General features: G+C 45.4%; 2 protein-coding genes across 5 annotated transcripts in view; both read left to right on the top strand.

The window, feature by feature from the left end:
* Positions 1-17055, top strand: part of PMS2 (PMS1 homolog 2, mismatch repair system component) — a 25621-nt gene extending 8566 nt beyond the window's left edge. Inside the window, exons 8-15 of the mRNA XM_032872698.1 lie at positions 898-997; positions 2387-2471; positions 3606-3761; positions 6080-6902; positions 11408-11575; positions 13936-14036; positions 14241-14410; positions 16796-17055. Coding sequence (XP_032728589.1) covers positions 898-997; positions 2387-2471; positions 3606-3761; positions 6080-6902; positions 11408-11575; positions 13936-14036; positions 14241-14410; positions 16796-16939 — 1747 coding nt within the window. The 3' untranslated portion in view covers positions 16940-17055. The remainder of the gene's footprint in view (positions 1-897; positions 998-2386; positions 2472-3605; positions 3762-6079; positions 6903-11407; positions 11576-13935; positions 14037-14240; positions 14411-16795) is intronic.
* Positions 17056-18520: 1465 nt separating this feature from the next.
* Positions 18521-69747, top strand: LOC116876490 (radial spoke head 10 homolog B-like). Of its 4 annotated transcripts, none has more exons than XM_032872692.1 (20): positions 18521-18563; positions 20235-20548; positions 26562-26637; positions 29982-30050; positions 31491-31664; positions 33125-33210; positions 34734-34854; positions 41439-41615; positions 42697-42856; positions 43203-43324; positions 46190-46379; positions 47619-47733; positions 48988-49067; positions 49172-49320; positions 51630-51737; positions 54841-54981; positions 56938-57060; positions 57804-57897; positions 68539-68737; positions 69534-69747. In XM_032872692.1, exons 2-20 carry the CDS (start codon positions 20295-20297, stop codon positions 69706-69708), a joined length of 2613 nt encoding a protein of 870 aa, XP_032728583.1. In that variant the 5' UTR covers positions 18521-18563; positions 20235-20294; the 3' UTR covers positions 69709-69747. The 4 variants fall into 4 exon arrangements, with proteins under 4 accessions (XP_032728583.1, XP_032728584.1, XP_032728585.1 ...); XM_032872693.1 differs by lacking the exon at positions 18521-18563 and adding an exon at positions 18636-18669; XM_032872694.1 differs by lacking the exon at positions 18521-18563 and adding an exon at positions 18658-18685.
* The last annotated feature ends 1153 nt before the right edge of the window (positions 69748-70900 follow it).

The raw sequence follows: 70900 nt of genomic DNA, 5'->3' as shown, positions 1-70900 counted from the left end.
GAGGAAGCAGGCTCCCCGCCGAGCAAAGAGCCGGATGTGAGGCTCGATCCCAGGACCCCGGGATCATGACCCTAGCCGAAGGCAGAGGCTTAACCCACTGAGCTACCCAGGCACCCCTGTTTCTTTTTTTTAAATATTAAAATTTATTTTACTTTTTTTTTTTAGATTATTTATTTATTTGACGGACAGAGATCACAAGTAGGCAGAGAGGCAGGCAGAGAGAGAGAGGGGGAAGCAGGCTCCCTGCTAAGCAGAGAGTCCGATGTGGGGCTCGATCCCAGGACCCTGAGATCATGACCTGAGCAGAAGACAGAGGCTTTAACCCACTGAGCCACCCAGGCTTCCCAGGACTCATTTCTTTATGCAGACATATTGTTCTTATGGAAGTCCGCATATCCTTGAGGTAGTTCACAAGGAGAGTAAGCACTTTCACAACACCTTAGTAGACAGGAGTTTGCTGATGGAGAGCATAGTTTTAAAGGGCAGGGAATATGGGCAGAAATAATGAATACAAGTAGTTGGACTCCCTGGATAGCCCCTGGAGTCATCTGGAAGGTTCCAGAATGAGAGTCTGAGGTGGAACTCACTCCTTGCATGAGGCCAAGAATTTAATAGGTCAAGTATGAGAGGAGAGCTGAAGCAATTACATTTTGAACCCACTGCATTGCCTGTGGTGAATTTGTTGACTACAGGAGCTGTAGAACATTCCAGAAGATTTGTGTTCTTTTAATGATTTATCAGAATGGAACACAGATACACATTAACTGAAATGTTAATACTTAGCACGTCACCAGGTATTCTATTTTTATTTTGTTTTTACTGTGAGAACGTGCCCTCTGATGTGTTCCTAACCCTTTCATTCTGGAATCCTGCCCTTACTGTATGAACATTGAACAGCATCTCAGGCTTCATCTCTTATTGTGCTCATGGTGTTGGAAGAAGTTCAACAGATAGACAGTTTTTCTTCATCAATGGGCGGCCTTGTGACCCAGCAAAGGTATTTAAAGATTTTTTTTGTGTGTTTGCTCTTTCTTTTGTCTTTCACTTTCACTTTTATTTATCATCTAAGAAAGGTCTCCTGACACAGGAAATTTACATGAAACTTAGGACTTTGACTTAGAAACATGGCTTTAAACTATCTTATTCAGCCATTTAAAGAAATGTACTATATGGTTGTTTCATTTATGCGTTTTTATATGTGTGTACACTTACCAATCGATAACCCACATATTTATTACTATAGAAGTTACCACTATTTGTAGAAAGTAAACATCTAAGAACATTGACCGTCATGTGGACTTTTTTTTTTTTTAAAGATTTTATTTATTTATTTGACAGACAGAGATCACAAGTAGGCAGAGAGGCAGGCAGAGAGAGAGGAGGAAGCAGGCTCCCTGCTGAGCAGAGACCCTGGTGCGGAACTCGATCCCAGGACCCTGGGGTCATGACCTGAGCCGAAGGCAGAGCCCTTAACCCACTGAGCCACCCAGGCACCCCAGGTGTGGACTTTCTAGTCAAGACTGACACACGAGCATATGCTTCGTGTTTTCTCCTCCTCTGTCTCTTTTCCAGGAAAATAAGGGCCCTGATACCTTCTGCCTCACACTGAAGCTGGTCATTCTGATAGGGTTACATGGGTTTTAGTGGTTCAGTTTTGATTTTGCATCTTTAGTGGTTCGACTTGTGAATTTTCCACTGGATTATAGATGGTGCAATTTTATAGTTTGACCCTATTTAATAATCACATTATAAAGTCATATAAATGCATTTCTGTGTACATTAACCTGTGTTTGATGAGCATTTATTTATTTTTTAAGATTTTATTTATTTGAAAGAGAGAGACACAATGAGAGAGGGAACACAAACAGGGAGAGTGGGAGAGGGAGAAGCAGGCTTCTCGCTAAGTAGGGAGCCCAATGCAGGGCTCGATCCCAGGACCCTGGGATCATGAACTGAGCCAAAGGCAGATGCTTAATGACTGAGCCACCCAGGCACCCCTATGTGCATTTAAATTGCACCTGCAGCATTTTAACGACACCAGAGTTAAAATACCATAACCAATAGATAAATAAATAGGCTGTATCTCTATCTTCTGATATTTCTTCAAAAGCATCTTTGGATTGGAAAAAGATTCAGGTTTGGGGTTGATAATTAAAAATATCCTTTTGAGGGGCACGAGGAGACTTTTCTGGGCAATGGCTGTACTGATGGTCTTGATTATAATCTTACTGACCTTGACTGTAAACTTATCAAACTGTGTACTTTGAATATGTGTAGTTTATTGGAGGCCCCCTGTGCTTCAATAAAGCTGTTAAAATACATCCCTCTAGTTAGGACAGCATGTTGGGGAACAGATGTTCTTTTTTAATCTTTGTTTTGTGTGTAGGTCTCCAGGCTCGTGAACGAGGTCTATCACATGTATAATCGACATCAGTATCCATTTGTCGTTCTTAACATTTCTGTTGATTCAGGTAAGTTCCACTGAGCTCTCTGTCACATTGGTGACTTACCCCGAAAGGAATGAAATGAAATCATAAAGCCCTGATACGACCAGAAAGAGACTAGTTACTGACAATGTATTTTTCTTTCTTTCTTTTCATTCCTTACGTACAGACCTTTAATGTTATAGACTTATTTTTTAATAGATTTTCCTGATTCTGCTTGAGACAGGGTTACTTGTATTATCAGACAAATGTGACTTTTTCCTGGCACCCAAGGGAGAAGGCAAGCTAAGTGTTCTCCCTGATTTTAAAAATGATGCATAGGGGCGCCTGGGTGGCTCAGTGGGTTAAGCCGCTGCCTTCGGCTCAGGTCATGATCTCAGGGTCCTGGGATCGAGTCCCGCATCGGGCTCTCTGCTCGGCGGGGAGCCTGCTTCCCTCTCTCTCTCTCTGCCTGCCTCTCTGTCTACTTGTGATCTCTCTCTGTCAAATAAATAAATAAAATCTTTTTAAAAAAATGATGCATATTTTTCTTCCGATTGGGAAAATTCTTGTTTATTGTTACCTAATTTTTTTTTTTTTTAGTATTATTTTCTAAGCACTTAGAGATATGGTGCACAACTTAAAAAAATAGGTAATGACGTATATATCTGCTCCTATCCTTTGCAGGGAGAAAATAATTTTGAGTAAGTTTGTATCAAGCTCTTTATTTTTAGACATGAATGTTTTCCTTTTTCCATGTCATTAAAAATTATTCAGAAACATGTTATTAGTAGCTGCGTTCATTCTATTCCATTGTATCTTAAACTTTTTGTTAAAGATACATTTATTTAAAAGAGGGAGAGCGCGCATGTGTGTGCACAAGCAGGGGATAGGGGCAGAAGGAGAGAATTCTAAGCAGACTCCCTGCTGAGCACAGAGCCCGACACGGGGCTCGATCCCATGACCCTGAGACTGTGACCTAGGCAGAATCCAGGAGCTTCTCCCTCTCCCTCTGCCCCTTCCTCCACTCATTCTCTCTCTCTCTCAAATAAATAAAATCTTAAAAAAATAATAATAATTTTGTTAAGTGCAAGTGAAAAAAATTGTAGATGGGAAAAATTCCTATTGTTAAAGGTGATTTTAAACAAAAGAAATATCTTTTTTCTTTTTTTTTTGCCTTAGAATGTGTTGATATCAACGTCACTCCAGATAAAAGGCAAATTTTACTGCAAGAAGAGAAGCTTCTGTTGGCAGTTTTAAAGACGTCTTTGGTAGGAATGTTTGACAGCGACGTCAACAAACTCAGTGTCTCTCAGCAGCCATTGTTGGATGTGGAAGGTGAGAGAAATGCGGGTGTACGGACAGCTTCTAAAACTCACAGCTATTGAGGTACTTCTCTTTGTTTTCAGAGGAATAGTTTTTTTTTTTGACACGGAACACAATCTCCTTTTTTATTTTTTTTAATTTATTTTTTTTTTAAGATTTAATTTATTTATTTGATAGAGATCACAGGCAGGCAGAGAGGCAGGCAGAGAGAGAGAGGGGGAAGCAGGCTCCCTGCTGAGCAGAGAGCCCGATGCGGGGCTCGATCCCAGGACCCTGAGATCATGGCCTGGGCCAAAGCAGAGGCCCAACCCACTGAGCCACCCAGGCGCCCCAACAATCTCCTCTTTTAGAGGAGGCGTCACACTTGACAGTGTGAGCCGCAGATGTGAGGAAATCTGATGGATAAGAGAAATGGCGGCACGTGAGGCCGACCCAGGGATGATGCGGGCTCGCCAGGACTATACCATTTCTCTTTAATAAACACTCGTGTGCAGGGCAAGCCTTTTGTTCATTTCCAGAGTTCCGAAAAAGCCGATACTGACCACTTTTGCCCATTTTCTCATTTCTTCGTTGGAGTGGGGAGTGTCTGGGGCCCTCACTCTGCCATTTTCCCTCATGTCACCCCGTGCCTTCTTCACTGAGTGCCACATTGGAATGAGTGTTGCCACAAAGCTCACCCAACGTCTGTAATAGTAACAGGCATGACTATTATCTTACTGCCTGGTCATACGCGATCAGCCATCTGTTTAAGTTTGATTCTTTTTTATCCAAACTCCATGCAGCCAGGACATCTGGGAGGGGGACCAGAGTTGAGCCCCAGCTGCCCTCCTTGGCAGAGGGAAGAGTGGGCCATGACCTCCCCTGATGGCCACATCTGCTCCGTGGGGGGCATCCTGTCTTCTGCAGGCCAGCCTGCCCCAGTCTCCGTGTCCGCGTGCGCAGAGCTGGAGGTCGTGGGTGCCCCACGTTGTATCCTTCGAATTGGAGGAATACCAGAGCCGCGGAGGGGGCTGAAACTAGGGTTTGGTGGAAAGCTAAGGTGACAGATGAGTATGGCTTCCAGTGAGAGGAAATGGTTTGGAGATGAGGCTTTGAACATGGAAGATAAAGGAGTTGCTGTAAGTCAGGGGCTTAGGGGAGGGACAGGGATACAGAGCAGCTCTGTCCTCTATTCCCTAACACCCCAGGCGTGGGAGAAGGTAATCTGGAAGACAGCGGGCAGGCTCTCATTTTGATAACCTGGGATCTCTCCCGAGGGCTGGGATGGGGCAGGAGCACAGAAACTTGGACCGTCAAGTGGCGGAGCTTTGATTTGGACACTGGAGCCCCGTCCGCCCTGCTTGCTCTCGGTGTGGGGTGCTGCAGATACGGGTGTGCGTGGAGGGGGCGCAGACGATGGTCAGTTGTATATGCATCTTTGTGGAACAGGCCAAGGTGGCATCTCTGAGCCTGCTCACAGACACTCTGCCAGGGTCTCCCCTGTAAAGAGAATCTGCTAGAATATCAGAGCATCCTGAGGTACGATCGAACCAATGTTCTTTTTCAGCCATTTGACTGAATACAGAGACACACATAAATGTGTGAGCCCTGAGGTCAAGAAATGTACCCCTAAACCACCCTGGGACCCCTTTTCTTGCTCTGCACCCCCTCCCCCCAGTGCTGACCATTTTCCTGACTTCAGACACCACAGATTCATTTCACCTGCTTTTAATTTGAAGCCACCTAGTACTCGACTTTTTTGGGATTTGTTGCCTTCTTTCGATACCTCATGAGACTCACCCATGTTGCGTAGGGCACCCGATGCGTTCCCTGTGTTTGCTGTGCAGCATTCCCTTGTAATTACACACCATGGTTCGTTTGTGGCTAGCTGGGTCGTTTCCAGGATTGGGCTGTCGCGACTCAAAGGGCCCAGAACACCCCCGTCTTTGGCTTCGGCCGGTGTGGGCACCATTTCTGATGGGGGCAGCAGGGCTGGCTCCCTTAGATTCAGGAGTGTATTTGTTTTGTTTGTTCTTTTTAAAAGATTTTATTTATTTGTTTGGCAGACAGAGATCACAAGTAGGCAGAGAGGCAGGCAGAGAGAGAGGGGGAAGCAGGCTCCCTGCCGAGCAGAGAGCCCGATGCGGGGCTCGATCCCAGGACCCTGGGATCATGACCTGAGCTGAAGGCAGAAGCTTTAACCCACTGAGCCACCCAGGCACCCGATTGGGGAGTGTGTTTGATCGGCCATTTGGATCCCTGCTTTTCTGAAGGGCCTGTTCAAGCGGAAACACCATCTGATCCCATTTCCATGCTGCCCCTGATTCTCTTCTCTGTTCGTAACTACTCAGGTCACTTAATAAAAACGCACTCGGCAGAAACGGACAAGCATCAGCCAGAAAAGCAGGATGGTGCCGCTTCGTTAAGGACCGGAGGAGAAGAGAAAAGGGCAGTGACCATTTCCAGACTGAGAGAGACCTTCTCTCTTCGGCACACAATGGAGAGCAGGCCTCAGGGCCCGAAGAGCCCTGAACTGCAGCGGATGTCCCCAAGACAGAAGAGACAAGAACGGCTTCCCAGAGCTTCGGACCCCCCCTGCGCCCAGAGGCCCGTCCCTGGCACAGACTCATGCGAACCCCAGGAGGAGGTGATGTGTTCAGATAAGGGCCCCTGTGACCTCAGGGACAGAGGGGACATGGAGCAGGACCCTGGGCACAGCTGCCTGCCAGCCGACCAGGAGGAAGGGCTTGGCGCCCCAGAAACAGGCCGTCACACCAGCAGGGAGTCCTCTGAGACTGACTGTCACTCTGCAGACCCCAAAGGCCATCTCGACCAAGAGGATGGTGATTGGACACGTAGAGTCTTGTCTGGGCCCGCCGACCTGTCCTCACACACAAAGCGTTTTAAGAAAGACGGAATCCCTTCCGGTTCTGAAGCTCTCCAAGGGCCAGTGAAGACTCAGACCTCGTCAGCGGTTCAGGTTGACGTGGCGGTTAAAATCCACAAGAAAATCGTGCCCCTGGCCTTTTCTATGCGCTCTTTAGCTCATCGAATAAAGCAGTTACAGCAGCAAGAACAGCGGAGAGAAGCAGCACAGAAGTGTAGAAAGTTCAGGGCCAAGATTTGCCCCGGAGAAAACCAGGCCGCAGAGGATGAGCTGAGAAAGGAGATAAGGTAAAGTTCTTCCTTGGGAGCATTTGTGCTTGTGTCTGCGAGCTGCAGTGAGGGGACAAGGCGGATACTTCCAGGCTCTGCTTTTGCTCCCCTGGCTGTCTTCTGCTCTGCCCGCCTCTCCTCTCCTGGGTCAGGGTGCAGATATGGCCCCGCCTCGGTGCGAGGGTCTGGTCCTCTGGCTGTTGGACAGACAGACATACCTGGAGTCCTCCCCTGCACCACAGACCTGGCACATCCCCAGTCACACCTCCCCAAGCTCCTCCCTCTTCCTCTCCCGGCCCCCTTTCTCTCTGCCGTCTCAGTGCTCCTTCTCGAAGATTCTGATTTCGGAGTCCGTCTCCACTGCACAGATTGGTCATTAATTAGCCTCACAGATGGGTCCTTGGTGCTGCTTTTTCCATTCACCACCTTCTTTTCATTGCCTCTCATGTGCAGCAATTTAATTTTCTTTAAAGAGCTCTTTCTCCGTGAAACCTTTCAAGAATTGTTTCCTTAGAATCTCTTAGCACATCCTTTCCATCAGCCCATATTAATCAGTGCCTCCTTGACCCCGACCTCCTTCCTCTTGGTGAAGATTTCCCGCTCACAGCAACCAAATTCCTGGTGCTTTTCGGAGACATTGCTATTTCTTGTTACTGATTTATTTTTTTAAATTTTTAAATTTTATTTATTATTATTTTTAGAAAATATTTTCTTTATTTGTCAGAAAGAGCGGGCACGCACATGCGTACACACAAACGGGGAGAGGCAGACAGAGGGAGAAGCAGGCTCTCCTCTGAGCAGGGAGCCCAGTGCGGGACTTGATCCCAGGATCCTGGGATCATGACCTGAGCCAAAGGCAGACATTTAACTGACTGAGCCACCCAAGTGTCCCCTATTATTGATTTATTACCAGAAATTACAATGCATTATCAAACTTGTGATTTTCAGAAGATTGCCTCGGGTAAGGCTAAGTAATAAGGGATTCGATTTAAAGAAAGCTGTTAATGCTGTTAATAGAAAATGCTGGTCACCACCATTTTGTTGAGAATAATCACCTACAGTGTTGTGACTTCTAAAAATGAGGAATTTTCTTGAAATATGTAACTTTTATCTTTTTGAATGTTGTATATGTTTTGTCTGAGCGGGTACTGAAATGTGCTGTGTCTTGTACATAGCGCATTGAAATTTTGTGGCACTTTTTGTCTAGACAACTAGGCTTGCCTAATTTTGACAGTCATTTCTTTTTTTTTTAAGATTTTATTTATTTATTCGACACAGAGAGAGATCACAAGTAGGCAGAGAGGCAGGCAGAGAGAGAGGAGGAAGCAGGCTCCCCGCTATGCAGAGAGCCCAATGTGGGGCTCGATTCCAGGGCCTGAGATCACGACCTGAGCCGAACGCAGAGGCTTAACCCACTGAGCCACCCAGGTGCCCCTTGACAGTCATTTCTAAAACAGCAACTATTATGTAATTCCCTTGATATCCATAGTGTGTGATGGGTTTTCAGGAAATAGTTCCTTTAAAGTGTGTGTGATTAATGGAGGTGAACTTCTTTGGGTGGGTTCTGGGTCCTGTGAACTCTGAGGGACCCATCGGTGAGCCAGGCTTCTTGCTCAAGCACACGCACGATCATGGAACACGTGCTTTTTGGGGAAAGACCTGGAAGGTGCCCAAAGTGAAAACTGATTATACTTTCCCTTTGGAGTCTCATCTTCTCAGTCAGTGAAATCAACAGTGATTTTTAAAAATAGTGGTATTTAAAAAGATTTCATTTGAGAGGGACAGAGAAAGCATGAGCCGGGGAAAAGGAGAGGGAGAAGAGGAGAGGGAGAAGCTCCCTGCTCAGCAGGGGAGCCCAATATGGGTCTCGATCCCAGGATCCTGATGTCATGACCCAAGCCAAAGGCAGATGCTTAACCAGCTGAGCCACCCAGGTGCCCCTAAAAATAGTGATTTTAAATCAGCAAATACTCACTGATCACCTGTGGTCATGGTTCTGGAATTTGGGTACACATAACAATCACCGAGGAAGCTTGTATGAAAAGCAGAACCTGTGGCCAGCCTTGGGAGGTTCTGCTTAGTAGATCTCATGGGGCCCAGGAATCTGCATTTTTGACACATAGTGCAGTTGGTCACTTGGAGAACCCTGATCCGTGGTGGGCCCAGCATTGGCTTCCGTCCTTTAGTGCACGGCTGCTGGATCGGCTCTTGGTTCTGAGCTATGCTTCTGCTGATGGCTTTTTCCTGAGACACATTCCGAGTGTAAGATTAGGTAGTCATTGAAGGTACTGTGGTCGTGTTTACCAGCTTTTGTGTTTATATTTTCAGTTATAACTATATCAAGTTGTAAAATTTTACAGTGTTTTAGTTCGTGGTGGGAGATACACCGGCAAAGACAGATTGCCTGAGTTTCCGGGCTGGTTCAGGTTCTTCCTGTGGGGAATTTACCTGTCGAGCCAGGGAGTTGGCCTTCGTGCCACTTACCCCGTGTGTTGCCTCTCAGCTCAAATCCACTGTACTTTGCCTACTTTGCAACCCTGGCCTCTGGACCGAGTGAAGCCTTTCTCCTGGGGCATTGTCAGGCTTTGCCAGTAGGGGGCGCTGGAGGGCCACTGCAAGACACTGCCCGAGCCTGGCTTCTCTCCTTGCTTCTTGGCTGCCTTTGTCTTTTCCTCTTACAAGGCAGCCGCCAGCAGCAGACCCAGCGTTGCTCACTGGGTTGCTGCAGGAGACTTAGCTGACGTACTTTTATCCAGTGGGGGGGCAGGTCCGAAACTCAGCCCCGGGGGGGGAGGGTAGGGGTGCTCTTGCAGTTCCTTCTTCGGGTGCATCACTGGAGGTGGGAGCTGCTTCCCGCGTTTGCTACTCCTGTGTTACTCCTGTGTTACTCAGCTAAGTAGTTAACCTTACACTAGTTTCCAGTACCTTCTTATGAACTTGCCCGGTTCAAATCACAGGTGTAGTTTTTGTATCTTGATTGGACTCTGACATGGAATCATTACCAGGAATGGTCTCAGGAGACACACCCTGACAGGGTTTGGGGATTGGTTTGGTCCTGACCTTGGACTTGAGCTCCGTGCTCGGCTCTCCCTGTCAACAGGAAATGGGAGGTTGGTAACCCATGGCGCACGGAGGCGTCACTGCTAGACTCTCGCCCATGGTTGACTGGTGACGCACCCACCCGAGAAGGCCCCACAGGTGCCCAGGCGGCCGCTGTGCTGTGGGAGGACTTCCTCGTGGTACGGGAGCACTTACAGAAAGAAGGGTCTGGTTCAGGTCTCTGCTCCAGGCACCGTCTGTGAACCAGCGTGCTTCTGCGGCGGCTCTGACAGTCTCGTCGTGTCCTGCGGCCAGGGGGCCAATGCTCATGAGTTGTGTGGGCTGGAGAATGGCGATGTCCGCGTGCCCTGTGAAGATCAGTGGTGCTGTGTGTCTCCCATCTGCCCTGACACCCGTAGTCACCCACGGAGTTAGACTTTGAAGCCACCCACCCAACAACCCGCTGGTGGGCTTGGCAGGTGTCAGAAGGACTGACACCCAGGGGTGGTAAAAGGTGTCTTCCGCACAGCTGGTGGGAGTGCACGCTCCTGTAGGTCTATCAAAATACAGAAAAATGTATGTCTGCACCTAGGGATTCATCGCACCGAGATACCCCCAGGATAGTGCGGATTTACATCCATGAACGTTTGTTCTAGCGTTTTTCCTATTACTTGAAATGGAAGCAGCTGAAGTGTCCTTTAGTAGAGACTTTGCCAGACAAATTGTGGTAACACCCACACAGTGAGCTCCTGTGCGCCCCCGAAGAGAATGAAGGAGCTCGATACGTGAGGGTCCAAGGACGTACCTGAGACACATTGTGAAGTGATGGGAGTAGAATGGCAGGAAGAATTAGGATCCCCTATTTGTTTGTTTAAAACAACGTGTAGACAAAGGTCTGGGAGGAGGTACGCCAAAGGAACAGTCATAACTAAGCGTCTCTGGGGAGCTGGAGGAGTGAACCAACAGCTGATGTTTTCTTTAGAAAGTGGAATTACTAGGGGCACCTGGGGGGCTCAGTGGGGTAAGCCTCTGCCTTCTGCTCAGGTCATGATCTCAGGTTCCTGGGATCGAGGACTCTCTGCTCAGCAGGGAGTCTGCTTTTTCTTTCCTCCTGCCCCTCGCCCTGCTTGTGGGCTTGCTCGCTCGCTCGCTCTCTCTCTCAAAGAAATAAAATCTTAAAAAGAAAATGAACATTTTTTATTTTTTAAGATTTTATTTATTTATTTGACAGAGAGAGGGTGCACAAGTAGGCAGAGTGGCAGGCAGAGGGAGGGGGAAAAGCAGGCTCTCCACTGAGCAGAGAGCCCGATGCGGGGCTTGATCCCAAGACCCTGGGATCATGACCTGAGCCAAAGGCAGCTGTTAAAGCGGTGAGCCACCCAGGCACCCTCAAGAAAGTGAAATTATTAGGGCCTTTATTATAGTCTATGAAAAGTAATCTTTTAAAATGATAATGTCTCATAATGAACATTGTCTACACGCAGTAAAACGATGTTCGCCGAGATGGAGATCATTGGTCAGTTTAACCTGGGATTTATAATCACCAAACTGAACGCCGACATCTTCATAGTGGACCAGCACGCCACGGACGAGAAGTACAACTTTGAGATGCTGCAGCAACACACTGCCCTCCAGGGTCAGAGGCTCATAGCGTGAGTTCATTTTCCTGATCAGAATTCTCAGTGTCATCTTCAGCGCTAAAGTTTAAGACCTCAGGGCTTACGCGTGTGTCTCTGTCCTTTAGCCACAAGCATCCCTATGGCACAAACACAGCAGTTAGGTAACTTTCCCAAGTTCATACAGCTAATGTGCTATTTTTTTTTTTAAGATTTTATTTATTTATTTCAGAGAGAATGAGAGCACGTGGGGGGGCAGAGGGGGAGGGGGAGGGCAGAGGCTGAAGGAGAAGCAGGCTCCGGCTGAGTAGGAAGCCTGACTTGGGGCTTGATCCCAGGACCCTGGGATTATGACCTGAGCCAAAGGCAGAGGCTTAACCGACTGAGCCACCCAGGTGCCCCGTTACGTGTTAAGTATCAAGTTTTTTTACCTTTTCTGGTTGGCCAGAAAATCATCTTGATGAAGGGCAATTTATGGTATGTCGTGTGTTCAGTCAGGTGGCATTGCTTGTGTGTCAGTCCTCAGCTAGACGAGGTCAGGTCCAGTGATAAGTCACTGCAGAATTTGGTATTTCTCTCTCCTGTGCCAAACTGCCTGTTTTATACTGACCACTTTACAGGGTCATGGGAGGGCGTATCAGGTAAACCAGAAGACCTGCCTTCAGCCAAGTTAGAAGAAGAGGTCCTGGATTTTTTTTTTTTAAGATTTTATTTATTTGACAGGTCACAAGCAGGCAGAGAGAGAGCAGGACGGAGGTTCCCTGCTGAGCAGAGAGCCCGATGCGGGGCTCGATCCCAGGACCCTGAGATCATGACCTGAGCTGAAGGCAGAGGCTTAACCCACCGAGCCACCCAGGTTCCCTGAGGTCCTGGATTTTTATTTGGGGAATCCAACGACATAGAGAAATACACTTAGATCCCAATAGGAGGAGATCCCGGTGTGAAGAAAAGTTCAGCTACAACAGTCACTCAGCAGGAAAAATACACCAAGTTTACACAGTACTCTATTTCCTATGGAATGGGTGAATTCTGTTTATTTTCAGTAGGTCTAAATAGTAACACTAAAGACATTAAATAAGCTACTTTATCAGGGCACCTGGGTGGCGTAGTCGGTTGAGCGTCTGACTGTTGGTTTTGGCTTGGGTTGTGGTCTCAGGGTCATAAGATCGAGCCCAGCATTGGGCTGGGGGCTCACCAGGGAGTCTGCTTGAAGATTCTCTCCCTCTGCCCCTCCCCACGATGCTCTCTAAATAAATAAAGTCCTAAAAAAAAAAATAAGCTACTTTATCACACTGGATTATTCCTATCTTTTCCACAGAGATCTTTTAGTTTTCAGCCATCTTAGATAAATAACCTCCCGTTTATGGCATTTTAGGTTGGCTCAGGTAATCATAGGCCACTCGGGTTCCTAGGTGGGCCATATGTCAAGGATAAAGATCATAGGTCCATCCTTTTCTACCAGGCCCTGTGTGGTCTGGCCTTCCATATGCCCTCACCTCCTCATTCTCCATACTCAAGGCACACTGGCCATCTTTGGATTCCAAAACCTGGACAGGCCTGATAAATCTTCACATGGCCATCAAGAAGAACAAAGTGTCTTTGTGTGTGGCTCTGGGAACGTCAGTGGTCCGTCCTTGGGCCTTTGCATAGACTTGTCCCTGCCTAGAATGCTTGTCCCTGCACTCGCCCCTCCATCCATTACCTGATAACTGCCGCCGCCCCTCCCCTCATCTCAGCTCAGAGGCCCCTTCCTCAGAGACACCTTCCCTGCCCCCTGCCTCCCGCCTCCCGCCTCCCGGTTGATCTCCCTTGTTCTGTACTCTTATGGCCTGAGTGTCTCTTTCTCCTGATCGGCAGCTTGCTTTGTAATAATAGTTTGTTTGACTGCTTGATCAATGGTGTTCTTCCCCACTGGTCTCTTATTCCCTCAGGGCAGAGACTGAGCTATTATCTGTCTCACTAAGCCCTCGGTGAATCCAGGAGCACCAGTGGACGGATTGCCCCTCGGACAGAAGGGGCAAGATAGCAAACAAATGCTCTTTATTCTGCTTTCAGATGCTGTAATGTAGCACGGGAGGGAAAGATGGCATCTTCGTGTTCTCCTGTTATCTTTAAGGAGCGGATTCGGAGAAGCCCAAGCCGTGGGGATGGGGTGGGCGACTGAGGAAAGCCAGCTGCTTTTGTGGTCATTTTCACTTTAATAAAAGATTAAACAGGAATTCTCAGGCAGTTGCATGACAGGAAAGGCACGTAGCTCAAGAAAGTGTTGCTACTTAAAAACATTGCTTTTTGAAAAGAATTCGGAGACACGCGTACTGGTTTAGTTTCCCTTCTGCTTTGTAGCTAAAGGTCTGATTTCGAGATTGGGTTTGAATCTCTTGTCTTTGTTCTTTCAGACCCCAGACTCTCAACTTAACGGCTGTCAATGAAGCTGTTCTCATAGAAAACCTGGAAATATTCCGAAAGAACGGCTTTGATTTTGTCATCGATAAAGAGGGTGAGTTGTCAGGACTACGACGTGCATCCTGTCGGCGCCGGGGACAGTCTTTGAGGTTCTGTAGATCCGTGCATTTCATCAGAGATGGACACGGTTCTCCCAGAAAGCATGTTGCTGCTTTCCTCCCTTCCCATATCACAGGTAGCACTGGAGGGAAACACGCTCTTCAAATAACGGAGTCCTCTCCAAATTTTCTTCTTTTAGCTCCAGTCACTGAAAGGGCTAAATTGATTTCCTTGCCAACGAGTAAAAACTGGACTTTCGGACCCCAGGACATCGATGAACTGATCTTTATGCTGAGCGACAGCCCCGGGGTGATGTGCCGGCCTTCCCGCGTCAGGCAAATGTTTGCCTCCAGAGCCTGTCGGAAGTCTGTAAGTAAAGGGCGCTCGTCTGCCAGCACAGTGGTCGGGACTGCCCTGGGTCGTCGTCTGGAACGTAGCCATGTGCTTCTGTGAGCGCATGTGCCCCAAAAGCTGCACGCACCTGTGTGGTCTCTGACCTCTGAGCTGTAATTACGAGCAGCATGCCCTGTTAGAGCTGTCACCCATCCTGGAGCGGTGAGCTGTCTAGGCCCGGGGTTTGTGGATGGGGAGTAACGTGGGCAGAGGAGCGTTGCTGCTGCTGGCCCTAAAGGCTACTGCACGGGGCTTTGTAAGTCCTTCCATCAGCGGGCACCTCATGGGGTGCCCTGTTCACCCACTGCCGCTTGGGCTGTCCCAGAGGTGGTGGCAGTGGGGGGGTGATCTACCTGATGTCAAAGTAAATTAGGTGCATCTGGATCACCTGGCCCCTGGGAGCAGCCGGGACACCCTCCTTTCATCAGATACTCCCTGAGCCTGGGCCGTGTGGCCTGTCCTGTACCCGTGCCGGAGACAGATGACAAGAAGGATGAGGTCCTCGCCCTTGTGGAGCGTATAGCTTAGTGGGGAGGAAAAGATATAAGCAAAAATCATGGCAACTTCCAACACTAATAGGTTCAGGAAAAGTTAGAGCAGCGGGGGGCTGGGGAGGGGCCTTGGAAGCCTGGGTGAGCCATTGAGGTGGTGACCAGGGCAGGGCTGTCTAAGGAGGGGGCATCAGAGCTGACGCCTGGAAGGGGACATGGAGCCCCTCGAGGGCAAGCCCTCTGAACGGGAGTGAAGTGCAAAGACTGGGGGGGTGGGGAGTTGACCCAAGCCCAAGGCTGCCCGAGTGATGGGAGCGGGGCCAGCATGGCGTCTGGGGCCCCACTGGGGGCCTGACAATCCCGGGAGTCCAGGTCTGATTTCTAGCCACGGAGCTTTGTTTGATGAAGACCTGGAGCTGGTGTCCTGATCCTGGGATGAGTGGGAGGCAGCGCACATGCGCCTGTGCTAACAGCCAGGCCTCTCAGAATCCCATGTCAGTGTGACTCCGAGCTCCCTGCGGCCACAGGCTGCCCTCCGGCCCGCTGCCCCCAGCAAGCCCAGGCGCCTTGTGGCTCTGCTCTGCAGCACCCCAAGGGACCCTTCGCCCTGTCTGGCCACCTTCCAGGTCCACGGCTGCTCTAATTTTCCTCCCGCCTTAAGCCCTCCTTCATCTGCCCGGCTGATCTCCTGTCCTTGGGCTCCCCCGAGTTCCCCTCTGAAGCAGCCTCTTCCAGGCACTCAGGCCCAGCCCCCCGGGTGATACTTGCCTTGTTTCTCCCCAGTGTGGCAGAGCTCTATGTCTGTTGTGCCTCCGGGTGGTGCGTGACTTGTGGAAGAAGGAAGGGGACGCGTAGGCTCAGGCGTGTTTCTCAGGGGCTCAGTTTCTCCGTGTTTGCTGTGGACCCTGCTCATTGCCATGTGTATGTCCCATAGAGATATGTGCTATGGAGAAAAGCAGGGTGAGGGCCACAGAGGGACAGACAGGGAGTGCCCCTGAGAGGAGTCAGGGACAGAAGCCTGAAGTGGGGGTGTCAGAGAGACATGTTAAGTATCTGGGGATAAGTATCTGTCTCCTGGGCAGAGGGCATAGCCAGTGTCAGGGTCCTGGGGCAGGTGCTTGCACAGTCTATCCGCAGGAAATGGCCTGCTGGAGTGGGGACAGGAAGAAATGCGTGCTTGCAGGTGCAGGCACTAAGGCCAGTGAGGGCCAAATCAGGTGATGCCTGTGGGCTCTTACCCAGGTGAGAGGCAAGCGCTGAGAAGGTGAGCCGCTATGTGATCTGACCTGCCTTTTTTCCCTTAAGATAGGGGCGCCTGGGTGGCTCAGTCAGTTAAGCATCCACCTTTGGCTCCAATCATGATCCCAGGGTCCTGGAATGGAGCCCCACGTCGGGCTCCCTGCTCAGCGGGGAGCCTGCTTCTCCTCTGCTGCTCCCTGTGTTTGTACTCTCAGTCTCGCACTCTCTCTCTCTCTCTCTCTGTCTTGCTCTCAAATAAGTAAAATCTTTAAAAAACATAAAAGAAATTGCTGGCTGCTGAGTGGAGACCGGCCGGAAGGGGGCCACAGGGAGGTGACCGGTCAGGACAGTGGGACGGAGGCGGTGGTGGGGACTGGCTGGATCCGGGGCAGGTGTGGTCAGCGTCTCTGGCCCAGGTGTGCAGCTATGTGGGAGGGGCTGGATTTCCCAAAAAGGTTGGGGGGCCTGAGATGGTAGAGGGTAGGTAGGGTTCCTTGGAGGAGGATTTCTCCGGGAACACTGTTTTTGAGTTGTAATCTTGCCCATCTTTGTTTCAGAGGAAAATGCTACTGAAGAGTCACTATTCTAACCAAAACCAGTACAACTTTAAATCGCTGTGTCTCCTCTTCAGGTGATGATTGGAACTGCTCTTAGCACAAGTGAGATGAAGAAACTCATTACTCACATGGGCGAGATGGACCACCCCTGGAACTGTCCCCATGGAAGGCCAACCATGAGACACATTGCCAACCTGGATGTCCTTTCTCAAAGCTGACAACGCTTCCCATTTTATAGAACTATACATTTTATTGCAGATTTTTATGTTTCCAAATGCAGAGTTTTAACTAGCCATTTTTTGTTTGCAAACGAACCTACTCTTAAAAAAAAAAAGACCAGATCCTTAGAAGCGATCTCGAGACTCTTCAAACTGCATGGAACATTGCTTGCGACGTTTTTTGTTTGCCACATTTTTTGTTCTGTGCTTGAATGTATGTGCGTGTAGAAGCAAGGACATGTCACAGAAATAGGAAGAATGCCTCCCAAGTCACTCAGGCCTCTGCTGCCGTGGCCTGAGCTGTTGTAGTCTGTGGCATTCAGCCCGTAATCTGATTAACTTCATAATGGTTTAATTGCATAAAATTATGGTCCTTTTGCGTTAGTCGTTCTCATTCTCAATCCTAACGCACATTAAATTTAAATTAGAAAAAAGGAATCAAAACAAAACACAAGGGGGCGTCCCTGCCAAGCTGAAAGAAGATGGCCCAGGTGGGGCCTGGGGTCACTATTTTTTAAATGTTCCCCAATGCAGCCCCGTTGACAAAGCAGTGTCTTAGGCAAGGGGAAATAAAAGATTGATTTTTCTGTAACCTTGCTGCTACGATTTCCTTTCCTTGTGGCGTGAATTGCAGGGTGTTCTCGTTACTGGTCCTGTGTGGTACTGGAGAGAGCAGAAGCTCTGTTGTCAAATGATTTTTCGTGGAATCTCGTCCTGTCTGAACCCAGCCAGAGACGGGGTCACAGTGCCCTCTGTGGACCCGGAGGGCTGTCTGCGTACGGTGACCAGTGTGGACAGGCCGCGCTGCCCCTCCCAGCTTCCATTTGCAGACTTAAAATTCAGATGTCATGAGACAATCAAGTAATCATTGTCCGTTGAACTCTATGCAGCTGTGTGCCCTCCAGCAGGCTCTGGTTTTATAATGGCAGGAACTCTGTGAACTGGGGTCTGGTAGGCGCTATCCCCATCCCCGCTGCCAGCACTGCTGTGTCCTGATCCGAGAACTCTAAAATATGGGACCTAAATGGCCAGACGGGGCTCTCAAGAGGCGGTTGAGGGGAGGGGTCGTGAAATGAGGCAAGCATCCTGGATTGGCTGGGTCAGTTACCCCGCCCCATCTAGCCCCTGGACTTAAAAGTTGGGGAACCTCTCTCAGCTGATACCCAAGACGGAAGAAAGCCGCCTGTAGGAGCTGGAAGAGGCAAGGAAGTAGGATGCTTCTCTGGAGCTGCCAGAAGGAACCATCCCTGTTGGGCTCCTAACTTAGAATCCTAAAATAAATTTGCATTGCTTCAAGCAATTGGGGTAATTTGTTCAGGTCACTAGAAAGCCGCCTGAATCCTCGTGATATGGTGAAGGTAAAGGCTGCGAGGCCACGCGGCAGTTAGCAGAGCTGGGAGAACCCGGGTCCAGGTGCGTCCAGCTCCAGATTGCCACCTGGCCTTCCGGACCAGAAGCGCTGAGCCCTGATGCTCAGCGGCTGCGCAGCCGGCGGTCCCTTTAAGGGCGGGGCGGGCGGGGCCCGCGGTTGCCTGGAGAACCGTCCGAGTCAGGACGCTCCGCGAGCCGCGCCCGCGAGTCCCTCCGCCAAGGCCTGGCTGAGCCCCCGGTAGTCCCGAGCCAGGTGAGCGCCCCGCCGGCGGTCCTGCGTGTGCCACCGCAGACGTGACGGCCAGGTCCGGCTCTTCCTCGGCCAGGCCAGGCGGTCGCGATCCCCAGGACCTGAGCAGGTGCGGTGGGCAGGAGGTGCGGGGGAACCCCAGGCTCAGGGCGCGCTCCTTTTGTGTTGCCTAATGAGTAAATCACGGTCCTAAGACCTCACGCCCGGGGAGAACACAACGTCAAAGTTAGTGGGGGAAACACCCTGAGAAACGAGATTTGCCTTATTTGTAGGTCAGATTTTACCGACGGGACCAGAAGACGCCTATCTATGTAGCAAAGACTCACCTGGGGTTCGCGGGAGAGACAGTGATCGGGTGGGGGCTGGAAAGAGTTAGTGGGGCTTTGAAGGAAGAGAAAAGCAGGGTCCTGTTGGTGCGAGCAAAGCTTAGGGGTGGGTTGAACTGGCAGGTGGGGTGTCCAAAGGGTGCCATCCAAACTGAGGGGTGTGAGGAGGGATTAGACTTTGTTCTGCACCCCAGGACTCATCTCTGTGTCCTGCTTGTTGGACTGCGATGCTTTCAGTGGGGCCAGTTTGGGAGGCCATGAAAACTATGACTTTGGGGACACACCCCCCAGCTCTGTGACCTTGGGCACACATCACACCATTCCTTTTCTGGCATGGGAGACACTCCGTCTGGCATAGGGTATATTCAGCCAATGATTTCAAGTTCAAAAACAGGAAAGTGACATGATAATCACCCCATCCTGGGTAGTGTACTGTACTGTACTGAACCCCCATACTGTAGGGGGCTCTGTGCATTGTTTCCTGTAATTCTTAAAGTGAGACGAGGCACTGTTATTTCTGTTTGATATCTGAAGCAGAAAGAGATTCAAATGCTCAAGAACACGCCGCTGTAAGGTGTCCTCAGGAGCCTGAATCCAGCTCTTGAGAACTTTGCCCTGTCAATGTACTGAAAGATGGGATTTTATTTTAAGATTTTATTTATTTACTGGACAGAGCAGGAGTGCATAAGCAGGGGGAGCAGCAGAAGGAGAGGAAGAAGCAGGCTCCTGAGCCTGACACCAGGCTCAATCCCAGGACTCTGGGATCATGACCTGAGCTGAAGGCAGACCTGAGCCACCAGGTGCCCTGTGAGATGGGCTTTTAAAGCATTGACTGGGGTGCCTGGGTGGCTCAATGGGTTAAGCCTCTGCCTTTGGCTCAGGTCATGATCTAAGGGTTCTGGGATGGAGCCCTGCAGCGGGCTCTCTGCTCAGTGGGGAGCCTGCTTCCCCTTCCCTCTCTGCCTGCCTCTCTGCCTACTTGTGATCTCTCTCTCTCTCTGTCAAATAAATAAATAAAACCTTAAAAATAAAGAAATAAAAGGTTTAATTATTTAAAAAAAATATTGATTGACAGCATGGAGAACCTTAGGGACTAAGCGGCCATTTCTCATGTATCAGATTACCTTCTTGCTGGGACAGTATTTGAAGAGAAATGCTTCTCGGTGGTTCCAGCTTTAAATAAATTTTAGGGACAACTGAGGAGATCTTTCTAGAATTGGGTGATACTTGACAGTTGTAATTTTTCAAGCTTTAGGACGAAAACAACCATGACATCAGGTTGCAAAGCTAAAATTTTAACTACAAGGGAAACCTGCAAGTGTTTAGAGAGAGAATTTTTATTTTTCAGGTGAAACTGATCAGCACTTTGAAACAAACAGTAAAGTGAACTTGAGGACTTCTAAAGACAATGGTGAAGGAAAAGAAAAGAGCAGACAAAAAGGGGGATAAGTCTGCCCGCTCCCCTTCCTCTCTCTCTGATTATCCAGAATTAGCCAAACAAGATGGCAGTGCGTCAAGGCAAGAGATGTCCCATGGTGCTGTCCCAGCAATGGAAAAGCAGCCCATCGAATTGGGGCCCCGAAGAGAGTCCAAACAGAACCAGCAGAATGAAGACGCCACTCACTATGAAGAACCCATTCTCACCAAAATCATAGTTGAAAGGTGATTTTAATGGGCTACATCTTCCACGTTCCCCTTTCTCTGATCTCTGTTCTCTTTCTCTGCGGTTTCTTATTGTGGCTTTCCATGTTCCCCCCACCCCCCTGCACCCCTGCCATGACTATAGAAATCTAGGTCCCTCTCCTGAGTTTGATGTTCAAATTTTTAGCTCCCTACTGGACATCATCCACTGGACTTCAAGCCCCCCGGTGTCCCAAACCAAAGACTGCAGGATTTGAAATGAGATCGGGATCGGAATCTTAGCTCTGTGGCTCCATCATTGAACCTTTCTGAGCCCATCTCACAGGGCACCTGCTGCTGCTGCTTTTTTTTTTTTTTTAAGATTTTATTTATTTTTGAGAGGGAGAGACTGCAAGAGAGCACCAGCGGGGAGAGGGGCAAAAAGAGAGGGAGAAGCAGACTCCCCCTGCCCCCCACTGAGTGGGGAACCCAATGTAGGGCTCAATCCCAGGACCCTGAGATCCTGACCTGAAGGCAGACGCTTAACCAACTGAGGCACCCAGGTGCCCTGAGCCTCCAGTTCTTAACTGGGGAAATCACACCCCATAGAAGCTTCCCTGTTGCTACTTGTCAAGCCATTGGCTTCTCCTTTGATCTCTGATTTCTGGATGGGTGTTACCATTTCCCTACCTCTCCAGGCTGTTCTCCCCCTTCCCTGTGATGATGTATTTCTTTTTTTCTCTATGCTTCTCTCATTAGTCCTTTTCTCTAATGCTTGCTTTGCCTCTTTGTTATCTCTTCACTGAACTGTTGGCCTCATTTCCTAAAAAAGATTTGAGATCTGCCTTCCTAATTGTTTCCATCACTCCCTGGATTGGTAATCTGTCCTTGTAACAGGTCACCCCAGAATGTGATCGTTAAGACAAATGTTACTGGACACAGTTTATGGGGATCAAGAATCGGGGAGCAGCTTAGCTGGATGGTATTGGATTAGGATGTCTGGAGGTCCCGCCGAGATGGGAATCTGGACTGCCATCATCTGAAGGCTTGGCTGGCTGCTCGGTCTGCTTTCAGAGTGGCTCCCTGGGCAGCTGGCTTCCCCGGAGAGTAATCCAAGAGAGAGCAAGGGCAGAAGCTACGTGTCTTTTATGGCCAGCCTCAGATGTCACTCTCTGTCATATCTGTAACATCCTGGTGGCCCCATGGGTCAGCCCTCTTCAGTGTGTGCGAGGCTTCCACAAGCGCAGGAGTGCTCAGAGGGGAGGTTCTCTGGGAGCCATTTGGAGGATGGATCCCACATTCCTAGAAACTTTTGATTTCTTTCATTGTCCATAGCACAACACTCCTTAGCCTGATGCTCTGACCTGACCCCAGCCTGCCTCTCTCCTCTCAAACTCAAGAGCCCAGCGAGGCTTCTCACCACCATCCCATCGGTTTTACTTTTGCTTGCAAAGATAGCTCTGCTGGAGTGTTTGTCCTTTTGTTTCTAAATGACCAAATCCCACCTGCTCTTCTGGTCCAAACTTCTCCACCGCTGCTTCCCAGTGGGAAGTAATTTTGCTCAAAACCTCTTTTATCATACTTCCCACTTTCTATTAAGTGTCATTATATATACATCGGACACAGCATCTTTTCCTTCCTGTTACGTAGATATCTAGCATGTATGATGGCTGTAATTTGTCTCCAGGTCTCACCCTCTCTGTCAGGTGGAATATTCCATCCCAGCAGAGACACACCCAAGAATATCAGACACCAGACCTTACGCTTTGTGGGTGCTCAGTCAAGATTTATCATTTGAATGATATCAATGGCCACTTCTATTTTTATTTCTTAGTTGACACATAGTTACACAATGTTAGATGTGTCGCAAGTGTACGACATTGTGAATCAGCCACCGTAGACACTATGCTCTGCTCCCCACAAGTGTAGCTATGATCTGTCACCATACAGCATTATTGCAACACTGTTGAGTTTATCCCCTGTGCTGAGCCTTTTATCCCCACGCCTTACTCGTGCCATAACTGGAAGCCTGTATCTCCCTCTCCCCTTCACCATTTTGCCCACTCCCCACCCCCCTTCTGCTCTGACAACCATCAGTTTTCTGCATCCATGGTCTGTTTTTGCTTTTTGTTTGTTTTTTAGATTCCTCCTAGAAGTGAAATCAGGTTTGTCTTTCTCTGACTTATCTCACTTATAATATGCTCTAGGTCCATCCATATGGTTGCAAAAGGTGAGATCTCATTCCCTTTTACGGCTGAGTATATTTCATTGCATGCATGCACTACCATCTTTTTCCTTTCATCTATGGATGGATGCTCGGGTTGCTTTCAAATCTTGGCTCTTGTAAATAATGCTACAGTCAACCTGGGGTGCATTTATCTTTTCGAATTTGTGTTTTCATTTTCCTTGGGCAAATATCCAGTGGTGGAATGACTGGATCATATGGTTTTTTATTTTTAATTTTTTGAGGAACCTCTGTACTGTTTTCCATGGTGTGTACCAATTTACATTCCCACCAACAGTGCGTGAGGGTTCCCTTTTCTCCACATCCTCATGAACCCTTGTTTCTTTGAGTCTAACCATTCTGACAGGTGTAAGGTGACATCTCATTGTGGTTTAGATTTGCATTTCCCTGGTGGTGAATGATTTTGAGCATCTTTTCATGTGTCTGTTGGCCATCTGTACATCTTCTTTGGAAAAGTGTGTATTCAGGTCCTTTGCCTGTTTTTAATGGGATCGCTTTTTTTCTGTAAAGATTTTATTTATTCATTTGTCAGGCAGAGATCACAAGTAGGCAGAGAGGCAAGCAGAGAGAGAGGGGAAGCAGGTCCCCCGCTGAGCAGAGAGCCCGATGCGGGGATTGATTCCAGGACTCTGGGATCATGACCTGAGCTGAAGGCAGAGGCTTTAACCCACTGAGTCACCCAGGCGCCCCAATGGGATCATTTGTATCTTTGGTGTTGAGTTGTATGAGTTCTTTATGTATCTTACACATTAACCCCTTATTGGATATAACATTTACAAGGATCTTCTCCTAGTCAATAGGTTGCCTTGTTTTGTTGATGGTTTCCTTTGCTATGCAAAAGCTTTTTATTTTGAAGTAGTCCCTGTAACTTATTTTTGCCTTTGTTTCCCTTGCCTGAGGAATCATATCTAGAAAAATGTTGCTGTGGCTGATGTCAGAGAAATGTACTGCCTGTGCTCTCTCCTAGGAGGTTGATGGGTTCAGGTCTCACACTTAGATCTTTAATCCATTTTCATTCCATTTTTATGTACATTGTAAGAAAGTGGTCCAATTTCATTCTTTTGCAAATTGCCGTCCAGTTTTCCCAACACCATTTGTCGAGAGACTGTCTTATCCCTATTGTATATTCTTGCCTCCTTTGTTGTAGATTAATGGACTATATAACTGTGGGTTTTCTGGGCTCTTCATTTTATTTCACTGATCTATGTGTCTACTTTTGTCCCTCTACCATACTGTTTTGATTACTACAGCTTTGTAGTATATCTTGAAATCTGGGATTGTGATACCTCCAGCTTTGTTCATCTTTCTCAAGATTGCTTGGGCTATCTTTTGTGGTTCCATACAAATCTCAGTATTTTTCATTCTAGTTCTGTGAAAAACGCTGTTGGCATTTTGATTGGTGTTGCATTGAATCCGCAGATTGCTCTAGGTAGTATGGCCATTTTAACAGTGTTGGTTCTTCCAATCCATGAGCATGGAATGTTTTCCCATTTGTTTTTATCACCTTCAGTTTCTTTCACCTGTGTTCTATAGTTTTCAGAGAACAGGTCTCTCACCACTTCAGCTGAGTTTGTTTCTACATATTTTATTGTTTTTGGTGCAATTATAAATGGAATTGTTTTCTTTCTTTCTTTTTAAATTTATTTGACAGAGAGAGATCACAAGCAGGTGGGGGGGGGTGGTGGGGGAGGCTGCCTGCCGAGCAGAGAGCCCGATGCAGGGCTTGACCCCAGGACCCTGAGATCATGACCTGAGCTGAAGGCAGAGGCTTAACCAAATGAGTCACCCAGGTGCCCCATAAATGAAATTATTTTCTTAATTGTTCTTTCTGCTATTACTGGTATATGGAAGTGCCACTGATTTCTGTCAGCAGCCATTTATTAATGAATTACCCGTGCCAGCTCTGGGTGAGCACTGCAGAAGGATATTAAGAAGCAGGAAATGCAGTCTGTGTAGTCAGTGCTTAATTATGTCCTATGCTGGGCTCTTCCTAGAGAAACTCACCAGAGTTTCTCAGCAATGGCCACTGACTTAGTTCAGGGAAGGTGAGCCTGGGGTTGCCCTGATGTGGGAATCAGAGGAGTAGAATATCCTGACATAGAGCGGGTCTGGATCCAGGCCAAGAGCGCCACGAAACACGTATGTGTCTTGGGAGCGAGGGGAGGTGTCGATACCACTGAATGGAGCTACTGTGACTTTAAAAAACTCTTTGACCGGCGCCTGGGTGGCTCAGTGGGTTAAAGCCTTTGCCTTTAGCTCTAGGTCATGATCTGCTCAGCAGGGAGCCTGCTTCCTCCTTTCTTTCTGCCTGTTTCTCTGCCTACTTGTGATCTCTGTCTGTGAAATAAATGAATAAAATCTTAAAAAAAAAAAACCTCTTTGACATTTTCTTTATTCATTTTCATTACTGAAGGGCTATATACTCAGGACAAACAAAGTGATGAGTAATTGGTGGGTAAAGCAGGACTCCTGTTCATGTTCCTGATTTTAAGGGAGTCGATTTTGGTATTTCACTCGCAAAAATCATAGATGCTGGCCCTTTTTCATAAACCGTCTCTTATGTTTAGGTAGTTTCCTTGCATCATTATAGAAATGATTGCTGAATTTCATCAAACGCCTTTCTGGCATCTTGATAGAAACCTATGGTTTTTCTCCTTTGATTTGTTGATGTCATGAGTTGTGTTTATAGACTTTCTACCATTGAATTTTCCTTGGCTTCTTGGATGAAGCCCAGTTTGGTCATGGCTGGCACCTGTCCTTTTGTTTTTCACCTCACTTACCCCAGAATGTAGAGCTGAGTGAGGTCCCAAATCACACATTATCCACCCGGTTCTGAACTCAAAATCTGCATGCTGTCCTCGATCCCCTCTTCCCCAAAGCCAGCACATCAGCAAGGCTTTTTGGTCCTATGTCTAGAATAGACCTTTAAAAGAAAAACTGTAAAATTGTCATAGTAAAATACACATAAACTAGGGAGTGCCTGGGTGGCTCAGTGGTGAAGTGTCCAACTCGTGATCTCCGCTCATATCTTGATCTCAGGGTCACGAGTTCAAGCCCCACACTGGGCTCTGTCCTGGGGGTGGAAACTGCTTTAAAGAAATACACATAAAATTTCCTTTTTTAACCATTTTAAGTGTACAATTCAGTGGCATTAAGTACACTCACCCTGTTGTGCAACCATCACCCCTATCAATTTCCAGAACTTTTTCATCACCCCAGACAGAAACTGTCAGAATAAGCCATCAACTTCCATCTCTGACCTCTTTCACTCTTTCCTCCTTGTTGTTCGCTCTCTGCACAATCTCTTCATACAGGAGCCAGCCAGAGTGCTCTTTTTACGACCTAACTCTGACCTTGGCCAACTCCGCTCTTACAGCCTTCTCCAGGTTCTTCCTCGAGCTCTGGATTTTCCTGCAGCCCCTGAGCCTCTGTCTCCTCTCCTCCCTCTGTCCTGTGCCTCAGCTGGGCCTCCTTCCCCTCTGTTGGCTGAACTTGAGCTGTCAGACTCTTTCCTGCCCCAGGGCCTTTGTATCTGCTGTTCCCTCTTCCCAGGATTTTTCCCAAGGCTGTTTGTTTCATGACCTGTGGGTCTCAGTACAGCTCCCAAGTCCTCTGAGCAGCCTCTGCCCTGACTGCTTGTTCATGACACCAGCCCTGTGCTTGGAAAGGGGTACAGTGGCACCTCAGGGAACATGTGTTAAGTGAATGAACGTGAGAGATCACTTGTACTTCTTCACTGATGTTAATTATGACTTTAACCTGCTGTCACTTAGGTTTGCTCACGCCACTCATTGCTGTATTTCTTTGTAGCTACGAAGGGGAAAAAGTCCGTGGACTATATGAGGGAGAAGGCTTTGCAGTCTTTCAAGGAGGTTGCACCTACCACGTGAGTGACACATTTCGGGAGCGGACAGGGAGGAAGGTTAGAATGTTCGGTGAGAATTTTAGATTTGTATCTTCAGGAAAGTCCACTGATTCTTCAGAAGAAGTTGGAAGTATTTAATGCTGATTTTACTTCGAATACCTATTCTAAGGTAAAAATATGGCTCCATACAACTGAAGTCATCATTTTTTAAAAGATTATATTTACTGGGGTGCCTGAGTGTCTCAGTGGGTTAAGCCTCTGCCTTCAGCTCGGGTCATGGTCTCTGGGTCCTGGGATCGAGCCCCGCATTGGGCTCTCTGCTCAGCAGGGAGCCTGCTTCTCTCTCTCTGCCTCTCTGTCTACTTGTGATCTTTTTCTCTGTCAAATAAATAAATACAATCTTAAAAAAAAGATTGTATTTATTTATTTTTAAAGATTTTATTTATTTGTCAGAAAGTGGGAGAGAGACCCAGGACCCCAGGATCATGACCTGAGCTAAAGGCAGACACCTAAACAACTGAGTCACCCAGCCATCCCAAGATTTTATTTATTTGAGAGAGAGAGAGAGAGAGAGAAAGTACAAAGCAGGGGGAGTGGCAGGCAAAGGGAGAGGGAGAAACAGGCTTCCTGCTGAGCACAGAGCCCGATGCAGGACTGGATCCCAGGACCCTGGGATCATGACCTGAGCCGAAGGCAGATGCTTAATGACTGAGCCACCCGGACGCCCCTGAAGTTTTCATTTTAGGTTGTTTTCTATTCCTGATATTTATTTATTGTACAAACAACATTAAGGTGACTAAAGTAAATACGGAAGAGGAAAATCCCAGGACCGTCCTCCTTTCCCAGTAAGTATTTTGAGTATGCCCTGTGTCCCTTTTATTTCTTGAATGGAAGTATCTGCATTCACGTGGGCCTGTAGAGTTTGCAGATAAGATCTTGAATCTTTTTTCACTTATGAATACTTTGCCGTATTGCTGCATGGTTTTCATAACTTAAATATTTTGTGGTAAAACGTACCTAAAATTTACCATTGTAACCATTTTTAAGTGTACAGTTCAGTAGCATTAATGGCATTCCCGTCATGGTAGAACCCTCCCCACCATCCATCTCTAGAACTTTTCATGTTCCCAAACTGAAACTCTATCCCCATGTAAACATTAACTCCCATTTTCTCCTCTATAAATATAAAATATATTTTATTTATACTGTATTTTTATTTTTATTTTTATTTTTTTTTAAAGATTTTATTTATTTATTTGACAGAGATCACAAGTAGGCAGAGAGGCAGGCAGAGAGAGAGGAGGAAGCCGGCTTCCAGGCAGAGAGGAGGAAGCAGGCTCCCTGCTGAGCTGAGAGCCCAATGCGGGGCTTGATCCCAGGACCCTGGGGTCATGACCTGAACCGAAGGCAGAGGCTTTAACCCACTGAGCCATCCAGGCGCCCCTATACTGTATTTTTTATACTGTATTTTATTTATATTCTATATTATCTAATTATAGAATATATAAATATATATTTAATTATATAGCATAGAAATATATATTTTATATATATTGCATGGTGTTCTGATTTACTTTTCAATACTGTACTATAATTATTAGATACTTTTGAGGTGTTTTCATTTTTTTGCCATCCCTCATAGTGATTATATTAATGATAATAATAATAGTCATCTTTCAGATTATCAAAGAAACACGTGCTTATAATAAGAACAGATTGTTGCGGTTGGGGTCCTAGAGCGTGAGTTTCTGTGGCCTGATTTTTTTTTTTTTTCCCCTGCACTGAACATATAACACGTCCTTATTCCTGGGTCATGAAAGCTCCTAAAAAGGCCATTATTATGGCTGAATGATATTCACCAAGACAACTGTCCCATCTGGCCTTTGCCAGCTTGGGACTAAGCAGCTGCATTCGTCCTTATCAGAATCTTCTTTGAGCGCCGTGGTGCCGAAGGCAGCCCTGCCATGTGAACACTTTAACACGACACCCAGGTCTGGATCTGGATCACGTGGCACCAACCCGCCCCAGGCCACTGAGGACATGGCATCAGCTCCCACTACCCCCAGAGGTGCTTGGCTTAGTCACCTGTAGCTCAAGCCTGGCCTGCTGGCCTCGCCCTCCCCGTTCATGTGGGGACAGACCCCCTCCATTTCTAGGGCATCTCCTTTAAACTGTGAGAGAGGCCGACCCAGCAGAATGACTCTGTAGCCCCAGGCCCCACGTCATGAGACCACGGGTTTGCCACGGATGTAGATCATAATCCCCTAAAGATAGACGAAACCAAGCATTTCGTGAAACCTTTGCCCTTACCACATAGAGGCAGCGTGATCCTTTCTAGTCTAGTTTGTTAAAACGCTGGTTGTTGTAACTCTAATCGATTCCATAATCACAAACGAGCCAGCTGAGAGTTGGAAAACTACTGGCGGCCCCACGTTTTCCTCAGTCCCCACCAGCCTGTCGTGAGCCCACGTGAACCCAGGGCTGATGATACAACGTGTCTTCTTGCTAGTGAGTTAGGGCCACCGTTCTCTGGAGAAGTGTGGTCTGGGGGACCAACAGCATTATCTGGAGATTTTTTTCAAAACGCAGATTCTCGGGCCCCATCCCAGACCTACTGATGAATCAGAATTTCGGGGGTGGGCCCAGCATTTGTGTGTGCACAATCCCCAGGTGACTCTGAAGCATGGTAGAGTCTGAGAACCACGGAGTTAGGGTGCTGGGTGCTGTTTACATGGGGTGCGTCCTCCCCTCTAACATAGGGTGCACCCCGCCTCTAACCTGGTGATCCCAGGGGAGAACTGGACGTGTTCTTATCCTTCTTTCCTCTGATAGCATTTAGACATCCAGGTGTGCTGAGTTGTTAGTGACTAGTTCCTATAGGTTAACAGCAGACACTAAGTGTAAACGGACGATATTGACAGCTGTAGATCCTACACGTACATGAATATGTCCATATACACGGACACACCTACACGGATAAATCCCAGTATGGGGAAATGGACAGGCATGAAATTTACAAATGGAGTAGTTGCTAATATCCGCATAATGGTTTTTACTAGGTCTATCTAGTTTCAATAATAAAAAAATCCTTACACTGTGATGTGCACAACCCAAAGTGTATGACTTCTTTTGAACGCCAGCATTTTTCACCGCTTAATTAGGAGAGGAAGGTACAGTCTGAATTTACAGCTCACGTTTAACCATTGCATAGGGCTAATGGGTGTACGATTTTGGGGCATTTGCACCAGCATTTCATGCAGGTGAAAGGGGGGGATAAGCCTCCATCCTAAGAACTGAAGCCACAGTGGCAGGCATTATGTAGAATCGAAGGCCTGGTCCTAAGGCTTTGTCGTTCTCTTTTGAAGGGTATGTTTTCAGAAGGGCTCATGCACGGACAAGGGACTTACGTTTGGGCCGATGGACTAAAATATGAGGTAAAGCACGTAATACGTTATGGTGTTAAACTGTAATTGATGAAACTTAACGGTCACCTTCCCACAATGAAACATGCTACTTTCATAAAAGTAACTCAGCATGTGGGTTAAAAAAAGGTCCGCAGACCCAGAGACTATAGGTGAAAAGTGACTCATTCCCACATGGGTTCCTGGTGATCATTACCCATTTCATCTGTACGTTCTAGAAGTCTCTGTGTATTCTCTGTGTGTACTTGTTTTCGGCCTCTCTCCCACTCTACAAACACAAGTAGTCCATTGCACATTCTCTCCTGTACCTTTATTTTGGTGGAGGTCAAACCGTATCCAGCCAGCCAGCTCAAGCTGTTTTTACTGGCTGCTTTCATTCCTCTGTTGTGGGTCTCCCTCAAGCCGTCTTGCTGGTTTAAAGGAATGTGCGTTTTTCAATGGACGGCTAGAAGGCTCTTTTAGACGTTGCTACCGCAGGGCTGCTTGTGATGGAGTTTGTAAGGGGTAAAATGAAAATATTTAAAGCACGTGCCCATGATGCTCATAGTCAAGTAGCAGCCAAGTGAGGGAAACTGAGGCAGGTTTGGGCCAGCTGGGCAGCTCCCTGGGGCTGCACAGTGGGAGGTGAGTCACAGAGGCACAAGGGAGCCCGAGGATATGGCAGTTTGGGGCTACCCTTCCCAGGGAAGCTCTCCCCCTTCAACACTCTGCCTTCTGGCCTGTGCACCTTGGTTTACTTCTGGCAGCTCGCAGGTGGGAATCCCTCCTGTAGCACAGACCCTTCCACGCCAGCCTAGATCAGAGGTTTTATGGGAAGGATTTGAGCTGTCATAGAAGTACCTTTAGGGAGGTCAGCTGGCCTCGTGGGACCCGGCCAGTGTTCAGACCAGGCTGCCTTGTCCCCTTTTCCCTGCGGGCTGCCTGCCTCCTCCAGCAAGTTCTTCTTCCAGTGAGAGAATCCGGTGGCTCAGGGCTAATGTCCTGGCCCTGAGTAGCACAGATTCTCTAGAAAGCACCCACGGGGCAGGCGGTTGGCTGATGTGTCTGCAGAATTTTTTGATGAACCATAAGTGGGAAGCAGGGTTTCCATCAGTTGATCCCCAAGCTGGGCTTGTCACCTGAGTCCCCTGGAGAGGACACTGGAAGCCAGGGCAGAAACCAGCACCTTTCCGTGTCCCTTGTTTACCTCTTGGAGCCTTGTCTACACACAGCTTCTGGCTGTTTTAATCTGCTGGGGCTTCCGCCCAGGGGAGGAGAGGTGAGAGAGGAGGGGGTGTGTAGAGAAGGAAGGAGGTGGGTGGAAACTGGGGTGGGAGGAGATACGCCACTGTTTCCATGGAAGAGAGATGGGAATAGTTCCCAGTCATCAAGGAGGCGTCTCAAGCCGCCCACAGGAGTAGGGGTCTCTCCCTGCTTTCTGTCTCTCTCACTCTCTGGGCTGGTTTGCCCTAGGGGGAGTTTGTGAAGAACATCCCCATGAACCACGGCGTGTACACGTGGCCGGATGGCAGCACCTACGAAGGAGAAGTGCTACACGGCGTGAGGGAAGGATTTGGTATGTTCAAATGCGGCACGCACCCCGTGTCCTACATCGGCCACTGGTGTCACGGCAAGAGACACGGGAAGGTGGGTGAGGCAGCCCCGTGACTCCCGTCCACTGATAGGATGAACAAACATGGAGGGTGGGAGGTGGGGGGCTGTTGTGAACGTACATTCACTCTCTGTTGACTGACAAGAAATTCACACCGCATGAAATGGACCGTTTTAGCCTCAGCAGTTTGGTGGCATTTCGGGCACTCCCAGTGTTGGGCGACTTCTACCTCTGTCCTCGGCACATCAAAATAAAACCCTGTGCCCACCCAGCAGACACTCTCCACCCCGACCCTCCAGCGGCCCCCTATCTGTGTTCTGTCTCTAAGGCTTTACTTATTCTGGATGTTTCTTCTGGATGTTTCCTAGGAATGGAGCCCTACAGTATGGGACCGTCTATGTCTGGCTTCTTTCACTCACCCCATATTTCTGAGATTCACCCATGGTGTAGGTACTTAATTCCTTTCCGTGGCTGAATGGTAGCCCGGTGAGTGGATGGACCACATTTCGTGTATCGGCTCATCCACTGATGGTCACTTGGGCTCTCTCCGTCTTTGGGCTTCTATGAATAGCGCTGCTAGGAACGTGTGTGGAAGGGTTTCCGTGCGTACTTGCTCTCCGTTCTCTGGCGAATGAACCTGGGAGTGGAACGTGGCAACTGGATGTTGAACATTCTGAGGAGCCTCCAGACTGGTCCCCAGAGCGGCTGTTCCAACCAACCCTCTCACCAGCGACGCACGTGACAGTCACTTCTGAGCGAGGCTGCTGTTCCTGGCGTTGCTGTCTTGCTTCTGTGTGGGATGAAAAAGTACTGTAGCCTTGTTTTTGGAAAATGTAAGAGAAGGAACAGTCTACCCTTACAATCATCAGTCTGCTCTGTTCTAGACTATTCTGTCCATTGTGTTCTCTTTTTCCCTTCCCTTCCTTTCCTTTCCCTTCCTTTCCTGTCTCTTCTCTTTTTTTCTTTTCATGTTCTCTTTTCTTCTCCTCCCCTCCAGGTTGTGGGATTGAGCCCGGCGCTGGGCTCCCGCTGGGTGTGGAACCTGCTTGGGCTTCTCTCTCTCTCCCCCCACTGCACTCCCCCCTGCTCGAGCAAGTGCGCGCTCTCTCTCCAAAAAAGAGGGGGGTGAGGACAGACCTTCACTTGTGCTACTACTCACTTTAGGTAACAACAGAACAGGATTGTTCAGGGACTTACTTGACTCAGAGTTACTGAATAGGACAGACTCAACGTGATGGATGTCGTCATTCTGTGCCTTAATGCGACACTTCATTATTAGGGAGAAATTGATCTGTGACGTCTCATTCTCATGTTGGGGCTGCCTGCCCATCTTCTTGATTCCAAGACAGAAACATATGACAGATTAGGTGTCTTGCCCCAAGGATGACATTGACTTCTGTGTGGTTAAGACTCCTGGAATTCATTTATCTTTAAATCTTTAATAAACATTCATTTTATGAAGCTTGATTTTTTAAAATGATATTATTTATTTTAGGGCTCTATTTATTACAATCAAGAGGGTACCTCCTGGTACGAGGGGGACTGGGTATACAACATCAGAAACGGCTGGGGGATCAGATGGTAGGTATCGCCACTGCCACACGCGGGGTGTGTGTGAAAAGTGCATATGTGGGCCCAAATAATTTTTCTTTTTTTTTTTTTTAGATTTTATTTATTTATTTGACAGAGAGAGATCACAAGTAGGCAGGGAGGCAGGTAGAGAGGGGGAAGCAGGCTCCCCGCTGAGCAGAGAGCCCGATGTGGGGCTCAATTCCAGGACCCTGAGATCATGACCTGAGCTGAAGGTAGAGGCTTAACCCACTGAGCCACCCAGGTGTCCCTCAAATAATTTTCACTTTGGCAACTTAAAGATCAGGTGCAGAGGGGTGCCTGGGTGGCACAATCGATTGAGTGTCCCACTCTCGATTTCGGCCTGGGTCATGGTCTTAGGGTACTGGGATCAGGTCTCATGTCAGGCTCCACACTGGGCGTGGGGCCTGCTTAAGATTCTCTCTCTCCCTCTGCTTCTCCCCTGCCACTCACACATGCTCTCTCTCCCTCTCTCAAATAAATAAATAAATAAAATCTTAAAAAAAAAGATAACGTGTAGAAATTCCAGGGAACATATTTTCTATACAAGTAGGGTGGAATATTTAAACTCACCCTGATGTAATGTCCATAGTGATGAAAATATTCTATGGAAAATTTAGAGAAACATTATATTAAGTGAGGTTTAATAGTTTCACTTTATCACAGGTAGAAATGGTCTTTGTTTTCTATTAATCATGGATATCTATTACTATATGCTTTTGGAAGACTCTTGACATATTTGCTTGATTGTATTTTTTTTTTAAATAAAGATTTTATTTATTTGACAGAGTGAGAGAGCACAAGCAGGGGGAGTGGCAGAGGGAGAGGGAGAAGCAGGCTCCCTGCTAAGCAAGGAGCCCGTAGTGGGACTCGATCCCAAGACCCTGAGATCATGACCTGAATGGGAGGCAGACGCTTAACTGACTGAGCCACCCCAGTGCCCCCATTTGCTTGATTTTAGATTGAGCTGATAAGAGTCAAATATTTTAAGAATTGGCCTATTTGGGGGAGAAATGTTAACTAATCATAATACCATAGGGAGTTAGTTTTAAAAGAGTTAAAATCCCTGCAGTTATCCACTTTCTCACGTTATTAAATAACCGAGGATTTAATAAAGTGGTTTATCCTACCCCGAAGACGATGATTTCTACTGACCACACGCCTATCCCTTGAACTTAAGAAGATCTTACAGGCACAAGGGTTGGATTTCTTCAAAGGTGTCGAGAGAAGAAGCTTAAAAGGAAGTCTTTTTTTTTTTTTTTAAGATTTTCATTCATTTATTTGGCAGAGATCACAAGTAGGCAGAGAGGCAGGCAGAGAGAGAGGAGGAAGCAGGCTCCCCGCTGAGCAGAGAGCCCGATACGGGGCTCGATCCCAGGACCCTGAGATCATGACCTGAGCTGAAGGCAGAGGCTTAACCCACTGAGCCATCCGGTGCCCCGAAAGAAAGTCTTCTTAAAGAGAAGTATGATATTAAAAAATAACTGATTATTTTCAATTTTTTTTTGTCCCAGTTACAAATCCGGAAACATATATGAAGGTCAGTGGGAAAACAACATGCGTCACGGGGAAGGCAGGATGAGGTGGCTGACGGCGAACGAGGAGTACACGGGTCAGTGGGAGAAGGGCATCCAGGTACAGCGCCCGCTCGTGTGAACCCAACACACCCAGGAGGGAACCCTGCTGCTCCTTAGCACGTGGGTCTCTCCGTATATCATCTGATAACCTAAACCTAAGCTCTGCTAACTCTAGAACCCCAAAGTATGATTTACTGGTCCAAACCATCCTTTACGTGTAATGTGTCATCATGTAGGTTTCTCTAAAGGTGTTACATGCAGGCGAGGTCCTGGCACGGACAAGTCTGTAATTCCCACTGCTGCTGTGTGGACCAAGACTGTTCTCTACATCTTCGAATCTGTGTATTTCCTGAACAGAAAAAAAAGTCTTTATATGGTTAAGTGTATGTGGTTCACATAACTAGGATTTTCTCATAATATCTGCATAATCTAATAATATCTCCTTCATCTCTGTCACCTATTTCCCCCCTCCCTCCAACCACCTTCCCTCTGGTGACCCGCAATTTGTTCTCTGTAGTTAAGAATCTGTTTCTTGCTTTGAGACTCTCTCTCTCTCTCATTTCCCCCCCTTATTTGTTTCTTCAGTTCTACATAGGAGTGAAGTCATGGTATTTGTCGTCGTCTGTCTGACTTATTTTAGTTAGCATTTTGCTCTCTAGCTCTATCCGTGTCATTGCAAATGGCAAGATTTCATTCTTTTTTTTTTTTAAAAGATTTTATTTATTTATTTGACAAACAGGGATCACAAGTAGGCAGAGAGGCAAGCAGAGAGAGAAGGGGAAGCAGGTTCCCCGCTGAGCAGAGAGCCCGATGCGGGACTCAATCCCAAGACCCTGAGATCATGACCTGAGCTGAAGGCAGAAGCTTAACCCATTGAGCCACCAACGTGCCCCTAGAAGCTTTTTATTTTGAGGAAGTCCAATACTTTATTTTTGTTTCCTTCGCTTCAGGAGACCTGTTCTCTAAGAAGTTATTATGGCTGATGTCAAAGAGGTTACTGCCCGTGTTCTCTTATAGGATTTTTATGGTTTCAGATCTCATACTTAGGTCTTAAATCCATTTCGAATTTATTTTTGTGTTGGTATAAGAAAGTGATCCAATTTCATTCTTTTGCCTGTTGCTGTCCCATTTTCCCAACACCATTTGTTGAAGAGGCTTTCCCCATTGGATATTCTTCCCTGCTTTGAAGATTAGTTGACTGTATAGTTGTGGGTTTGTATCTGGATTTTCTATTCTGTTCCATTCATCGTGTTTCTTTTTGTGTTGGTACCATACTGTGTTGATCACTGCAGCTTTGTATTATAACTTCAAGTCTAGAATTGTGATGCCTCCAGCTTTGCTTTGCCTGTTCAAGATTGCTCTTTGGGGTCCTTCGTGGTTCCATACAAGTTTTAGGCTTGTTTGTTCTAGCTGTGTGAAAAATGCGGTTGGTATTTTGATAGGGGTTATGTTAAACGTATAGACTGCTTTGGACATATAGACATTTTAACAATGTTCTTCCAATCCAGGAGCATGGAATGTCTTTCCATTTGTGTCATCTTCAGTATCTTTCATCCACATTCTGCAGTTTTCAGAGTACAGGTCTTTCACCTCTTTGGTTGGGCTGATTCCCAGGGATCTTATTATTTCTGTTCCACTTGTAAATGGGTTTTCTGAATTTCTGCTGCTTCATTATTGGCGCGTATAAATGCAGCATGTTCCTGTAGATTGATTTTGTGTCCTACAGCTTTACTGAATTCATGTATCAGTCCTAGCAGTTTTTTGGTGGAGTCTTTTCGGTTTTCTATATACAGTATCATGTCATCTGCAAATAGTGAATGTTTTACCTTTTCCTTACTGATTTGGATGCCTTTTATTTCTTTTTGTTGTCTGGTCGCTGTGGCTAGCACTTCTAGTACTGTGTTGAATGACAGTGTTGAGAGTGGACATTCCTGGCTTATTCCTGACCGTAGAGGAAAAACTCTGTTTTTGGATGATATTAGCTTGGGTTTTTCATATGTGGCCTTTATTATGTAGAGTTATGTTCCTTTTAAAGCTATTTTGTCAAAGTGCTTATCATGAATGGATGTACTTTGTCAAATGCTTTTCCTACATCTATTGAAATGATCATGTGGTTCTCATCCTTTCTCCTATTGATGTGGTGGATCGCACTGATTGATTTGCAAATATTGATCCACCCTTACAACCCAGAAATAAATCCCATTTGATTGTGGTGAATGACATGTTTCATGTTAGTTTGTTTTTGTGTTGTTGTTTCAGGAGAGAGGGCATGGTGTGTGAGTGGGGCACAGGACGTTGGCAGAGGGAGAGAAAGAATCCTAAGCAGGTTCCACACTCAGTGCAGAGCCCCACATGGGGCTTGATCTCATGACCCCAAAATCATGACCTGAGCCAAATCAGGAGTCGGACGCTTAGCCAACTGAGCCACGCAGGCACCCCCCATCTGTATGTTCTTGAATAAGTTTTGGAAGTTTGTATTATTAAAGAAACTTGTCCATTGCATAGAAATTTATTGGCATAAGGTTGTTCATAGTAATCTCTCCTGGGGATGCCTGGGTGGCTCGGTAAGTCATACATTTGTCTTCAGCTTGAGTCATGATCCCAGAGTCCTAGGATCAAGTCCTGTGTGGGACTCCCTGCTCAGCGGGGAGCCTGCTTCTCCCTCTGCCTGCCACTCCCCCTCCTTGTGCACTCTCTCTCTCTCTGACAAATAAATGAAATAAATAAATGAATAAAATCTTAAAAAATTTTTTTAAAAATAAACATATAATGTATTATTAGCCCCAGGGGTACAGGTCTGTCAATCGCCAGGTTTACACACTTCACAGCACTCACCATAGTACATACCCTTCCCAATGTCCATAACCCCACCACCCTCTTCCTACCCCTCTCCCTCAGCAACCCTCAGTTTGTTTTGTGAGATTAAGAGTCTCTTATGGTTTGTCTCCCTCCTGATTCCATCTTGTTTCATTTATTCTTTTCCAACCCCCCAAACTCCGCACATTGCATCTCCACATCCTCATATTAGAGAGATCATATGATAGTTGTCTTTCTCCGATTGACTTATTTCGCTAAGCATAATACCCTCTAGTTCCATCCACGTCGTTGCAAATGGCAAGCTTTCATTTCTTTTGATGGCTGCATAGTATTCCATTGTATATATATACCACATCTTCTTTATCCATTCATCTGTTGATGGACATCTAGGTTCTTTCTATAGTTTATCTATTGTGGACATTGCTGCTATAAACATTTGGGTGCACATGCCCCTTCGGATCACTACATTTGTATCTTTAAGGTAAATACCCTGTAGTGCAATTGCTGGGTCATAGGGTAGCTCTATTTTCAACTTTTTGAGGAACCTCCATGCTGCTTTCCAGAGTGGTTTCACCAGCTTGCATTCCCACCAACAGTGTAGGAGGGTTCCCCTTTCTCTCCATCCTTGCCAGCATCTGTCATTTCCTAACTTGTTAATTTTAGCCATTCTGACTGGTGTCGGGTGGTATCTCATTGTGGTTTTGATTTGTATTTCTCTGGTGCCAAGTGATGTGGAGCATTTTTTCATGTGTCTGTTGGCCATTTGGATGTCTTCTTTGCAGAAATGTCTGTTCATGTCCTCTGCCCTAAATGAATAAAATCTTTAAAAAAAGAACTTGTTTTAAAAAAAAGTCTCCTGTGATTCTTTTAATATATATTATGTGGGATCTATAGTGATGTTCCCTCTTTCTCCCAGTACCAGTGATTTGTGTTTTCTCTTTTGTCTTCAGTCTTGCTACAGGTGTGTCCATGTCGTGAAAATTCTTTAAGAGCCAGTCTTGGTGTTATTTATTTTCTGTTGAGGTTTTTCAGTTTTTAATTTGATACCCACTCTTTGCTATTACCTTCTTTCTTCATGCTTTGGGTTTAATATGCTCTTCTTTCCCTTGCATTGTAGGATGGAAGCTTTATTGATTTGAGACATTTCTTCTTTTCTAATATAAGCATTTAATACTAAAATTTTTCCTCTTAACGTTGCTTTCTCTGCATCCTTCTAATTCTGATATGTTTTAATTTTTGTTCAGTTCAAAATATTTTCTAATGTCCCTGTGACTTCCTCTTTAACCTGTAAATTATTTTGACATATGTCATTTAATTTCCAAATAGTTGGAGATTTTTCCAGCCATCTTTCTGTTGATTTTTTATTTAATTCCACTGTGGATAGAGAACATACTTTGTATGACTACATTTCTTTTAAATATGTTGTGGTTTATTTTGTGGCCCAGAATATGGTCTGTCTTGGTGAATGTTATGTTTTTTCTGCTTTTGTTGAATGGAGCGTTCTGTGGATACCAATTAGATCAAGTAGGTTGATAGTGTTGCTATATCACATATCTATATCACATTCCTCATTTTCTGTTTATTTTTTTCTACCCGTTTCTGAGATAAGAGTGGTAAAGTGTCAAAGTGTAATTGTAGATTCATCTATTTCTTTCAAATCTATCAATTTTTGCTTTATAGATGTTTAAGTTCTATTAAGTGTGTACACGTTTAAGATTGTTTCATCTTCTTGGTGGATTGACCCTTTTTTATTTTTATTAAAAAAAATTTAATTTATATATTTTACAGAGGGAAACAGCAAGAGAAGGAACACAAGCAGGGGGAGTGGGAGAGGGAGAAGCAGGCTTCCCTCCCAGCAGGGAGCCTGATGCGGGGCTCGATCCCAGGACCCTGGGATCATGACCTGAGCTGAAGGCAAATGCTTAACCAACTGAGCCACCCACGTGCCCCTAAATAAATACATCTTTTAAAAAAATACAGTCCAAGCCACATATATAATTTATATAATTTATCATCTTGTCTTGTCCCTCTTTAGCTCTGATAGTTTCTGTTTCTCTTTTTTTTTTTAAGATTTTATTTATTTATTTGACAGAGATCACAAGTAGGCAGAGAGGCAGGCAGAGAGAGAGAGGAAGGGAAGCAGGCTCCCCGCTGAGCAGAGACCCCGATGCGGGGCTCGATCCCAGGACCCTGAGACCACGACCTGAGCCGAAGGCAGAGGCCCAACCCACTGAGCCACCAGGCGCCCCGTTTCTGTTTCTCTTAAGTCATTTTCTGACATCAATATAACCATTCCATCTTTTCTTTTTTAAAGATTTTATTTACTTATTTGACAGAGAGAGAGATCAGAAGTAGGCAGAGAAGCAAGCAGAGAGAGAGGGGAAAGCAGGCTCCCCACTGAGCAGAGAGCCCAATGCGGGGCTCGATCCCAGGACACCTCTTCTGAAGGCAGAGGCTCAACCCTGAACCAACCAGGTGCCCCATAACCATTCCATCTTTTTTTAAAAAAATTTTTAATTGTGATAAAATACAGATAACAAAAAAATTTACCATCTTAATCACATGTAAGTGTCTAATTCAGGGGCATTAAGTACATTCACACTGTTGTGTGACTGTCTCCACCATCTGTCTCCAGAACTCTTTCTTCTTTCCAAATGGAGACTCTGTCCCCATCAGACACTCACTCCCCATCTCTCTCCCCCCTTCCCCCACCCCTAGCACCCACCATCTACTTCCTGTCCCTATGAATCTGACTCATCTTGGTATCTCGTATAAGTGGAATTATATACTATCTGTCCTTTTGCAACTGGTTTTTTCACTTAGCATAATGTCTTCAAGGTTCATCCATCTTATAGTATGTAATTTCCTTCCTTCTTAAGGCTGAATAATATTCCATTTTATTTTATATCATCCATTTGTTTATTCATTCATCCATCAATGGACACCTGGGTTGCTTCCACCTTCTGGTTATTGCAAATAATGCTGCCATGAACGTGAGTGCCCAAATATTTGTTTGAGTCCCTGTTTTCAATTCTTTTTAGCATATACCCAGAAGTTCTAGGAAGATCTATACAAAATCATCCCACTGTTGAAAAAAATTGTGTATTTATATGTGTTATATGTACATATAATATGTTGATTTGGTACGTATAATTGAACATGCCTGGAGAAAATATGGATGAACATTCAGACTTTTAAATTGTGGTTACCTCTACAAAGTGGGATTGAAGAGGGCATTTGAAAAAAAAAATCAATTTGTATGTTAAAAATAAATAAAATTTAAGGTAATAGTTTATCAGTATCAATCTAGGCACTTTTTATACACAGTCTTCAATCTTTACATCCAACCTGCCGGATAGATGTTATTTTCATTTTGTAGATGAAACCCCGAGGGCTTTAAATGATTCACCTTGGATCAAAAGGTTGGTTTGTAAGTAGATGGCACAGAGGCGTTAAGTCTGTATGACTCTAAAATCTGTGTTCTTTGTCCTTTCCAGTGTGTCATTGTATTTGATCTATTGACTGAGTTTTATTCTATTTTTAGAAGATTTTATTTATTTATTTATTTATTTTTGAGACAGATAGAGGGAGGGAGAAAACACAAGCAGGAGGAGGGAGAGGGACAAGCAGACTCCATGTGGAACGCAAAGGCTGACACAGGGCTCCGTCTCAGGACCCCATGATCACGACCTGAGCCAAAATCAAGAGTCAGAGGCTTGCCACACTGAGTCACCCAGGTGCCCCTACTGACCAAATTTTAAATGGATTCAGGTAAAAAGAGGAAATATTTTGAGCATTTCTCATGGCAATTTCCTTTCTTTTCAGAATGGCTTTGGAACGTACTCCTGGTTTCTGAAGAGAATCCCCAACTCCCAATACCCTTTGAGAAATGAATACGTAGGAGAGTTTGTAGATGGATATCGTCATGGGCGTGGAAAGTTTTACTATGCCAGTGGAGCTGTTTATGAGGGAGAATGGGTCTCCAACAAAAAACATGGCATGGTGAGTGCAGACGTGTGAAGAACACATTTTATAGATTTTATAAAGCAACTGAAATGCCATTAAAAGGCATGTCATTCTCTGTCTGGTAAAGTGCATAATCCATTTTTGCACGAGATAACTTATTGTTTTGTTAAGATGATTACATGAATTTTAAAATAATTTCTGGGGCACCTGGGTGGCTCAGTGGGTTAAAGCTTCTGCCTTCGGCTCGGGTCCGGATCCCAGGGTCCTGGGATCAAGCCCCAAGTTGGGCTTTCTGCTCAGCAGGGAGCCTGCTTCCTCCTCCCTCTGCCTGCCTCTCTGCCTACTTGTGATCTCTGTCTGTCAAATAAATAAAGTCTTTAACAAATAAAATAAAATAAAATAAAATAAAATAAAATAATTTCCAACATATCATCCATGTCCTGTATATTTAGAAGTTATTTACTTAGTTTATGTTATATACATACATGTCTGTGTTAGGTGGTTTTGGTCACAAGGAATGGAAAAATCTAGCTTAATCAGACAAAACTGTTAAAGAATAAGTGGGTTTGATTCAGCAACTCTGTGATGTCAGGAGTTTCCTTCCATCTACCCAGGATGTCTCTTACCATGATGTCAGCTTCACCCCTCTGCTGCTCCTCCCTCATGATCACAAAATGGATGCTGTGGTTCCAGACTTCACATCCACATACCATACTAAGTAAGAGGAGAGAAGAAACTCTTTTCTGAGAAGCTTTCCACAAATATCTGTAATTTGGCCAAGCTGACTTGGATCATCTCCTTACCTCTCCATCAGACTGACTCTTGGCTTGTGTTGGACAAATTCCAAGAGAGCCCCTATTTGGTGATAGGCACTCTGCTGGTCACTGGTATAGTTTAACAAGGCACCTTCTGTTATCTGGGGGTAGCTGGGGAGAGGCTGTGGAGCAGATAGAGGAGGAGGAAGAAGAGAGAAGATTTAACACAGTGGCTGGAGACTCTAGGAGCCTAAGTGCTAAGTGCATGTCTTAAAAACAAACGAAAACCTCCAAACCCTTGAAAATGGTACAGATGTAGATTATCAGTGGATTTCCTGAACTGTGCATCTTTCTGTCTGCAGGGCCGATTAACTTTCAAGAATGGGCGTGTGTATAATGGCTTGTTTTCCAATGACCACATAGTGGAGTTTCCAAATCTTGAAGTTGATTTCTTAAGTCACCTGGACCTGTCTTCAGACCTGTCCTTCAATAGCTGGGACCCTGCATCCTCCCTCAGTGCTGGTAAGGGGGTGGGCTCCTGGCAGATGTATGCAAATTAACTTCTGTTGTCAGTGGAATCTACTCATCAAAATACAAAGACTACTTCAGGAAACAGAATTTTCCTGGGGGTGGGGTGGGGTGGGTGGAGGGGACTACTTTCTTAGGAGGTTTTTTGAATACTCTTATTTCCCACTTGGGTGGAAAATCATTTCCACATAACACTGAAAAAAGAATTTTTTTTAATCTCCCAAAAGCATTTTCTTTTTTTTTCTCCAAAGCACTTTAATTTACTAGTTGAAATGGTCACATTGATGACTTTTAACATTGCTTTTCACCACCATCCCTTCTGTTTGCCTTTATTTGCTAGAGATTATCAGGAAGCTTGATGGCAGTGAAAGCAATTCTGTATTAGGGTCAAGCATTGAGCTAAATCTCAGTTTGCTGCTGAGTATGTATCCTGAGAAAGATCAAGCAGAGGAAAAGAAGCAGGTAAAAACCTTTCATATTGTTATATGTTTGTATTTTAGGCTTGAATATTAACAGAGTCTCCCCAGGCTTGGGAAAATACAGCCGAGGGGGGGCTGTCCTGTGTTGAATGTCTTCTATGAGCCCCATAGATGCTTTGCATGCCATTTCATTTAATTTGCATGGAAACCCTAGGGAACATGCTTTGTGAGAAAACAGAAGCCCAGATAGAGAGACTTGGTGAATTAATTACATGCAAGTTACCCTCACCCCCAGCTTGGTCTCAAGGCCAAGGCTGTGGCCACCCCAACCATAGGACCTTAATTCTGGTGTGCATTACTATGGGCTGCTGGGATTCCAAAGAACTTCAAACTCCTAGAAATCAGTACAAGTCTAGAAAAGCTTAGAGACAGAGAAAATTATGTGTACCTGACTTCATCTGATTAACAAGTGGAAAATCACATCCACGAAATTACACATTAGTATCGTGATCCCTGCTTTGACTGGGGCTTGGTAGGATTTTTCCATGAGAGCATTGTTGATAGCGTGGCTTGCAACAGGAGAACCGTCGGTACCTCGAAAGTGCAAGGCAGGCGCCCCATTGCTCTTCCTCTATCCTGTCTCCTCTGGCCCCAGTTCCTGTGGGTCTCAAAAGGGATGACTCTCTACCCCACATTCTCTCTTCTTCTTCTGGTCAACAATGTAATTCAGGCTCCTGGGGTGGCTCACTTGATCTGCTGCCAGATTCTTGTTAAAAACAAAACGAAACAAAACAAAACCTATTATGACTTTCTCTAGTTAGGAGAATAATGCACAATACTTGTAGGAAATTTAGAAAATGCACATAAGAAAAAGTAAAAGAGAATCTCCACCCAGACAAAATCTGGTGACCATCTTTCCGGTTTTGTTTTGGGCAAACGTAATTAGAATTGGAGCATTCTGCTCATATAATCTCTGTTTTTGTGTATTTAATCATAGCTCTTCAGTGCCATTAGGTACTTTCCTACAATATAATTTTTAGGAATAAATAAGCATGCATGGACTCACTCAAAAAAGGAGGGATATTCTTACAGTTTTCTTCCTCCTTCCCTCTCTCCCTGTTTACTTATGTATCATTCACTTTCTACTTTGCAGTTCTTTCCATGTCAAAACAGGTAGGTCTTCAAAAAAAACCTATGAATTTAAAAATATATCTTGACTGTTTTATAATTACAAACAAAGCACATGGTCTTTATTTATTTTTAAAGATTTTATTTATTTATATTAGAGAGAGAACATGAGAGGGGAGAAGGTCAGAGGGAGAAGCAGACTCCCCATGGATCTGGGGAGCCTGATGTGGGACTTGATCCTGGAACTCCAGGATCTTGACCTGAGCCAAAGGAGGTCGCCTAACCTGCTGAGCCACCCAGGCGCCCAGCGCATGCTCTTTAAAGAAAATTCAAACATTGTAGAACTAGGATCTCGAAAGTAAAAAAAAAAAAAAAAAAAGTCCTGTAACTTGACACTTTGGAAACACCTCTAAACGTGTTCCATGACTACCTGGTATTTCATAATATGGACGATATTACAATCTAGATAGAGAAACTTCAATTTTTTTCTAACCTTTCGTGAGGACTTCAGACTCTCAGAAGAGCTGCTGGAGCCCGTGTTTGTCCCTGTCACAGGCTTCTTCCGTACATGAGCATCTCCCATGGCCACAGAACAGGGCCCAAAGCCAATCCCCGGGCCTCGCTGTCACCCTGAAACTTCGTTTACTTTACTTGAATTTCACTTTTCCTCACAATGTCCCTTTTTGTGTCCCAAGATCCTACCTGGGACCCCACGCTGCCTGTGGCAATCACATCTCTAACTTCCTCTGTCTGCGATGGAGCCTCCACCTTTCATGGTCCTTCATGATCTCCAGACTTTAGAAGGTTCTGGAAAGCTCTTTTGGCCGCCTATCTCCATCCTGTTCCATGCTGATGGTAGCTGTGTGTATTCAGGACCTCCGAGGAGGGACAGCAACCTGTCTTGCCAACCTGCGCCTAGCAGTCCCCCTCTCCTCCCCATGCTCTCTCCTAGGATAATGGCCAGCACATCAGCAGAAAGCCCTTTGCTCTGGGCATGTTTCCAAACGCCTTTATTTTGCTAAATCCTCCCAACAGCCTTTGGGCAGAACTGTGATTGTCCCACTTTGCCCAGGAGGGAGATGGGGTGGAGCACAGGAACAGCCTTTATCCAGGGCAGGCTGCCCTCCTGGCATTCCTGGACACCTCAACCTCACTGCCCCCCCCCCCCCCCGCCGGCCTCCCCGTCCCAGCCCCCACTGGGAGGCCTGCTGACTGTGAAGTGATTTGTTCTGTGCTCCGAGGTGGAGTTCAAGTACAGTGTCCTCCAGAGAACTTCCTCCTTGGAACCCACCTGTCCTTCCTCCGCGGCTCTGTTCCACCAGTGGTATTTCCTTATGGTATCTTTACCAGGTTTAAAGCTTCATGAAGAAAATCCTGCATTCTACTCTAGAACAAGGCTTTAGATAAGGCAGATTTTACATGTTTATCCAACCGAATTGAATTTTAAAAGGTAGGAGTTAATGCTGGGAGGGACAGATGCCTGACGCAACTGCCCAAGGGGGAGTTCTCCATCTCCTTGGGGACCCCAGACAGCGTGGGTCACATTTCCTGAATAATTCATTTGGGAGGGCGAGACCCAGGGTGTTAATCAGAAACTGCATTTTATTGACCTGGGGTTGAGTGGGGGAGAATATGACATTTGTTGAGCTCATACAGCAATAAGAGGTAAATGTTATTATGTCACATGTGTTATCTCATTAAATTTACAAAACAGGTATTGTTTCTTTTACTTTTGTTCTTATTAGGCAAGACTAAGACATGCGTGGTTTTCTCTTTGTAGGTAGAATATGCTGTCTTAAGAAATATTACAGAATTGAGAAGAATTTATAGCTTTTACAGCAGCCTAGGGTGTGATCGCTCTCTGGATAACACTTTTCTGATGACAAAGCTTCACTTCTGGAGGTTTCTAAAAGACTGCAAATTTCATCACCATAAGATAACTCTTGCTGATATGGACAGGGTATTAAGTAGTGAGTATTCTAGGTCCTTTGTGTCTTTTTGGTTATTATTTTTTTAAGATTTATTTATTTGAGAGAGAGAGCGAGAGCAAGAGAGCATGCGTGAGCAGGGGAGAGGAGCAGAAGGAAAGGGAGAAGCAGACCCTGAGATCATGACCTGAGCCAAAGGCAGATGCTTAACTGACTGAGCCACCCAGGTGCCCCAGCATCTTTTGGTTCAAAGAATAGCACAACATCACGTCACTACAAAACCAGTCAAGAAATCGGGAGGGAGGGAGGGAGGCAAATGCTGGGAGAGGCATTCTAGAAATCAACACACAGTGGTCTTCTCAAGTTACTTAAAATGTATTTGAGACAATCTTGTGAAATAACGGCAGCAGTAAAAGACCAACTGCAGCAGGGCCTGTGGGTGGAATCCAGTCCCTTGTCTGCTCTTATAAATAAAGTTTTATTGGAACACAGCCATGCCCATTTTCTCATGCATGGTCTGCGGCTGTTTTTGCCCTATGATACCAGAACTGAGGGGTTGTGACAGAGACTGTGTGGCCTACAAAAAGCCTAAAATACATGCTGCTGGCTCTCGATGGAGAAGTTTGCCTGCCTCTGGTCTATCAAACCTGCCAACACTGTGAGATCAGAAGCAGAGAGGATCGGGGAGGGCTTGGCGCAGCCAAGAAAACACTTGAGGTTGTCTTGGGCTTGGGCTTGATTTCAAAAGCAAAAGTTCATGCAATAAACTTAATAGTATTGAAGGTTTTACTTCTTTCAGGTAAATTCTGGGAAGCAGGTCTTGAAAACTTCAAATTATCTATTTGAACCACAGAATATTAGAACTAATACCTATTTCCCTGAAATTTAAGTGTTTGACACAGACTTAGAATCCATTTAGAATTAGAATCATTAGTGAGATGAGGCTCAGACCACCTTGAAAAACACTGGCATAAGGTATCTTGTGGCCTGAGCCACCCAGGCACCCCTAATTTTTTTTTTTAAGAAGAATAAAATCATGGTATGTTCAAAACATGGTATTATATATGAATGTATCTAAGAGGGTAAATCTTAAAAGTCCTCAAGACTTAACGAGGAATTTTTATAACCGTGTAGGTGAATGAGGTCAAGAAGACTTATTGTGGTGGTCATTTTATAACATAGAGTGAATCATACCGCACACCTGAACTAATACAACATTATATATCAATGATACCTCAATTAAAAAATACTAAGCATCCTTTTCAATTTTCTTTATTTCAGCCAATAATGACATTCCAGTGGAAGAAATCCATTCTCCATTTACAACAATACTTTTGAGAACATTTCTGAATTATCTCCTACAGTTGGCTTACCACATCCACCACAAAGAATACCAGTAAGTACTACTTCCGGAGTGCTGAGAGGGTGGTACAGAGTTCATCCGTGCTGTAGCCACAGCAGTCACTTTTCTGCTTTCCTTCAATGTGCGTTATCACTTTACAAACTTCTGAAATGAAGGACCAGAAACAAAAGGGTTTCACAAATATTAACCACAAAACCACGAGATACCAGATTAAAATTTGGAAGACCCCTCAGATATGAGTCATGTTTCCATCCTGAATACCGTTCTTAGAGTTTTAATCAGAAATGGTCAACACCAACTTTTCCTTTTTTTAATTTATTTATCTCACATAAATTTATCTTATTTTATAAATTTATCTTATTTTTTATTTATTTATCTCACAGAGAGAGACACTGAGGGAGGGAACACAAGCAGGGGGAGTGAGAGAGGGAGAAGCAGGCTTCCCGCTGAGCAGGAAGGGCTTCCTACCGAGCCCTGATGCTCCATCCCAGGACCCTGGCACCATGACCTGAGCGGAAGGCAGATGCTTAATGACTGAGCCACCCAGGTGCCCCAATACCAACCCTTCCTTAGGGCAGAATTTCCTATCTTTCTCAGAAAAATTGATACTACATCTTGAAAAAAAAAAACTTTCAAATTTTGAAATAAATTTAGTTTTACAGAAGTGTTGCCATGTTAGTATGGTGATTCCTAGACACCTGTTACTCAGCTTCCTTAATAATCTTACACAACCATGGTGCACTTATCAAAGTAAAGAAATGAATGTTGGTATAATACTGTTAGCGAGGTCACAGACTTCATTAGGGTTTCCCAAATTTTCCCACTGACGTCCCTCTTGTGTTCCATGTTCTTTGCCTTTTGTTGTCCCATCTCCTAAGTCCCTACAACCTGAGATAGTTTCTTGGATTTTGTTTTTTATGACCTTGACACTTTGGAAGACCATCGGTCACTTATTTTGTAAAATGTCCCTTGATTTTCGTCTGCTGGTGTGTTTTCATCATTGTGCTGAGGCTTGGGTTTTGGGGAAGAATACCATGGAGGCGAACTGCCCTTGGCATCACATCCCATCAGGGGTACGTGACATTGGACTGTCTTATTGCCGGTGATCCCAACCCTGATCGCTCAGTTAAAGTGGTGGCAGCCAAAATTCTCCACCGTAAACACACTGTTTCTCCCTTTCTGTGCTCTCATCGTTTGAAGCAAACTGCAAAGTCCACTCCATACTCAGGGAGAGGACAGTTAGGTTCTACCTCCCGGACAGAGGGGTGACTAGCTCTGTCTCGACAGAAACAGAAGCCCATCGCTCTTTCTGTGTTTTACCAAACTGATGACTGAGAACATCCACCCGAATGCCTGCCATGTAAAAGGTAAACACAAAACCAACAGCGTTATATTTATTTTCAAATTTTTTCCCCCAACATGTAGCTTTGTAATCAGTTTTTGGTTGTTTATCTTTCCCTCATGTCTTTAGGCAGCTTATTCCGCGGGCAGCAGTGGACGCTCTATTCCATGACCTACGTCGACAAGTGCTGGGAGATCTACACGGTTCACTGCAGACCACACGCAGCTCCTCCCCACGAGCCCTCCATGAAGATGCGACACTTCCTCTGGATGTTGAAAGTAACCACTTATGACTGAGACTGGTTTTATAGTAATAAGAATTTTGGCTTTTTTTTTTTTTCCTTTTTGAGAGAGAGCACGTGCTCATGAGTTGGGAGGGGAGAAGCAGAGGGAGAGGGAGAGAACAAATCTCAGCAGATTCCTTGCTCAGGATGGAGCCTGACTCAAGGCTTGATCTCGTGACCCTGAGATCATGATCTGAGCTGAAAGCAAGAGTTAGACGCTTAACTGACGGAGCCGCCCAGACGCCCTGGCATTTTGGTTTTCATTAAAGAGATATTCTTGCTCTGGTACACAAATGATGAGGTGAAGATCTGGGATGGATTTTCATAGCCACTGAATGTTTGTTGAGCCTCTTTGGGCAGAAGCGAGTCATTCCAGGATCTCCGACAGACGTGAGGCAGAGGGAGCACTGGGTCCATGTGCTGTCCAGTGAGGGGGGGCATGGGCAGCCCCAGTGCCTTTGCGGATGCAGACCTTGCCATGTAAGAGAAGACGGGGTGGGGAGGGAAGGGAATGTCATCTAAAAAAATGATCGTTGATCAAAAAGTAACTTAAAGAAGTTATTAGTTTATAAAATAGGACATCTAGTTCGTACAATATTCGGTTTTAAAAAATATTTTATTTGACAGAGAGCACAAGAGAGGGAACTCAAGCAGCAGGAGTGGGAGAGGGAGAAGCAGGCTTCCTGCTGAGCAGGGAGCCCAAGGCGGGGCTCGATCCCAGGACCCTGGGATCATGACTTGAGCCGAAGACAGATGCTTAACAACTGAGCCACCCAGGCGCCCCTTCAAACAATATTCTTGTATAAACTATTGGTAGTTTTTGTTTTGATTTACGCCTGTGGGTAGATAAATAAGAAAATGAGAAGTGTTGAATACTAATAGGGAATAGAGTGCTTTTAAAAAGCCTTAACAGTGTCGTATGTGTACGGAAAACAGACTGTCATCTAGTGTCTACTACAGGAAAAGGGCTTGTTAGCAGTATGTGAGTTTTGTACAGCTGTTTATTTGTTCACTTCCCCCTTTTCTTCACGGCCTCTTATGGAAGAGACGAGGTCATCTGTCCCCCTAGATGGGTCAGACTTCTGGTTCGAGCTGGCGGCATCCTCCCAGAGTTCATTACCATGTTCTTCTTTCCCCCGTATCTCCACTAACGTGGTACAGTTGGAGGCTTTTGGGATTCTGGGTTTCTTCCCCTGACAAAGACACAGGTGGTTCTGTGTAATTCCATTGCGTCACCTCAGGAATGTTCCCGGTTAGGGATGTTGAGATGGGCCAGCGGGTTCACGTGGAGTCGGCATGATCCTTACGTTAGAACACATAAGCCTGGTTCACATGGTGCTTGGGAGAGAGCGGAGGGTGGGTCAGCCTGCAGCCAGCCCTTGTTTTCAGCAGCACTAAAGTAGGGGAGACTGCGTGTCCTGGGCCAGATGCTCTCTAGTTCATGATCTCTGAGCACAAAACTTCTGTTTGCAGCTCTGATGCGGACAGGGTCTTCTCAGCAAATGTTCCTGTGTTCAGCCCTCCCTGGAGTGTTACTTTCAGGGGGCCTCCTTCCTGAGTGTCGACAGCATCCTGACTTCCTGAGTCCCCCAGTCCAGTGTTTCCCCACCTGTGCAGCTGGGAGATATCTCACATCTGGATCACCCACTCTCCCAACCCCTCTGTCCTGTGTTTATGCCTCTAAAGGCACTTTTCTTTTTAGAGGGACTGGGGAAGGTCTAGAGAGGTAAATAGTATTGTTAATCTAGAATGTTTTTCAGAAGGATCAGTTTCAAAGACACCCATTTCTAGAACATCTATGTAAAGTGTTACATGGGTATAAATTAACATTAAAAATATGTAGCTATTGGGGCACCCGGGTGGCTCAACGGATTAAGCCTCTGCCTTCAGCTCAGGTCATGATCTCAGGGTCCTGGGATCAAGTCCCATGTCGGGCTCTCTGCTTAGCGGGGAGCCTGCTTTCCCCTCTCTCTCTGCCTGCCTCTCTGCCTACTTGTGATCTCTCTCTGTGTGTCAAATAAATAAATAAATAAAATCTTTTAAAAAACTATGTAGCTGTTTAGGAGCACCTGGGCGACTCAGTCAGTTAAGCATCTGCCTTCGGCTCAGGTAATGATCTCAGGGTCCTGGGATCGAGTCCCAAGTTGGGCTCCCTGCTCAGTGGGGAGCCTGCTTTTCCCGCTCCTGCTCCCCCTGCTTGTGCTCTCTCTCTCTCTCTCCAAAACAAATTTTATAAAACCTTTTTAAAAATATAACGATTTGTAATTACAGGCCATTTTGGTTTAATTGGTTATTTCTTTGCAGGATTTTAAAATGATAAATAAAGAATTAACAGCAACCAAGTTTGTGGAGGTCATCGCAGAGGATAATCCTTTCATACATGACGGTGTTGACAGCAACTTCGAACCTGAGGTTTGTAAATTGGTGTCACAAATAATGCAGATGCAATTTAGGCTGTTTTGCTTTGGGTACTGAGAACCAAGATTTGACGGAAAAGCCTTCTAACCCGAGTACGTAACTATGTGTACTCCTGTGTGCGTGTGTGTGTACACACACGTGCGTGTACCCGTGTGTGTCTATATGGCTCTATCTCCTTGATCGCATTAGAAAACTAGAGTTAATATAAAAAAGAATATTTCAGACATCAGGAAATAATGAATGAAGTCAAAAGAATATAAAATGACAGTTGACCCTTGAACGACGCAAGGGTTAGGGATGCCGACACCCCCCCCCCCCGGAAAAAATTTAAGGAAAAATTTTGCCCCCCCCCCCCCAGTACTTCACTACTCATAACCTGGTGTGGACCGAAAGCCCTGCCAATAACATGAACAGGCGATTAACACACACATTTTGTATTTCATGGTGTGTTCTTGCAGCAAAGTGACCTAAAGAAAACATTAAGAACATCATAAGGAAAACACACTTACAGCACTGTCCTGTACGTGTGGAATAAAACCTGTACATCAGGGGCCCCACGCAGTTCACACCCACCTCGTTCAAGGGTCAAGTGTACGATGCTAGTTCTTGGATAATGGAGCAAGTTAATACATGTGTATGTTTCCCAGGCTGACCTGTCCTGCACCTGTCAGAGACACTAACTGATCTCCTCCAGTGAATGAGTCTAAGTGTCTTTGCTTTTCCGCACTCTTTGCCGAGGAGCTCTGGGCAAGTCGGCCACCCCAGGCTCAGTCTTTTCTTCTGTATGTGGAAGTGGGGCGACTAGTCGATCCCTGTTTTCAGGATGCGCTATCCCTCCTGATGTCCTCTCCCCCGGGCCCTGCTGCCAGGAGTCTACTCTTTGTCCCCATGCCCTTGCCTCTTCCGGACAGGTCCTAAAGATGGCTAAACGGCTAACACTGTTTGCATTCAGGTCCCCAGTGACCCCCGTGATGACACCCACCCAGGGGGTCCTGCCTTGGTGCCTGAAATGCTGTCCCTGCCACCTCAGACACGTTCTTCTCTGTGTCCCTGGTCTTCCATTTCCCTCACTGCCGGTGCCTTTCCGACTTCTTGCCACACCCATCCTGTCCAAGTGCCCTAGACTCACACTGGGCTCCCCTTCTCTAGCTGTGCTCACCCCTCATCTCATAATCTTAACTGCCACCGTTTTGAGAACGAGGCCAGAGTTTGTGTCTCTATCCTGAATCACGTTCTCCAGCCCCTAGGGCTTCTAGCAGCCCAGAATGTCCCACAGTTGTGACTTCCATCCCCTGCCTGTGCACCTCAGCCCCCCGTGTGTGGAGTGGGGACAACACCCCGGCCTTTGGTTGTCAGGCCCTGTCCCTGTCTCAGCGACTCCTCTCTCTCATACCCTACATTCAGATCTTCAGAAGATCCTGTTGGCTCCATCTCCAGAGCATTTCTAGAATGTGGTACCTCCCACCACTTGCACTACCTCTGCCCAGGCCGACTGTCACTTGGAAAGCTGCCCACTCACGTTCCTAATGCACCCCTTATCCTCCTACCTCCCAGGACAGTGGCCGGGTCATGTCACTCCCCTGCCCACACCCCCAGGCTTCCCATCTCACTTGAGTACAGGCCCTCATGACACGGATGGTGCCACCTTTCTGAGTCCTTGTCTGACCACCAAGTCACACCTACCTCTACACTGTCCCCGGAACATACATGTCACGCTCCTATCTCAGATCATTTGGACTTGCTGTGGCTCACTCTGCCATTTTTGGTGGGAGCTTAAATAATCAAAATGTGGTGCCTGCTGTTCTGAAAGCCAGTAGTCAGAAATAAGGTAGAGCTGGTTTCTCCCGGGGCTGTGGGAAAGGCTGTGCTCCAGGCCTCTCCCTCTGGCTTGTAGGCGGCCATCTTCTCCCCGTATCTCTACACATTGTCTTCCTCTGTGGGTCTGTCTCTGTGTCCCGATTTCCCTCCTATAGGGACAGCAACCATGTTGGATTAGGGCCCCCCCAATGACCTGTAAGGACATAATCACCCAATAAGGTCACATGGTGAGGTGCTGGGGTTAGGACCCCAACTCTTTTATGGGAGACACAATTCAGCCCATAACAGTCTTCCCTTCACGGCCTTCGTACGTGTAAAATATATTCAGCCCTTCCCAGCATCTCCCAAGGGCTTAGTCATTCTAGCGTCCACACTAGGGGAGCTTCTCACCTGCCTCTGTGCTGCTCCCACCTCACGACGCTTAGGAGACCCCTTCTGCTCTTATCCCAGCTGTAAGAATAACTTCATCTTGCACAGAAACTTTAGGCTAATATTCTCAAGTTGACAGGCGAACTCACAAGGCAGGACACACACAGGAGGCTAGCGTTGCAAACATAAGGCAGTGTTTTCATCTGCCTGACGCGGACAGAACCATCACGATGCAGGTGGGCTGGTGTGTCTTCAAAGCTTGCTCTCTGCAGGAATGGCATAGCGGAACGGCTAATAAGAAAACAAAATGCTTCTTGTTGGTGGTCATGCTTTCAAAGTGGATGTGTGGGGTCCCCTCGGGTGACAGTAGCTGCCTGGGTAGGGGCAGGGATCCACTGACCGGTGCTAAATTTCATTTAAGAAAACAGCCAAAAATCCCACCCACTACGGGGCGCCTGGGGGGCTCAGTGGGTTAATCCTCTGCCTTCAGCTCAGGTCATGATCCCAAGGTCCTGGGATCGAGCCCCACATCGGGCTCTCTGCTCAGCGGGAAGCCTGCTTCCCGTCCCCTCTCTCTGCCTGCCTCTCTGCCTACTTGTGATCTCTGCCTGTCAAATAATAAAATTTAAAAAATCTTAGGAAAAAAAAACCTTTTGAAGATGTCCTCAATTAACTAATATACAGTGTTTCCACCAAACTAGCAAAATGACTTATAAACCTAATAACAGAACACCCATAATCTTTTAAATGTTGTAGTTTTTGTTTCAAATTGGTGTGTGCTCAGGACACTTGAGCTCTGAATGAGGTGGTGGCGTTCTCTGGAGACAGAAACCAAGAGCCAGTCGAAGTGCTGGTCCACCTCAGGGTGTGTCAGAATAAATAAGACCCTTTATGTTTTCTTATGTTTCAGCTGGTTTTCCTGGAATTCTTTGAAGCTCTCTTAAGCTTCGCTCTCATCTCTGTCACTGAACAAATGACTAAAACCTATTTAAATTTGCCAAATAATGACCTGTCTGGAAACAAACATGGAAGTCCTCACACGACAAATCAGGTAAAGTTAGCTTAGAATTTACAGAGCAAGAAACGGTTTCATTCTGGAATGGTTCAACCAGATCAGAACTATCTTGGGCTTTTATGAACCCTTCGGGAAATAATTTCAGACTTCTTTTCACAATTCGAAAAGGTGTATTGTCTTTTCCTTTAAGTTGGGTCCTTGGTCGTGACCAAGGGCGTTGACTCCGAGCCACAGTAGCAGAGGTATCCTAATGACGGTCAGAGTCCTGCCAACATGTTGGGTAGACCAGGAGGCTTAGAACATGAGATAATTTGTTATGGAAATGTTTCATTACCCGATCTAGCGTTTACAAGACCGGAGAGCCCGTTCCAGAGTGGAGATGCTAAGAAACAGCTCCTGAGTGTACATGAGACGCTCGCTGGTTCTCTTAGGATGGGGACGGCTCAGAGGACAGGCCTGTTGGACACGAGGTTTCGCCACAGGACCGTGGTGGAGCGGGGGCAGTGCCGGCCACCTACTCAAGGATCCCGCTGCTGGAGCAAATTGATACAAGCTAGTTTTGGGTGGGGGCTTCAGGTTAATTCGGCTTGGAGTTATTTTGGAGCCACATCGCATTTGAAGCCACAGGGAAAGTCTTGGGGGCCGATGGAACCTCGCAGCTCGGAAATTCTTCAGATCTGCCCATACAAGGTCAGGGCTGTGTACAGAGTGACTCTTCCCACAAACCCCCTGATGTGTCTCAGGCTCAGAGCTTCATGTTCCACTTGGCCTCACAGTCTGCTCCACCAACCAGATCTGCCTTGTCTGGGTGGAGGGTATGACTGATGGCCTCTCCAGGTCATCTGGGAGCCTTATCGTGGGCCACAGTCCGGGGCTTTGCTCTGAGGGAAATCCGTGTCCCCCTGGAATCCATCCATGACTTCATGGATGGCAGGACATGGACTCTCATAACCGAGCGTGAACACCGGCCTAGGGGTCATCCCTGGAAACCAACCGGTCATGTTCGCTTCTGGCTTTTCATATGTTGTTCCAAATGTCCAACAAGGCAAATCATTCTATCCATACAGTGTAGGATGACTCAGCAGGGAAATAACTCAACAAGGGTTATTTCACAAGGGTACAACAGGGATGAATCAAAAGAGTTCTGCTGGTGAAAGAAGTCCGACAAGAAAAAGGTATAATTATAGGAAATTCTAGAAAGCACAAAATAATTGGTAGTGACAGAAAGCAGACCAGTGGTCGCCTAAGGATGAGGGAGGATTCCCGAAGGGCACAGGAAGCTTGGGGGTGATGGACATGTTTGCTGTCTTGATTCAGGTGATCATTTCACAGGTATAGACATGTCGAAAGTCATCACACAGTATAACTTATGTGTAGCTTAATTATAAATTTTATTTTATTAAAATTGTGTGGGGGGGGGAGCCTAGGTGGCTCAGTTGGTTAAGTGTCTGACTTGGGCTTGGGTCATGATCTCAGGGTTCTGGGATCAAGCCCCTGTGTCAGGCTCCCTGCTCAGCAGGCAGTCTGCTTCTCTCTCTCTCTCTCTCTCTCTCTCCGCCCCTCTCCCTGCTCGTGCTCTTGCACTTTCAAATAAATATCTTTAAAATTTTATTTATTTATTAAGATTTATTTATCTGACAGAGATCATAAGCAGGCAGAGAGGCAGGCAGAGAGAGAGGAAGAAGCAGGCTCCCCGCTGAGCAGAGAGCCCGATGTGGGGCTCGATCCCAGGACCCTGGGGTCATCACCTGAGCTGAAGGCAGAGGCTTTATCCCACTGAGCCACCCAGGTGCCCTAAAATTTTATTTATTTTTAAGGGTTTATTTATTTGAGAGAGAGAGAGAGAGACAGTGTAGGACACTTAAACAACTGGGTTGGATACTTAACCCGCTGAGCCACGCAGGTGCCCCTGTAAATAAAATCTTAAAAAAACAAAAATCATGTGTGTTTCCACAGTAACCCAAATCCTCTTCTGTGTTTGTCATTGCTCAGAACACCCAGAACAGGAGTTCAAGTGTAGGAACAAGCCAGGAATCGGACCTGCAGGACGGCAGCACCAAGTCCTCTTCAAGCAGGCTAGGACTCATGCTTGATCTCAGCAAAATGAGATCTGAGGTTCGTATCGGGCTCCCTGCAGTGGGGAGTCTGCTTCTCTCTCTGACCCTCCCCTCCCTCTCTTACTCTCTCAAATAAATACACAAAATATTAAAAAAAATAAAAATAAAAATAAAAATCAGAAAGGGAGCTCCTGGAATGATGTGTGGGTTTGTTGAAGGCTGTGGAGCTTGAGAGGGAAAGACATGGCCAAGATGATTCTAGGTCTTTGGCTTGAATGATTGGGAGATACAGTTGTCACTTACTGTGAAGGGAAGCCTGGGGTGGGGGATGGGAATTTGGGGGCAAAATTAGGGAGCTCCTTGTGGACACATTAGGCTTGAGTGCCTGATCAGACATCCAGGTGTGATATAGATGGAGATACAAGCCTGGGGTTCAAGGGTGAGATCTAGTTGAAGGCAAAAAATGTGGGTGTGAACAGCATATATCTGGTTAAAAATGCCATTAATATCAGAACGTATGCACAGTTAACTGTATGTCGACTTCTTCCCAACCGACCCTGGGAAGACTTTCAAATCTTTGGTTTCTTGGGAGGAGCGTTGTAGTGGGTACAATAACTGTTATTCATTTCCTTAATTGCACAAATAGCAAAATTTAAGCAGGTTAAAAATGGTGAAAGATAGTTTCTTAAAGAGAATGGTCTCATGAATAATTTTCTAATTATTTATAAGGTAGCAAATTGGTTTTAGTCCACAATGATGCAGAAGTCACATTTTGTTTTATGATTTCCTTTTCTGTAAAAGCCCAAGATCAACAAGTCTCTAAGTGATGAAAGAATTTCCAAAATGAACTTTAAATCTCCGGGAAAAGGGCTAATCTTTTTTTTGTCTCAAAATGGTGAGTATTTTAATGACTGAACTCTAATGTTTGCATATCGTTGTTTATACATGACAGAAGATTTATAAAATTGTACAACTATATTTAATAATATAATTAGGCTGGCAGTCCTACTTCCAATCCTGGCACCTGCTTGATGGAGTACACTTTCAAGACATGATCTTGCTGAGGTTGTTTTTGTCTTTGTTTTTGGATTTTTCCAGTTTTATTGAGATGTGACTTAAAGCCCCAGTCTCAGGTGTATAGCATAATGATTTGATATACATATATCGTGAAATGATCACCACAGTATGCCTTGCTAACATCCATCATCTCATATAGATAACCAAAAAAATTTTTTTCCTTGTGATGAGAACTCTTAAGATCTACTCTTAAAAATTTTCATCTATATCATACAGCAGCGTCAACTGTAGTTGTCACACTGAAGATTACATCCCTGTACTTACTTACTGGAAATTTGTACCTTTTGACTACCTTTATCCAATCCCCCCTACCCCAGCCTTGGGTAACCACAATCTGGTCCGCCCGTCCCTCCCTTCCTTCCTTTCTTTTTTTCTCTTTTCTTTTCTTTCTTTTCTTCTTCCTTTTTCTTTCTCTTTTTTATTAACATATGTATTATTTGCCCCAGGTTGGACTCCTTTTCTATGAGCATTTTGGTTTTTTAAATTCTACATATAAGTAAGATCATACAGTGTTTGTCTTTCTCTGGCTAGCTTATTTCACTTGGTGAAATGCCCTGAAGACCCATCCATGTTGTCACAAATGTCAGGGTTTCCTCCTTTTTAATAGAGGAGTAAAGTTCCATTGTATATATGCCACACCTTCTTTATCCATCAATCCGTTGGACACCTATGTTGTTTCCATGTCTTGGCTATGGATGATGTTGCAGTGAAACGGGGGGGGGGCACACATCTCTTCCACAGTGTTTTTCTTTCCTTCCGGTATGTTCCCAGGAGTAGAACTGCTGGGTTATAGGATTCTTCTATTTGAATTTTCTGAGGAACCTCCACACTGTTTTCCAGAGGGAATGCACCAATTTACATTCCCTCCACCAGGGCACAAGGGCTCCCCTTTCTCCACATCCTCGCCAGCATTTGCTACCTCTTGTCTTCAGAGCTCACCGTTCTGACAGATGTGAGTTCATCTCTCATTGTGGTTTCATTTGCATTTCCCTGATGATAAGTGATGCTGAGGACTTCTTTTTCATGTACCCATTGGCTACTTGTTTATCTTCTTTGGAAAAAAAAGTCTATTCAGATGGTTTGCCTACTTTTATTTTTTTTCTATTGAGTTGTAGGAGTTCTTTATATTTTGGATTTGAAGCCCTTATCAGATATATGATTTGCAAAATACTTCTTCCTGTTCTACAGGTTGTCTTTTCATTTTGTTCATTTCTTTTGCTTAGTTTGGTGTCATCCTGCTTATCTATATCTGATCATGTTGCTTGTGCTTTAGGCATCATATTAAAAAAATCCTTACCAAGACCCATGTCAAGGAGCTTCCCCCCCCTTCTCTTCTAGCAGTTTTATGGTTTCTAATCTTACATTTAAAATTTAAACAATTTTGAGATAATTAATGTGAATGGTATAAGGCAGGGGTTTAGTTTCATTTTTTTTATATGTGAATGTACAATTTTCCCAACACCGCTACTGACTTCCTTGTCAAGTACTTACTATACACATGGGTTTATTTCTGGGCTCTTGATTCTGTTCCATTGTCTCAAGTGTCTGATTTTATGCCAGTACCATACTGTTACACTTTTTATACTGCGTAGCATAGCTTCAAGCCAGGAAGTAAGATGCCTCCTGCTCAGTTCTTTCTCAGGATTGCTTTGGCTATTTGCGATTTTCTGTGGTTCCATACAAAATTTAGAGCTGTTTTTTCTACCTGTTAAAAATGCCATTGGAATCTTATAGGGATTGCATCAAATCTGTAAATGGTTCTTGGTAGTATTGACATCTTAACAATATTAAATTTTCCAATCTATGAATGTGGGTTACCTTTCCATTTATTTTTGTCATCTTCAATTTCCTTCCATCGCGTCTTGGAGTAGAGATCTTTTACCTCTTGGCTAAATTTATTCCTAAGAATTTTATTGTTTTGATGGTATTGTAAATGGGATCATTTTCTTTTTTTTCCTGGTAATTCATTGTTAGTGTATAGAGACCATACTGATTTTTGTATGCTAATTTTATATCCTGCAACTTTCCTGGATTCATTGATTAGACCTATGAGTTTTTTGGTGTAGTATTCAGGATTTCCTACATATAAAATCATGTCATCTGTAAACAGAGACAATTCTACCTCTTCCTTTCCAGTTATGATATTTTTAATTTCTTTTTCTTGCCTAATTGCTCTGGCTAGGATCTTCCAGTACTATGCTGAATAAAAGTGAGAGTGGATGCTTCTCTTGTTCCTGATCTTAGAGCAACATTTTTCAGTCTTTAACTATTGAGTGTGATGTTAGTTGAGGACTTATAATATATAGCTTTAAAATAGAAAATATTTTATTTATTTGAGAGAGCACAAGCAGGGGGAGGGGCAGGAGAGGAAGAGTGATAAGCACAGTCCCTGCCAAGTGGGGAGCCCACTTGGGGTGTGAGGCTTGATCCCAGGACCCTGAGATCATGACCTGAGCTTAAGTCAGCCACCAGCCAACTTGGCCACCCAGGCACCCTATATATAGCCTTTACCATTTTGAGGTATGTTCCTTCTATACCTAATTTGTTAAGATTTTTTTTATCATGAATGAATATTGAATTTTGTCAAATGTCTTTTCTGAATTTACAGAGATGATCATATAATTTTTTCTTTGATTCTATTAATGTGATGTATCACATTGATTGATTTGCCTATCTTGAACCATCTTTGCCTCCCAGGGATAAATAAATCCCAGTTGACCATGGTGAATGATCCCTTTAATATGCTGAATTTAGTGTACTACTAGTACTTTATCAAATATTGTTGCTCCTATATTCAAAAGGGATACTGGCCTGTAGTTTTCTTTTCTGGTAGTGTCCTTTTCTGACTTTGGGAGAAGTGTAATTCTGACCTCATAAAATGAGTTTGGGAGTGTTACCTCCTCTTCAGTTTTTGGGAAGTGAGAAGGATTTGCATTAATTTTTTTCCAAATGTTTGCTAAAGTTCAACAGTGAAACTCTGGTCTTGGGCTTTTCTTTGCTGGGAGACTTTTGGCTACTAATTCAACCTTACTAATAATTAGTCCGTTCAGATTTTCTATTTCTTCTCGATTCAGTCTTGGTACATTGTATATTTCTAAGAATTTATCCATTTCTTCTAGTTTATTCAGTTTGTTGGTGTATAATTGTTCCTAGTAGCCTCTTATAATCTTTATATTTCTGTGGCATTACTCATGTTTGTTTTGATTTATAACGTTGTTGATTTGGGTCCTTTGTTTTTTCCTTGGTTAGTCTAGCTAAAGGTGTTGATTTTTTTTTTTCCAAAGAATCGATTCTGAGTTAATATTTTCTATTATCCTGTTCTCTATTTTCTGAATTTCTGCTCTCATCTTTATTATTTCCATCCTTCTGCAACTTTTGGATCTAGTTTCTTTTTCTAGTTCCCCAGGGTAGAGTTAGGTTAGTTTATTTGAATTCTTTCTTCTTCTTCTTCTTTTTTTTTTTAAGATTTATTTATTCGACAGAGAGAGATCACAAGTAGGCAGAGAGAGAGAGAGGAGGAGGAAGCAGGCTCCCTGCTGAGCAGAGAGCCCGATGTGGGGCTTGATCCCAGGACCCCGGGATCATGACCGGAGCCAATAGCAGAGGCTTTAACCCACTGTGCCACCCAGGTGCCCCTCTTTCTTGTTTCTTAATGTAGGTGTTTATTGCTATGAACTTCTTTCTTAGAACCATGTTAGCTACATCCTGTAAATTCTGGTATATTGCATTCTATTTTCATTTGTCTCAAGATTTTTTTATTACGTTCAATTCCCGACATAATACATCATTAGTTTTTGATGTATTTCAGTGATTCATTAGTTGCATATGACACCCAGTGCTTACCACAGTACATGCCCTCCTAAATACCCACACCCAATTGCCGTGTCCCCTCATTACCTCTCCCTTCAGTAACCCTCGGTTTATTTCCTGATACTTTTAAACTTCCCCTTTAATTTCTTCTTCCATCCATTCGTTGTTCAGGAAACTGTTAATTTCCCATGTTTGTGAATTTTTCAGTTTTCCTCTGGTTATTGTTTTCTAGTTTTAAACCATGGTGGTCAGAGAAGATACTTAATAGGACTTCAGTCTCGAATTTGCTAAGACTTGCTTTGTGGTCTAACGTATGGTCTATGCTAGAAAATGTTCCACTTGTGCTTGAAAAGAATGTGTATTCTATTGTCAGAATGTTCTGTGTATATCCGTTAGGTCCATTTGGTATATAGCATTGATCAAATCTGTTTCCTTATTATCTGTCTGGATGACCTATCCGTTGTTGGGAGTGGGATATTAAAGCTTCCAACTATTATTATATTGTTTCTCTTTTTTGCTGTTAGTTTTTGCTTTATTTAGGCACCCTGAAGTTAGCAGCGTAAATAGAAATGTATCTTCTTGGTGGATTGACTGCTTTATCATTATATAATGGCCTTGTCTCTTTTTTCTATTTTTAAAGTCTGTGTTGTCTGGGGATGCCTGGGTGGCTCAGTGAGTTAAGTGTCAGTCAGTTAAGTGTCGGCTCAGGTCACGATCTCAGGGTCCTGGACTCGGTCCCGCATCAGGCTCCTTGCTCAGTGGAAAGTCTGATGGCTTGTCCCTCTTACTCTGCCCTTCCCCTGCTTGTTCTCTCAAATAAAATCTTTAAGAAAAATAGTCTGTGTTGTCTTATTACCATTTGCTTGAAATATCTATCCCACCCTTTCACGCTCAGTCTACGTGTGTCTTTAAGGTTAAGTGAGTCCTTGTAGGCCGCTTACTGTTGGATCTTGCCTTTTTATCCATTCAACTATTCTGTGCCTTTGACTGGAGAATTCAATCTTAATTTACACTTAAAGGAATTAATGAGAGCTAAGGACTTACTACTGATCTTTTGTTAGTTTTCTAATTGTTTCGTAGAGCTACTGAGGCTACAGGATAGGCTTCATGGTTGCCTAGGTATTCTGGTCAGGTTGGGTAGTACACTCAGCTGTAGATGAGGCTATGAATTAGCTTCTCTACTCCGGCGGGGCAGCAGGAGAGGGCCCATGGCTTCCGGGCTTGTTGTCTGGGTACCTGAATCAGGCAAGTGTGTGAAATGAATTCCCTGGCCGGACAGGTTGCTGGTTTTGCTCTGCAGACAGGGAAAGTCCTAGGCTGTGCTCTCTGTTCAAGTGCAGGGCTGTTGGGTGGGCTAAAGGCCGTATCAGCAGTGAGGGGGGATGGTGGGGAGGAAGTAGTGTTATGAGGCAGTTTCCTTGGCTGAGTGGAGAGGGAAAACTGCTCCAAGGCTGATGATGCTCTTTGTGGTCTTGACTCCAACCAAGCCATGCTCCCACATTCTCTGGCTGAACAGGGTCACTGGCTTTGCTCTGCAGGCTGTCAGCTCTGCCTACCAGACTCTGCTGAAATGCTGCAGGGCTATGCAGCTTTGCAAATGTTCTGGCCAGGCTTTCTGCCCGAGCAGGGCTGGGAGCTTTACTTAGCGCTGGGTGGGGCTATGAGTCAGCTTGTCTGCTTGGGCGAAGCAGTGGAAACCCCCCTACATGGAACTGGCTGCCAAACTTTCTGCCTGAGTGGTGATGGATTATGCAGCTTGCGGGCGTTCTTGCCTTTCTGCTAGGATGCTGTAAGCCAGGCTATGACTCGGCTCCCCTTCCCGGGCAGGGGGCTGACCAGGCTCCAGCAATGGCACAGCTCTTCACCTGAGGACATTAGTCAGGCTGACCTGTACCCTGTGGAGTTTCCTGGTCAGAGTTCACCATGAACTTGGTTCCGTAGGTGAGCAAAGACACTGTTTGGGGGCTGCCCCTTGGGTGCCGCAGGTAGGAACTCAGTCTGCCATGATCACAGCGTGGATTGTTGCAAGTCCCCTTTCTGCCACTGTCAAATTCCCAGTGCTAGAGCCCCCAGATTCCCTAGCAATTCCCCTGGGGAAAGACTGGAGTGGGGGACCCCCCAAGAAGAGACCCATAATACTGGGGAAGCTGGATGTGTACCCTGGATTCTTTTTCCACTGGAGGGACCACTGGCTCAGGGCAGGCCTCAGTTTGGTGCTATGCCCGCCTAGGGGAGGAGGGTAAATGTGAGCAGCATGTAGCTGTTCCTCTTACCCTTCCAGTGCTCTTTCGTTCTCTGTGGTAAAGGGGGTGCTTCAGCCTCACCCCTATATTCTAGGATTTTCTCAGTGGTGTCCTGTCCATGAAGAGTTGTTGGTTCTTCTTTTGAAGGGGGAGTGAAATCAGGCAATAACCTATGTCACCATCTTGGTGATGTCACTTGTCCTGGAGTCGACTTTCAAAAGCATGATCTTACCAAACTGAATCGGTCTCTTTGGACAGCTGTTTCTCCAGCGTGGGCCCTGCATGTCCATCTCTCGAGCCTGATATTGTTGACGATATCTTTATACAACAGACTTGTATTTCTCAGGAGTTTGATTCACTTAAAAAAAAACCCAAAGTATAATTAACATAGTGTTATATTAGTTTTAGGTGTATAAAAGGATTTTATACATTAATTTTATTTATATTAATTTATTATTTATTATTATTAATTTTATACATTAGTCTATGCTCATCAAGATAAGTGTGCTAAGTGTGTTGAACCCCTTTTAAAATTTCACCCATCCCCCCCATTCACATCTCTGGCAACCACCAGTCCTCGGTATTTAAGAATTTATCTTTTTCTTGGTTTATTCATTTGTTTTCTTAAATACCACATATGAGTGAAATCATATAGTATTTGTCTGACTTCACTTAACATTATATACTTTAGGTCCATCCATGTTGTTGCAAATGGCAAGATCTCATTATTTTTTGTGGCTGAGTACCGTTCCTTTGTCTGCATGTAGGTGTATAGACATGCGTGTGTGACAGACCTTCATCCGTTCATCTATGGAGAGATACTTGGGTTGCTTCCAGATCTGGATCTTGTAAATAACGCTGCAATGGTGCATTTATATTTTCAAATTAGTGTTTTCATTTTCTTTGGATAAATACCCAGTAGTGGAACTACTGAGTCATATGGTAATTTTAACTTTTGGAGGAACCTCCCTACCATTTCCTACAGTGGCTGCTCCAGTGTGCATTCCCACAACAGTACACAAGAGTTCCTTTTCCTCCACGTCGTCACCAACCCTTGTTATTTCTTGTATTTTTGATTTGCGCCATTCTGAAGGTGTAGGTGGTATCTCACTGTGGTTTTGATTTGCATTTCTGATGATAAGTGAGCCTCTTTTCATGTATCTGTTGGCCATCTGTATGTCTTTGGGAAAATGTGTGTTCAGGTCTTCTTGTCCATTTATTAATAGGATTGTTTTTGGTGTTAAGGGATTAATATCCAAAATATATAAAGAACTTATCAGACATATCATTCCCAAACATCTTTTCCCATTCTGTACATTGCCTTTTTTTTCTGATGGTTTCCTTCACTGTGTAAAAGGCTTTTTATTCTAATGTAGTCCCAATAGTTAATTTTTGCTTTTGTTCACCTCAAGAGACACATCTAGAAAAATACTGTTAGGGCTGATGTCAGAGAAACGACTACCTGTGTTTTCTTCTAAGAATTTTCTGGTTAGGTCTTTAATCCATTTTACTTTTGCATTGGGGGTAAGATGGTTTTTAAAGGTGCTCAGTTAAAAACAACAAAACCCTTTTTCAATGCCTCATATCTCTTCTAATGTTATCCCCTTTCCTGGTAAAATCCCTCTAGCATTCTGTCTGCTGCCTCCATTTCCCCAAGCCCCAGGTCATTACTCAGCCCTGTCCACATGGTGGCAGGGGTGGGGGTGGGGCGGTGGTGGCATAAAAACCACCTGAGCAGGAAGATCACTGCTGAATTCCCAGAGCCTAAGCCATGCTAAGTTAATGAAACCTAAACAATACTAATTCAAAAGTTCCTGTCTTTTAATCCACAAACTTTCTTCTGCTTGATCTATTCTGTGGTTGATGCTCTCCTGCATTTTGATCTCACGCACTATATTCCTCGGCTCCACAACTGGTTTGGTTTTTTGTGATTTCCATCTCCTTGTTATAAACTCCTTTTGTTCATAACTTGTTTTCCTGATTTCACAGGATTGTCTTTTGTGTGTGCTTGTAGCTCTGGGTGCCCTTTAAATGGCTATTATGAATGCTCAGGTCAGTCGCAGACTTCGATGATACCTTTGGGCTGGTTACTGGGGGATTATTGTGCTCTTGCGGATGTGTCATGTTTCTTAGATGGTTTGTGTTCCTTGAAGTCTTATTTTGCTGTCTTTCCACCTGAAGTCTCTACTCTCTTGATCCTGTGATATACCAGGCTGAGTGCTGGCAGCCTCCCTTTTGCTTTCCCAGGGTGGGTGCTAAAACTCGAGTTTGTGGTCTCTCCCTGGCTCCCAGGCTGTGAGCGCTCACTCCCACCACTGTTATGTGGGTGGGCTGCATCGGGGGCTGTGGGCCAGCTGGCACCCATGATCTCTTTTCCTGCATTTCCTCTTCTTGGACATTTCATATAAATGGAATCCTGTTTATTTTATCTGTCTTCTTTCACTTGTAATTACTTTGGGATTCATTCATGCTATAACATCTCTTAGTATTTTGTTCCTTTGCATAGCTGAGTCGTGTTCCATTGTATGAATAAACCACATTTTACTTCTTCATCAGTTGGGATGGACAGCTGGGCTCTTCCCACTTTGGACTATCACAAATAGTGAAAAGTGGTGTGCAAAGCATGGTGGACATAGTTTCACTTTTCTTGGATAGATATCTAGCAGTGGAATTATCATGTGATATAAACAGCCAGGCTGTTTTCCTAATTGGCCAGACCATTCTACATGTCATCAGTAATATATGAGAAGGTCTGGTCTTTTCATGTCCTCTCCAACACTTAATTGTGTGTTTAAAAAAAAAAAATTTTTTTTAAAGATTTTATTTATATAACAGATCACAAATAGGCTATCACAAATAGCCCCAATGTGGGGCTCGATCCCAGGACCCTGAGATCATGACCTGAGCCAAAGGCAGAGGCTTTAACCCACTGAGCCACCTAGGCACCCCTAAAAAAAATTTTATGGGTTGTCTCATTGAATTACTCATGTAACCTGGATACAAGTCATTCTTCATCTGATATGTTTGATGCATGACCTTTTGTTTTATAATTATTTGTTTCGGCAAGCATGGCTTGTGGGAAAACCACTAGTGTATCACTGTTTACTGTTAAATCATCTAGCCTTCATACCACCTCTGTGAGGGGGACCCTCCATGGTTCCCTTTTGATGAGGAAACCAAGGCACACATATTCAGTCGCCGGTTACACAGCTAGTCAGTGGCAGAGCTGAGCCTGGACTGGAACTTGTTTGGCTCCTGTCTGCTCTTAACTACCGCACTCTGCTACTTCTGAAGCAGAGGCTGGGCCTGCCCATGACATGGTGCCCAGAGCCTGTTAGAAGGTCAGTCATCCCCCTGAGTCGTTATTCATCACTTACCTCCATGCACAACATTCTCCCAAGCCTAGCCCGCCGTGGCTGACATGGATATTCTAGAACCTAGGAACTCCCGTGGGAAGTGCCGATGAAGGTCTCCCTCAGTCTTTGTGAATTCTGGCATTGGCCTCAAGGTTCTTCCTATTAGCGTTCCACTCCGTGCTCGCCCCAGTGGCTCCTGAGATGGGAAGGTGGACTGTTTGCAGCACCAAACCTATCCATCATCCCCGTCCCCAGTCTCCTCACACCTCCCCTACCGCACGCAGCAGAATGGCCCACACTAAAAACACTCGCTGTCTTGAGAAATCCCTGAGCTTACTGACCTTACAGAACTATTCAAAGTATTATCTTCCCAGAATCAGCTACTTAAACACATTCCATGTGGACATCTGTTGGCCCTCGTGTAGATGGGAAGCAACTCACCAAAGCAGTAGTTTTACCTGCCTTCTTCTGCAATTAAGAGTTAAAAATCCTCTTTCACGGGGCACCGGGGTGGCTCAGTCCAATGAATGTCTGACTCCTGGTCTCGGCTCAGGTCATGACCTCAGAGCGGGAGATCGAGTACCACACCGAGCTCTGCGCTTGGCTCTATGCTTGCTCAGTGCGGATTTGGCTTGTGACTCTCTCCCTCTCCCCTCGCCTGCACTCTCTAAATAATAAAATCTTTAAAAAAAAAAAAAAATGCTCTTTCATTATTTTCTTAATGAAAACGGCCTTTAAAGACAATGCATGCAAAAACCAAGAGGCTTTCTTTTTTTTTCCCCCCAGTGAAACATGCAAGATGCAAATTTTCTCTAGTTTTAATTTTAGAAAACCAAAATACCTACACCATTTAGAACACATCAGGAGACTCAAAGTGTTGGCAATCATAGGTCTGGTCCGCTGACACTTGCCTTGTTTCAGGTGGTCAGGGAAGCCCTTCGTGGTGACCTTCAGGCTCCCCCCATCTTCCAGGGGCTGAAAATGCTCAGACAAGGCAGGAAGGGGCAGAACCGGGATTGTCTTCATGCTCCTTTTTTAACTTTCTTCCAGAGAGAAAAGAAAACTCCAAGGACGAACAAAAGGAAAAACTTGCTGTGTGGATCACAAGTTTGTACATCTTTTTTGTGAATATCTTGTTCCCTGCACATAAACACGAAGAAATCCTCAAGCAGAAAATAAGGGAGAACAGGGTGCATCAGGCGGCCATAGCCCACCAGAGGAAACTGGAAAATGATGAGCTGGAAGCCAGGTAACTTACAGAACCTTTCAGCTCCTCTCCTCCAGCTTTCCTTCCCATTTCTGTGGCCAGGGACCAAAGGCCTTCATGGAAAGTGTACAACTTCCTCAGGGAGGCGGCTCCTTCAGTGGCACTGAGAACCTGGAACTGCCAGAAGAATCCTGCTTGGGACCACTGGTTCTCCCAGATGGTGGGAACACCTGGGCCCCACGGCGCAGACAGAGAAGCACCAAGAGGCCACAGAGCTAGGCTACTGGGTTCGGATCCCAGCCCTGCCCCTTGATACGTAGGTGACCCTGGGCAAGGTCCACTCAGTGCCCTGGTTTCCCCATCTGTACGTGCAGATAATCCCCCACATCAGGCTGTTGAGAGGATTCAGTGAGCGGACGTTGTGAAGTGTCTAAAACAGTACCTGGCCCGTGCTGAGCACCCACTATCTGGCCAGAGTGCTAAAGCCTGCTCTTTGCAAACACAAATTGAGCCTGTTGGTCTGTTGAAGAAAGCATTAAACTATACATAGGGACAAAGACCATGAGTATTTTAAAAGGCTACTTACTAGCTGCTAAGTTGCTACAGAGGAAAATGGTTCAAAAATCACTTTAGATACATGAAAATTTTATTCTGGACTGTACAGACACGGCATCACTTTGTATATCAGGCAAAGTGAGGACAATTTATAGTTCTGCTTACAGAAACTGTTGAAATCTAGGGATGGCCTACTTGGCATAAACAAAATAGAGCATAAAACTGGTTTTGAAATTGCAAAGAAAAATCAAAGGTACCTTCCTGCGTTTGCTTCTTGTGTTAGGCTGAACAGCTTGAGAGAAGAAGAGGCCAAAAGACCAGAATGTGATGTGGACATCACTGTGCTCAAGGAACCAGTGGATGCCCCGTCCTCGAGTTTCACACCAAGCCCCCCTAAAGAGGACACGGCAGTGTCCCAATCCAGCAAGCCCGCTGCAAGTAAGAGAAAGAAAAAGTAGAAGTTACGAGCCCCAAGAACATGCAGATGTAAAAGTCACTTACCATGGAAGCAGAGTAACACATTTCCTGACCAATAAAATTGTGTCTTCCTTCTTGTCATAGTGTCTTTGAAATACCACTGCCTGGGCCACTGCATTTCATGTTTCTTATGTGCTGGAATCACAGAAATGCCTGCATTTTGAAAATGGAGCTGAATGATTAAAAAAAAAATATATATATATATATATATATGGCACATGCATTTAATACCCATGTGTGCTATAGCATATACTATGTATTGTTTATATATATAAGTATATATATAAAAGTATAGTACAGGTGATAAAGTTTAGAATCTGATAAAACTCACCAGAAGACAGATTTATTTAAACATTTCTTCAGGGCCCCCTGCCAGAGCCTGGATCACCACCTTTGCCTGTCACCACCCCGTGTCCAAATCGTACTTGTCCTCCCGTGCTGTCTCGTAGCCTCTCCTCCCCAGCTCCCATGAGTTCCCCAGCACAGCAAACACTGCAGGGACAAGGCGGAAAGGCTGAGGGATAGGTGTGCAGTAAGGGAAGAGTGAGGTCTGTGTTAGAAAATGTTATGTTAATCTGTGTTAAATTTAAGGATAACCACCCAAAGTATGAAAATACAATCTGTGACTTCCAAACTAGGGGAAAGAAGGAAATGATCATCCAGCATGAAGCTGGGGAAAGGGAAAACGCAAAGAAAAAGGCTGGAAACCGAAATCACCAAAGCTGGTGGGAAGCGTGCTGATATACCTCACCATTGTGAGCGGGTTTGACTCCCCTCTTCCTCTGCCCACGCCCCCAGATAATTAGACCGGGTTCAAAATCGAAACTCACTTCACTGGTCTTCTTTACAAGGGAAACTTCTTAAAACCAGACAGAAAGGATGAAAATAAAGATATGAAAAAAAGATGTACCAGGAAAATCTAATTGAAAGGACTGGAATCGTAAGCAATATTAGAAAATCAGAGTTTAGAGGCGCCAGGGTGGCTCAGTCAGTGAAGCACTGGACTCTTGGTTTTGGCTCAGGTCGTGATCTCAAGGGTCGTGAGATCGAGCCTGACCTCAAGCTCCATTGTTGAGTGTGGAGCCTGCTTAAGATTCTTGCTCGCTCTCTCCCTCTGCCTCTCCACCCCCTGCCTCCTCTCTCTCTCTCTAAAAAAATAAATTTAGCGGTGCC

This window comes from Lontra canadensis, unplaced genomic scaffold (genome assembly GCF_010015895.1).
Source record: "Lontra canadensis isolate GAN:19392208 unplaced genomic scaffold, GSC_riverotter_1.0 scaffold45, whole genome shotgun sequence".
In the NCBI taxonomy this organism is placed as follows: domain Eukaryota; kingdom Metazoa; phylum Chordata; class Mammalia; order Carnivora; family Mustelidae; genus Lontra; species Lontra canadensis.
Note: the sequence above shows the minus strand (reverse complement) of the source record. Positions and strands in the feature narration are given on the sequence as shown.

Coding starts and splice junctions, on each gene's coding strand:
- LOC116876490 (XM_032872692.1), top strand. CDS start 20,295: ATGGTGAAGGAAAAGAAAAGAGCAGACAAAAAGGGGGATAAGTCTGCC. Junction 30,051..31,490: donor CCGATGGACTAAAATATGAG/GTAAAGCACGTA, acceptor GGTTTGCCCTAG/GGGGAGTTTGTGAAGAACAT. Junction 31,665..33,124: donor ACGGCAAGAGACACGGGAAG/GTGGGTGAGGCA, acceptor TATTTATTTTAG/GGCTCTATTTATTACAATCA.